The sequence below is a fragment of the Dendrobates tinctorius genome, unplaced genomic scaffold, assembly GCF_039654945.1.
Source record: "Dendrobates tinctorius isolate UK_male_01 unplaced genomic scaffold, ASM3965494v1 ptg000105l, whole genome shotgun sequence".
Classification (NCBI taxonomy): Eukaryota; Metazoa; Chordata; class Amphibia; order Anura; family Dendrobatidae; genus Dendrobates; species Dendrobates tinctorius.
Window position 1 is genome coordinate 1 of NW_027361773.1, and position 54,746 is coordinate 54,746.

Below are 54,746 nucleotides of genomic sequence, written 5' to 3' on the forward strand. Positions count from 1 at the left end.
GGGGGGCTACATTATATTCTATGGGGGGGCTACATTATATTCTATAGGGGGGCTGTATTATATTCTATGGGGGCTGCATTATATTCTATGGAGGGGCTACATTATACTATATAAGGGGCTGCATTATATCCTATGAGGGGGTTGCCATATATTCTATGGGGGGGACTGCATTATATTCTATGGGGGGTTACATTATATTCTATACAGATATTATATCCAGCCCTGCATAGACTCAATATTAGATAACAAATAACTTTGCTGCCCTATGAAGGGGCCCAAAAAATTTCTTGCACAGGGGCCCACTACAGTCTGTCCGCCCCTGCACTAGTGTGAACGCAGCCCCACTCATGCAGCCCCTAACCAGGAGCCCCATACATGCTCCCAATACATTTTAGTATCATTACCACAGCATAGCACAGGGCACAAGCCCTTCTAGTGAGGCGGGAAAGATCACTGTATGACAGAGCAGCAGGCGGACATAGTCTATATTATGTCTGCAGACTGGTCCCATACAGCACATCCCTCGCTTCCGATCATGCTCAGTGCCACAGAACGGATTCCTGCACACAGAAGCACATGGATCCGTGTTGTCCTGGATCCGTGCTCCATAGAACTCCATGTTAATTCCAGACGTGTAGCCGTGGATCCGTGCGTCTCTCTGTGCCTGTGTGTTTTTCAGATGACACAAAACTGCAACAAGTTGTGTTTTTGTGCATCTGATAAAATATGCAGACACACGGATCTGTGGGAAAACGGTGACAACTGGATGCACAGTTCCATCCGTCACCACTGAAAGTCAATGGAGACGAAAACGGATCCGTGTGCAGCCAAAATATGCAAGTGTGAAACCAGCTTAACCCTATATAATGATTGGGGCTGGACCGAGATCTCTCCACAGGTTTTACCTAAAATCACTTTATATTCCTTCCCCCACCCTTAGGGTCATACTCACTAGGAGGAGACTTGGACGATTCTTGTGCGAGTCTCACGCATGGAAACCCGGCCCTGCCGCCGGCACTGGGACCGGAGTGTGCGGCTGCATAGAAGTACATGTAACCACACGCTCCGGTCCGAGTGCTGGTGGCAGTGCCGGGTTTCCATGCGTGAGACTCGCACAAGAATCACGTGCGTCCCTCACAAGTGAGTGTAAGTCGTTAGCAGCAACACCTGCCGCCGTCTGTCCTCCTCCCTGTAGTGTTGTCCTGAATCCTCCTGGCCCTGCGATCAGCGGGATCGTTACATAGCGGCACTAACACTGTAACGGATGAGGTAACGCCCCCATTGGCCGCAATGCTACTAACGCATCCAAAATCGGCCTGATGCGTTACTTCATGACGCCACCACAAATGCTGCAGACCGCGCTCCAGGGGGCGTCATGAAGTAACGCATCAGGCCGATTTTGGATGCGTTAGTAGCATTGCGGCCAATGGGGGCGTTACCTCATCCGTTACAGCGTTAGTGCCGCTATATAACGATCCCGTTGAACACAGGGCCATAAACGCAATGTGAACCCGGCCTAACACCATGAGATGATATACCAAACAATGTGCGGAGCCTCTCCTCCTACACACACCATATACTGTATGTCTACGCCAGGGAGGAGGGGGCAGGAAAGTGGAGCTTTATTTGGGACTAAAGGTAACGCACAGGTCATTGCAGATGATGATGATGACAATGTGCTGCGTCCCTCCTCTTACACAGTCACACCCTATATATGCCATGGAGGAACTGGCAGGATATATTTGGGACTGAAAGGTTAACTCACGTGCATTTATCCACAGCTCCTCCTCTCCTGACTGCTCCTCCCCCCAGATGAGTCAGTCAGGATTCACTGCTTCCAGGCGCCAGAACAAAAAAAAAAACCGGCTCATTCACCCTGCAGAGCCGGCTCATTTCGTTCACAGCAGGGAGCCGGCTCTTTGTATCGGATCCTTCACGTCGTACTCTGGAGGTCCTCTCTTCCGTGAGTGGAGCGGCCGCTCTCCATAACGCGGGAGCGATGTATTATTGCATTATAATTCGCACCCTGCTGTAACCGGCTTCTTTTACCTCTTTTAGAAAATGGAGACCCAGAACTTGGAAGGTCCTGCCAACAAGGACACCATAATAAAGGAAGAGGTATGTGTGATTGTAGTTTTCCTAGCAATGTACTTGAATTGAAAGGGGTCATCCACAGCTGGCCAGCCCCCTATTACTGGGCCCAGTGAGATGGTGGGGGGGTACTCGCTGCGATGTCATTCTTCCATATTTGCGCTCCCTGCTGGGATCAACATCTGGTGTGTGCATCAGGTGACCGCTGCTGCCAGTCAGTGACTGCAGATCATCGGCGGCGTTCCATCTGTTCCTTGTGCTCAGACTGACGTAGTGCACCAACCTGATGCTGATCCCAGTAGAACGGCACCGAGGAGGGACGAGCTGCATGTTTCTGGCTTTATTATAGCTGCCACACCTGGACCCCTACGTTGTACTGATCAGTTTTAGTAGAATCTCGGGGGTCCGTCTGTTGTGGCCGCATTACACCTTACACTTGGGCCGGTTACTTTACTGCTGGAATATCTGGACCTTCCATGGTTTTACTGTCTCCAGGTGAAACATAATCAATGTCTAAAATGTGGTCATATTATAATAACCAGAAAAATGCAAACGAAGAAGATGCCACTAATAGAGTCCAAACACACAGTAATCTCCAGCGATCTCAGGCAGGAAATTAGTTGTAAAAAATATTCCTTTATTTCTTTTTGTTGAAAGAGCATGTTACAGGTAGTGGATACCCCAGTGGAGGGTAAAAAATCAGACGCGTTTCAACTCGAGTCTTAATCATGGATGATAGAGAGAACCTCACACTTACTTTGTGATTAACCGTTTAAGCCAAAAAGTGCTGTAATGTGCAACTGTGCAAAAAAGACAAAGATAAAAACACTTAAAGCCAATAGATGGCAATCAGTACAGTAGAACAATAAGGTAACAACCTACCCCCTCTGCCAAAATGTATTGCAGAGCACCCTAACAATGAAATAAAGGACCTGTAAGTGCCCGTTCCAAACACTGTATAAACTCACAAGCAATAGACAATAATCGGGTTCTGTAAGAAAGCCCCAATATAACCAATATCCTGTATTTATTATACTGAGTATATCAGCTATAATAACATGGAACGCAGTCCTGAGAATAAACCCTGTAATGGGGAAATGAGCAGTAAAGACCTGTAATGGGACACCAGCACAGCTGACCATGAGAGTATTGGTGGAGGGAGAGAGCCCCTCGTGTATCGCCACTGTACTTGTGGGTTCATTAGGGGTAAAAAGCCGTATGATCGCTCCTCATTCATAAGCTGGTACATAGGCACAATGCCAGTGGTGAGTGAGATTCTGACCTGTGACATCTAGGAATCCCTATCCTACAATCCTGAGCCATATGGAGACAGCCTAAATTTGATGGCACAAATATATCAGCCGGTCTTATGAGCATTTTTTGACTTCTGTTAATGATTTGTAGCAGATCCTGTTCGTTTCTCAGAGACTCAGACTGACCATAGGCTTTGAGTTTCCATCAGCTCGGTCATGGTCGGTGTCAAGTTAAACTAACCTCAACAGAGTGGAGAGTTCAAGAGGATTTAAGTTTTTATGTTTTGTTTTTTTATATGACATAATTTCACTCAACACCCCAAAAAATGGTCTGGACAAAATTGTTGGCACCCTCAACTCAATATTTGGATACACACCCTTTGGAATAAATTACCACTCAATCGCTCCCTATAACCATCAACAAGCTTCTTTCACCTCTCAACTGGAATTTTGGACCACTCTTCTTTTACAAACTGCCCCAGATCTCTCATATTTGAAGGGTGCCTTCTCCCAACAGCTATTTTAAGATCTTTCCACAGGTGTTCAATGTGATTTAGATCCGGACTCATTGCTGACCACTTCAGAACTCTACAGCACTTTTGCTTCCATCTATTTCTAGGTGCTTCTTTAAGAATGTTTGGGGTCATTGCCCTCCTGAAAGACCCTTGACTTAGGGTGCAAACCCAGCTTTCTTACACTGGGCACTGCTTTGCAACCAAAAATCTTTTTGGTTGTCTTTGGATTTAATACCTTGCACACAGTCAAAGCACATAGTGTCAGAGGCAGCAAAACAACCCCAAAACATCTCTTAACCTCCACCATACTGTCCTGTAGGTACTGTGTTCTTTTCTTTATAGGCCTCATTCTGTTTTCGGTAAGAATAATGTGCTTTACCAAAAAGCTCTTTCTTGGTCTCATCTGTCCACAAAATACTTTCCCAGAAGGATTTTGACAAATTGCAGTCTAGCTTTTTTATGTTTCTGTGTCAGCAGTGAGTTCCTCATGGGTCTCCTGCTATAGCATAGCACTTCATTTCATTCAAATGTCGGTGGATTGTGACCCTAATGCACGCTGAGCCAGCAGAACAGCTTGAATTTCTTTGGAACTTGATTGGGGCTGCTTATCCACCATCTGGACTATCCTGTGTTGCAACCTTGAATCAATTTTTCTCTGCTGTCCATGTCCAGTCAGATTAGCAACAGTGCCATGTCTTTTAAACTTATGTTGCACACTGTGGACAAAGGGACATCAAGATCCCTGGAGAAGGAGCGAAGACTACAGGTACTGTCACACTTGGTGATGTACCAGCGATCCCGACCAGCGATATGATGCAGTCAGGATCGCTGGTGCATCGCTAAGTGGTCGCTAGTGAGCTGCCAAACAGACAGATCTCACCAGCGACATCGCTGGGGACGGGGGTCGCTACTTACCTGTCAAACTAGGCGATCCTGACGTCCTCCCGCCCGGCTCCACGCTCGTCGCGCCGCAGGAAGCTGACGACGAGAAACAGTCCAGGACGTTCTTGGGCGATCAGCGATAACCAGCGGGGGAGCGGGTCGTAGGTAAAGGGCCTGTCACACTAAGCGATATCGCTATAACGACACTGGTTTTTGTGGCGTTATAGCGATATTGCTAGCGATATCGCTATGTCTGATACCTCCAACCGCTCCCCCCCTGGTTATCGCTGATCGCGTGAGAACATCCTGGACCGCTTCTCATCATCAGCTTCCTGCTGGGCTTCATGTGGCGCCGACGAGCGACTCGTGGACGTGGGCAGGAGGACGTCGGGATCGCCTCGTCTGACAGGTAAGTAGCGACCGCCGACCCCTGCGATGTCGCTGGTGAGATCTGCCTGTGTGGCAGCTCACTAGCGACCACTTAGCGATGTACCAGCGATCCTGACCGCGTCATATCGCTAGTCGGGATCGCTGGTGCATCGCTAAGTGTGACAGTACCTTAAGTATCAGACACAGCGATATCGCTATAACGTCACAAGTTATAGTTATATTGCTAGCGATATTACTTAGTGTGACAGGCCCTTAAGTCACCTTCTCCCCTTTTTATCTGGTTTCAGGTGTGACTTTCATATTGCCCACACCAGTTACTTGCTACAGGTGAGTTTCAGTGAGCATCACATGCTTGAACCAAAGTTGTCTACCCACAATTTTGGAAAGCAGCCAACAATTTTATCCGGCCCATTTTTGGGGTTTTCTGTGAAGTATTGTCTAATTTGCCTTTTTTTTTTTTTTTTTTTTGTGGTGTTCCAATACAAACAAAGGAAATTAAACAACTTTGTAAGAAAAATAAAAAGTAACTTGTGTGGACTGTCCATTATCTGAGCGCACAACATGGAGCATTTTAGCTAGATGTACAGTTTACAGGTGACACTATTGGCTGTGAGAACCTATGTATTTTTTTTTTATTTTTTTTTTTTGGGGCAGACACTGGTGAAAGGTAAATGGGTGCAGCTTCAAGAAACCACTTACATTGACCAAGAAGGAAAGACCAGGTTTGTAGCATGATTTAGTTGTTTATTATCCTGTAAAGTAAAGCCTTTTCAAAGAGCTGTGATGTATTTATATGAAACCTTATAGTCAGTGAGAAGCAGCTGAGCCACAAAAAAGGTCCTTACAATAAAATCATGTGTCTGCTATTGTTCCGATGTTCTGTCATTGAATATATAGTTAATCAAAACCAGTTCCTCCTCAGTTCAGCTGCTCGGTAGCCCTGATCTGACTGTACGTAATGAGCTGCGGTGACGCTGTGCCCGATTTCTACAGCCGGAATTAAAGAATAAGTGTGAATTCTGCTAGGCATCTACTAAGAATCATGGCAGCACTGCTCATTTTCTGGACATCCACTAGGCCTGACCATTTATGTGAAATAAAACAATTGAAGCCATGGACTTAATTAGGGTGACTTGCAAAATTCGCATTTAAAGGAACCTGTATGCCGCTATGTCCAAAGCCACCATAAGGTAGTGACAGACGAGCGATTTTTCACGTACGGTGTATGTTTAATAAAGTTTTGTAGGATTGTAAATGGCATGAGACCAGCAATGAATCTGCGGTGAAGAAAGTGTGATGTGTGCGTGGTATGTGGGAGAAAACGGTCAGTCAGCGGCAGGGGTTGGGGGGAGTACACGCTGCGTATCAAGGTGACAACATCACATCAGCTTCCCTTCCTTCTCCCTATGGCTGTCTTCATGCCTTTCTTGCAGATCATACATTTTAATGCTGTGCCAATCGTGCAGATGCCTAATCCGAGCACAATGGCACCCCATATATCATAGCGCACCACAGGGAAGCTGTCAGTCGATTAATGCTGTCCGTACCACGTGCAGCATCAGTCAGGTCTCAGCTGTTTGGATGCAGCCAGGTACCGTGTCCTTCACTGAAATCAAACGTTGTGTGTGGTTTTTGTTTTTCCGAGTCACTGCAGGAAGATCTGGCCAGGCACTACAGAGCCATTAAGTCTAGTGCCACCTCTAGCTGTCTTCTCACCGCTCTTCTCCAGACGATTGACAGGTCTATCGCTATGTCTGCACATTTGGCGAAATCTGTCAATCAAATGGAGTAGTGCAGGTAGAAGCTGGTCAAGGGCGACAGCAAGTTTATCAAATCTCTCCCTGTAATATCTGGATGGATCTTCCAACTGTTTTCTTTGGAATACAGCAGCATTGCCAAGAAAGATCTACTTGGCACTCCGGCAGCCAAGATCTGATTCATGCTTCCTATGGTTTGGACAGCATTAATCTACTGACCATTTCCTTGTATTATGACTCTGCTCACATCTGCAGTAGTTTTCATGAGCAGTTCCAACATCTCATAGTAAGAATAGGTCGGGTATCTGTGGGACCGTAACGGACCCCATTATGAGTCAGTGATGTTTGTAGGGCACTACCGATATTCTGGTTGAGAACTCCAGCATTTGGTCTTTGCTTTGCTTATAAACAGAAAGGTACAGTAGTAAAGAGCTCTTTTATAGATAGATATTTTTATTCAACCTTTCATATTGTTTTGTCATGCAACAGAACATGGGAAACTGTAAAGCGAACCACAAGAAGAGAAGGCAGTGCAGTGGATGGTGAGTCGGTGCCATTGTGTTGGGGGTCTTTGGTGGGATGTAAATAATGCCATAATTCAGGGTGTGTAATTTTTGTCACTGAACAGGTGTATCAATAATCCCAGTACTACAAAGAACTCTCCATTATGAATGCATGGTGGTCATCAAACAGTTCAGACCTCCTCTGGGATGCTACTGCCTGGAATTCCCTGCAGGTAATGTTCCCATTATATCTGTTCCAGTTCTAGGTGTACCATGAAGAGAATCCTGAAACAATGGAATCTAATGTGCTGGAGAGTGGCACAATCGTGGAAAAAGTATAAAAAAGTATTTATTTTTACAGTCTTGTAGCAGTTTCTTTGGATGAAATACTTATTGAAAAAATGGGACTTTCTTGAGGTTTTTCAATAAATTTATATATTGTCCCACAACCTTTGCAACAGACATCTGTCTCGGTCCTGTCGGTATAGAATGTCAGGGCTGTCAACAGATAGCCACAACGTAATGATGGCAAAGATGGTGCCCACATTTGATGGTGCACGTCCAGTTCTTCTTTCTGTGCACTGATCATAGCTAGTCCAGGTAAAGGCAGATGAATGCTGTTTGTAGCTTATTATCTATGCTTAATGTAAAGGATGGACACACAGTTTTGCCATAGACTTCTCAGAAGGAATACTCATTATTGAGGTCCCTTGTGAGAAGAACGATCTGGCTATGTTGCCACGATAAACGTTCTGCATTTGTATAATTACATCAATAATAAGGCAAAAAAAAATGTTCTGTGACATGAACTTGCCGTAAGGTTCTAGCTGCAGAGACTTTGTTCATAATTAAGAAGCCCCTTAACTTTTCTGGTGGTTGATTGGTGCCGGATCACACATTGATGGCCATCCTCAAGACCGTTGAGCCTGGTGTAAGATTCTTCTCAAAGATGGTGACCTGCATCAAGTTCTATATTTTGTTTTGATGGCGAGTTGAAAAATAATAACTTCTGGAAATCTTTTTGTCGCCAACCCCCCCCCCCCCCCGTCTTTGACGTTAACCCTGTCTCATGTGTAACATTACATCACATTGGGCACATTCTCTATTGGCAGATTGTGGTTGAATTTTCATTCATGGAGAATGGCCACATAGACAAAGCATCACGGGCAATAGAAGCAATAGGAACCAGGAGCAAAAGGATTGAAGGTCATTCTGTTAACTGTTTTAATGACCTAACATCCCCTCTAGTCTTTTTTTGCTTCATATTGCACCATGGATTCTGTAAGTAGAACTATACATTACAGCCTCTAATGTTCAGCTGTTTCTTGGTAGTATAGTAATGCAATTTGGCCAAGCTCATCCTCCAAGCACCTTGTATGTACAACTACTTCTACTAGTAAATAAAATGATTATAGCGAAAGATAAGTTATTTTAATTTTACTGCAATCTTATAGGTCTCATAGATGAAAATGAGACTGCGGAGCAAGCAGCACTTCGAGAGCTGGAAGAGGAAACTGGGTACAAAGGAGAAGTCATGGAGCTCTCCCCAGGTCCGGTAATACGAACTGGAGAAAAATGGAGTCACAAAGTTATCATATATAAATAACAGCTTTGTTCATATAACTGTATCAAAGTCACAAAAAGAGGCTAGGAGATACGCTGCTATCAACATGATGGAAACACAAAGACATGACTCCATAGCATTTGGTATAAATTGCCAGTTTATAAAGAGCAAGCTCTAAAGGGCAAGTGCAGTTCAATGGAAAATCCCCTGATTAGCATACTCCTGATCAAGTACTATCCATAAGAATATAGTGCAGAGATGCTGGAGCCTAACCACAGTACAAGTGAAGTTCTATTAATGCAAGTGTAAATCTTACCCATGGTGTGCACAACCGAGGTGCCACATGTGACCTCCACTACCACAAAGCGCGTTTCACATGCCTGCCTTCTCAAGGCTTTCAGGTCTGGGTAATGGTTGGATGGCTCGATTTTTAGTATAATGGCTCGCCATGTAAAGTATTAAAGGGAGCAGAGGCGTAGCTAGGGTTTCGGTTCAGGGGGGGGGAAACTTCTGAGTGGGCCCCTAACTACGTAACTGTGATTACAGCTCGGTGATGCACCCTAATAGTGGATGTAGGAGATGACTGCGATGTTACTGAAAATAATCCCTATATAAAGACCAACATGGATATTACTGCAATGTGATCAGTGGTAAATACCAGTCCTACAAAACATGTGTGATTACTGCACAGGTATAGTTGGTGTCTTACCGCTGACGTTCTTTCTGATGGAATCGGTCACTTTTCACGTCTTTTCCATCCGGCCCAGACCGACATGACAACGCCTCCAGCCACGGCTCTGCTACAGAGAATTCAACGACGCGTTTCACTTCTCATATTCCAGCCCCATCACCATGTATCCCCAACCTGCACAAACCACTCATCCTGCTGATACCCCAATGCTGAGCCGCTGCTGCTGTATGTGTCCCTATTACTGCACCTTATACCCCAATACTGAGCCGCTGCTGCCGTATGTGTCCCTATTACCACACCTGATACCCCAATGCTGAACCGCTGCTGCCGTATGTGTCCCTATTACCGCACCCGATACCCCAATACTGAGCCGCTGCTGCCTTGTGTCCCTATTACCGCACCCGATACCCCAATACTGAGCCGCTGCTGCCTTGTGTCCCTATTACCGCACCCGATACCCCAATACTGAGCCGCTGCTGCCTTGTGTCCCTATTACCGCACCCGATACCCCAATACTGAGCCGCTGCTGCCGTATGTGTCCCTATTACACCCGATACCCCAATACTGAGCCTCTGCTGCCGTATGTGTCCCTATTACTGCACCTGATACCCCTATACACACGGCTCTGCTCCACACCCCCTATACACAGCTCTGCTACGTACACGCTGTACACGCGTGCCTCTGCTACGTACACGCGCGCCTCTGCTACGTACACGCATCTCTGCTATGTACATGCTGCACGCGCGCCTCTGCTGCGTACGCGCTCCTGTACACCTCATACACGCATATCTCTGCTGCATCCACCCTTTAAACCCCTCCTGAGCCCACGCAGAAACTTCACCTCATCCAGCACCATGACAACAGCACAGCAGAGCCCTGCAGCCGCTGAAGCCCCTGATCATGTGACCCCTTGACTCCGCCCCTCTCGTGACCTCATCACAGGTCCTGTGCGCACAGAATAGCCCAGGATGACATTGCTGGCTGTGAGTGGGGGGCGCACTGCTGGCATCGGGGCCCCCCACCGCCTTCTTAGGGGCCCATAGCAGCTGGACGGCAGAGTAGGAAGATCGATTCTCCCTGCTCTGCCGTAGAATGTAACTGTATGGGCGCGCTTTGCACGCCGATACAGTTACAGTAGCGTAGCTCTGCCACCCTGGTAGCTACGCTACTGAAAGGGAGTATGTCAGCAAGATTTCGCACAGTCCATACTATATGCACATGTCACTCTTTCAAAGACAAATCCAGCAATAGACCTTTACAATGCCTGTCCAGTCCTTCATTACTGAGAAATCAGTGATCGAATTGATATGCAAATGAGACTAGATCTGAAGCCTCCGTCACTCCAGCTCTGTTCTCCACCCGGCGCTGACTTCTGCTTGACTGATAGCTCCTTTTGCCTGTAGTCACAAACATAAAGGCTGTCTGGCAAGCAGGAGAAGGCGGCGCGGAGTAGGAAATAGAGCTGTAGTGACTGAGATCTACAAATAGTTCTTCAGCTTCATTGGCATATCAATTCAAACGCTGATTTCTAAGAAACTGGAATGGACTGGCCATGTAAAGATTTTGCTGGAATTTTCTTTGAAAGAGCTATATACATGTATAAATCACATTGGGAGGGTGAAATCCTGCTGACAGATTTCCATTAATAATTAGTTGGTTTACTTTTACTGTTACACACATACCCCGAATCATGAGAATTCAGCCATTCACTATTTGCTGAGAACCATTTTTTTCTTTTTTTATAGTATTTGTCCCATATACCATTTATAATATTTAATTCTCAGGAAAGAAAGGGAATGTAATGGCTAAACTAACTGCTGAACTATGACATAGTACATTAGTACCCTTACACCAAGTGGTTTCATGGGGAGGTTCCAACTTTTTTTTTTTTTATGAAACACCTTTTAAGTGTGAGTTCTTCACAAGAGAGGGGTCAAGTGATCTTGCTGCAATGTTCCCCAGAAAACTGCTTGCATCAGAGCTTAAATACTAACGTCTAGCTGGCTGAGATCTCATTTTCTGGTGCATAGCTAGGGCAAAGATTAAAAGGTTATACTAGCGCCGTTCACTTCCACATCGGGAGGCTGGCATCTGTGTACAGACTCCTGCCTTTCATGTACCCATCTTAGTAGGTATGTACACAAGTGATGTGAGTGGAATATTGCTATAAAAATTTGGTGTACCTTACTCTAGTGAGCTCATGATTTTAACCAGTTTAATTCCTTGCAGTGGCTCCTTATGGACAGAATAGTGTAGTTAATGAGTAGCCACATGCGAGGCACTCGTCTTACCTCTTTACTGAAAGGTAACTTGGTAAGGGTTATATACAAGAAGTTTTGAGCACAAAGTCTTATGGACGTTTCCTTCACGGTGTAAAGCATTTTCATGTACACAGTTACCTTCCTCTGTAATCTACTCCAGGGCCGGTGAAGCACTTCGTTTCACCCTACTACATCACAGTCTAGCTTGCCACCACAGTCCTGATCAGCAAGTCTCTCTGCCTGCTCAGTGGCTCCACGTCCTATTTCTTCCACTACTGGCGCCCTGGATCCACCTCTTGGGATCCCCACTAGTCCCACACACTCAGTCCTGTAAGTTACCTTCGGCATTTAGCAAGCTCAGGGTTTTCCATGACACGTTGTCCAATCCAATTACCCCTTTAGGGCGGAAGGCCACTATGACTCTTCGGTCATTTTGACGTTGCGCTATTCCTTGGTCCCGTAGTCTCCTTTGCTGTAGTTCACCCCCAATGGCAGCACTGCTCACACTTCCTGCTTGAACTCGCTTGTCCTTTTCTGACTACAGGAACGTTAACATTAAGCCCCTCCCGCTATGGGGTAGTCCTGAACATTACCACTATCCTTACTCTAATGTCAATACCTAGCTACAGTCACTATCTTATCCTACCTATCTCGTGTCCTAAGCTATGTCGCGTCACGCACAGCGATCTCGCTAGCGAGATCGCTGATTTTGTGACGCCACAGCGATCTCGTCAGCAAGATCGCTGTGTGTGATGGGGATCAGCGACCGGCCCCCCTGCCGGGTATCGCTGATCGTCCTCTATCAGCCTGGGCCGTTTTTCGATCGCTGGTCTCCCGCTGGCCAGCACGCATCGCTGCGTGTGGCAGCGAGAGACCAGTGATCTGCGATGCTGGTTTCTAACGTAAACATCGGGTATCCAGGAGCCGCGGCTCCTGGATACCCGCTGTTTACCTTTGGAATCCCGCGGGTATCCAGGAGTCCGCGGCTCTTAGATACCCGATGTTTACCTTGGAAACCAGCGTGTGCGTTGGTTTCCAAGGTAAACAGCGGGTATCCAGGAGCCGCGGCTCCTGGATACCCGATGTTTACATTAGAAACCGGCGTCCAGCGTCGCTGGTCCTGATCTCTGGAGGGGCTGTCTTGTGACAGCTCACCAGCGATCAGCCTAACGATGTCCCAGCGATCCCATCATGTCGGATCGTTGGTGGGATCGCTGGGACATCGTTATGTGTAACAGAGGCTTTACCCTATGCTATCCTATACTGTACAGTAATTGCTACACATAGGCTACATCACATGACACAGTATATACAAAGACACAGGACACTATTCTCATGACGCGATTAGTGTTTTTGGGGGTAGGAGCACAATAGCAATTGTCCACCACCCTCATAAATGGACACTGTGTATGAGCAAATAGTAAGTAGCAAATAATGCATTAATGCACTGTATAATTTCCATACCTTTTAAGTTTTAGTCCAAACATTTTGGGTTTTTTTTGTTTTGTTTTTTTATTCTTTAGTGTGCTGTTTAGATCCAGGACTATCAAACTGCACGACATATGTTGTGACTGTCCACATTAATGGGGATGATTCTGTGAATGTCAAACCTAAACCCAAACTTGGTAAGTAAATAATCTTTAAAGAGTTTATCTCGGACTATAACTTATTTTACTGTGGGGCTAAAAACCTAAAGGCCCCGTCACACTAAGCGACATACCAGCGATCCCAACACCGATATCAAGGTGTCAGGATCGCTGGTGAGCTGTCACACAGACGGCTTCACCAGCGATCAGCACAGCGATGCCGAGCGCCCGGCATCGCTGGCCATCGCTGAAAAAAATAGAATAAAAATAAAAAATATAGTTATTCTCACCTTCCGATGTCCCGTTCAGCCATCCTGCCTCTCTCTACGCTCCGGTCCCAGTGATCCTTTGCACGCATGACCGCGAGATGTCACGGTCTCGAGGAATAAGAAAGTCTCGCGGTCATTTGTGCAACGGATCACTGGGACCGGAGCGTGGAGAGAGGCAGGATGGCTGAACGGGACGTCGGAAGGTGAGAATAACTATATTTTTTTATTTTTATTTTTTACACCTGATCGCTGGTCTCCCGCCTGTCACACACAGCGATGCGTGCTGGTCAGCGGGAGACCAGCGACCAAAGACATGTCCAGAGATTTCTTGCAGCGATCAGCGATACCGGCAGGGGGGCTGATCGCTGTCACACATAGCGATCTCGCTGGTGAGATCGCTGTTACGTCACAAAAGTTGTGACTCAGCAGCGATCTCGCTACCGAGATCGCTTAGTGAGACGGGGCCTTAACAAGCAGGTAGTTGCTAACTACCTGCCTGTTCTACCCGGCTGAAAATATTGGACAAAAAATGTCGCAATTGTCAAACTTTTCATTTGTATGCCTATTAAACCAGATAGATGTCATGTAAAGTAGTTCATTAATAACATTTTCTACTTTACATCAGCACAGTTTTTGAAATATATATTTTGCTGGGATGTTACAAGGGTTAAAAAGTGATCAGCAATTTCTCATCTTTCCAACAAAATGCACAAAACCACATCACATTTGAAGTCGCTTTGAGGGTCCTATGTGACAGAAAATACCCAAAAGTGACACCATTCTAAAAACTGCACCCCCCCCCCCCCCCCCAAGATGCTCAAAAGCACATTTAAGAAGTTTATTAACCCTTCAGGTGCATCACAGGAACTGAAGCAATATGAAAGGGAAAAATTGAACATTTTGATTTTTTTTTTTTTTTTCAAAAATTTTACTTTAGACCCAATTTTTTTTATTTCACAAGGGTAACAAGAGAAATTGCACAACAAATGTTGGGGTTTATTTTCTCCTGGGTATGCCGAAACCCCATATGTGTCGGTAAAGATTGGACACTGGTTTTGGCAGGAAAGCCGCACCATTTAATAAGTCAAATGCAAAATTGGAACCTCAGGTGCTTCACAGAAATTTATAACTGTTCATGGGAAAAAAAAAAATCAAATTTTTGCCGCAAAAATGTTTTTAGCACCAATTTTTTTATTTTATTTTGACAAGGGTAACAGGAGAAAATAAATCTCCAAATTTTCTACTCCAGTTTCTCCTGAGTATGTAGTGAAAAACTGCTGTTTGGGCTTAGAATTAAAGGAGTGACTGTTTGGAGCACAGAGTTTGACGAATGGTCTAGATGCTATGTCATGTTTGGAGAGCCACTGATGTGCCTAAACAGTGGAATTCCCCACAAGTGACACCATTTTGGAAACTACATCGCTAAAGGAATTTATCTAGAGGCATAGTTATAGTAATGATAACGCTTTTGATTTTACTGGTGTATGAATTTATAATGTGGTGTTCTGTGAAGTAAATCAGATTCTAGAAGTGTCTTGTCATCAGGGTAAACACAAATTTTATTAATTTGTGGATGTGTTGTACTCTCTGAAGCCATCCTTATCGCCAAGGACAGGTTCTTCATGGAAGGTTTCACAATGGTAAATTGTCATTTCGTATTCCCCTCTTGGAGCATACGCTGCACCATTTTTGTAGTCTTTGCTGTTTGGGGAACCTTTCCTGGAAAATGTTGGCCTGGTACGTTATGGGCACCGTCAGTTTCAGAAGTACTGGGACCCTCGCCTTCCTGAGTGCCAAACGTTAGGGCCTTGATGACTACCTCCTAAAACTGATGAAATGTCCCTGTACTGCCTTCAGATTGCAATAGCACAAAAGCATTGTACAGTGCCATCTGACAAATTTTTTTTTTACCATACTTGAGCTTTTCGCATGGCACTGTATAGTTTGAGGACCTGATCTGATAGGCCTACACCTCCCATGTATTTATTATAATACAGGATATAATCTGGCTTTAGGACTTGTGTTGTGGTATCTCAGACAGTGACATGGGAGCTGTTATGACGGTGTATGATGTTCAAGATAAGGGCATCCCTTGTCACGTGTATTCCGTGACAGAGAGGAGCCAGCAGACCGCATCGTCTGATTTCTCTTACTCCTGCACTGATTAGAAGCACTCCACCTTTATATTAAACTGTGTAAACCTCTTTTAGCAGTGCAGGGGTTAATCTGCTCAATTGAGCACTCCTGGAAGCTTTCCTGTGTTAAGGCTCTCAGCTGTACATTGATAGCCTCTCATCTAAACTTTGCTCTGGCTAGCACTCATTGTCAGAGTAGCTTTTGCTGCATGGATGGAAGTTGTTGGTGGTGGTTATTGGAGAAGACGGTTGGTGGATTTCTGTGAGTGTTTCTAGGTTTTGAGTGTGTGATAATTCTTTTGTCTCCTTCTTTTGGTTTAACCCCATCCTCTACTTCATGGTGCATTCATCTGTTGTATATGAGAGTATGTCTGATATTTTTCGTTATCCCTGTTCATATTACCTTGCTAGTCTGGTTTATAACGGTACACTATTACTCCTCTCTTCCCTGGATGGGGGAAGGGTACAGACTGAGGGTGGATTCAGGAATTAAGGCAAGGTACGTGGCCCCGCCATCTTCATCAGAATTAATCCTGGAAACGGGGCGAGTTAGGGTGCCCCTAGCTTTAGGGAAAAGGAAGGAGCCTTTAGTCTCTGAACACCCGACAACAAAGTCATGACATCTCTCATGTCTTTATACTTGACCTCCAGCATGTTGTCGCTGCTTTGGTTCTGTTTTTGTCCTTTCTCAGCATTTTTCCAATTAGTGGCTTAGGGAGGTTTCTGAATTTTTTTGCATGGTGCCTCATGAAACTGTACCTCCTAAGAGAGGGTCTTGAAGAGTGGGATGCTGATGTAAAAATAAAATCTATGTAGAGATGATAAACTTTATCTAGCAGTGGGTGCAGCAGTTCCCGCACAATTTTTTTTCACTCACCCCCCCCCCCCCCAGGACAGGGGGGCTTTCTGAGGGGTTAATCTGGGTGTCTTTCCCTTCGTAGATGCTAAATCTGTGTGTGAACCCTGAGGTACTCTCACACAGAGCTTGTACTATTTTATTCCGTATCTGGTCCTCTAACTGGGCAGGCATTATCAGAATTTTAGCCTCCCTTTGAAAATTAACAAGAGATTCATCTATAGTGATGTCCCTTTTGTGGGTGTACGCTTCAGAAAATTTTATATAGACGATCATAGTTAGGATCTTCTCGGATTATCACTATAATGCGAACATTTTGGGATCACTTCAAATTGTGTCCTTGTCATGGCCATGCGGTATACCGGTTTGCTGTAGAGAATATCAGTACTTCAGAATTGAATCTCTGGTTTTCTGACTATGCCCATATGCAGCACAATTCCCCAAAATGTCATAAGCTCTGCTGCCTTTACAGGGGTCCATCTGGTGTATGAAGACGTTGGATTTTGGGTGAAAAATTGATGGGCATACAATTTTGTCTGGGCCACGTTGAGTTGTTATATCCTTAATAACAAGACGATAATTTTCAGGGGGGTGGGTGCAATACATATGGGATCAATTGCTGAAGGGGATATCCTAGGGTGCCTTGCTGGGGGTCCTTGCTCACTAGATGATTGAGGAGGAGAAATTGAGGAATTTGGGATCTTCCTCACTGCCTGAATCCATGTTTGAGAAAGCGTATGCCTCCTCTGGTGAATAGCGTCATCTTCATGAATGGGCCATTTTTATTTTGTTCCTCAAAACACTGGGGGGGGGTGTGAAAGTGGTGCTTTTACAGTGCCTACAAGTAGTATTCAACCCCCTGCAGATTTAGCAGGTTTGATAAGATGCAAATAAGTTAGAGCCTTCAAACTTCACACAAGAGCAGGATTTATTAACAGATGCATAAATCTTACAAACCAAAAAGTTATGTTGCTCAGTTAAATTTTAATAAATTTTAAACAAAAGTGTGGGTCAATTATTATTCAACCCCTAGGTTTAATATTTTGTGGAATAACCCTTGTTTGCAATTACAGCTAATAATCGTCTTTTATAAAACCTGATCAGGCCGGCACAGGTCTCTGGAGTTATCTTGGCCCACTCCTCCATGCAGATCTTCTCCAAGTTATCTAGGTTCTTTGGGTGTCTCATGTGGACTATAATCTTGAGCTCCTTCCACAAGTTTTCAATTGGGTTAAGGTCAGGAGACTGACTAGGCCACTCCAACACCTTTTTTTTTCCTCTTGAACCAGGCCTTGGTTTTCTTGGCTGTGTGCTTTGGGTTGTTGTCTTGTTGGAAGATGAAATGACGACCCATCTTAAGATCCTCGATGGAGGAGCGGAGGTTCTTGGCCAAAATCTCTAGTTAGGCCGTGCTATCCATCTTCCCATGGATGCGGACCAGATGGCCAGGCCCCTTGGCTGAGAAACAGCCCCACAGCATGATGCTGCCACCACCATGCTTGACTGTAGGGATGGTATTCTTGGGGTCGTATGCAGCGCCATCCACTCTCCAAACGTCACGTGTGTGGTTGGCACCAAAGATCTCGATCTTGGTCTCATCAGACCAGAGAACCTTGAACCAGTCTGTCTCAGAGTCCTCCAAGTGATCATGAGCAAACTGTAGACGAGCCTTGACATGACGCTTTGAAAGTAAAGGTACCTTACGGGCTCGTCTGGAACGGAGACCATTGCGGTGGAGTACGTTACTTATGGTATTGACTGAAACCAATGTCCCCAATGCCATGAGATCTTCCCGGAGCTCCTAAATAGTCAGAAAAGGCTGGAAAAAGAGATATTTAATCCAAACATGTGAAGCTCATTGTTCTTTGTGCCTGAAATACTTCTTAATACTTTAGGGGAACCAAACAGAATTCTGGTGGTTTGAGGGGTTGAATAATAAATGACCCTCTGAATAAACTTTTCACAATTTAAAAAAAAAAATTAAACAAAGAAATAACATTCTTTTTTGCTGCAGTGCATTTCACATTTCCAGGCTGATCTACAGTCCAAATGTCACAATGCCAAGTTAATTCCGAATGTGTAAACCTGCTAAATCTGCAGGGGGTTGAATACTACTTGTAGGCACTGTATATATGTTTTGTGGGGCTTTTATTTTTTTATTTTTTCTCTTGCAAAAGAAAAATGGACTTCACTAAAATTGCAACATATACTCCCCTAATGCACTAGCTAAAAACCTTCTCAGCGCTAACAATTTTGTTTTTTGTTTTTTTTGTTTCCTTGCATTAAAAAAAAAAGCGCTAAGCAAATTTTTAGTGCATTAGGGGAGCGTACTTTACAATTTTAATAAACTCTGTTCTTTTGCAAAAAAAAAAAAATAGTAGTTAGTACAGAGTAACTTTATAGGTAGGGAGGTTTGTTTTCTTTGATTTTCTTTTAGAAGAAAAAAAATCAGACATCACTAATGTGCGATCGTGCTCGGAATAAGGTATTATAGTATTCTCTGGTACTACTACTAATAGAGTGATTTTGGCGTACTTTGAAAAATGTGTAAGTCCCCGCGGCTGCATGTCTCCTAGCTGTTCGACAGCCGCAACACATGCTGGCGCATTGACTCGAACATATTTTTCGAGCATGTCAATGTCGGGAAAGGGGTTCATGTGAATCCTGCTTTGCTAGTGTTTATTGACCACTTTCTTCTTCTTTTTTTTTTTTTTTTTTTTCTCTCCTCTCCCCACCATATCAGCGGAAGGAGGTATGTCACATTAATAACTTCCATGTAGAGTTTAAAATGCTATTTGTATGGATTTCTTTGTTGAATCTATATAACTTTCATTTTTTTTTATAGAATTTACAGAGACAATACTGATGCCTAAAATAGAATTTCGGAAGCGTATTGATGGTATGTATGTGAATTGTTTTTTGTATTGGGTCTTGCAGATGATTAAATGGATTGTTCCACAAACAAAAGTTAAAAAATTTTTTTTTTAAACTTTTTGTTGAAAGATTCCACAAATACAACAAGCATATGACCTTACAGTACAGAATACAGATCAGCATATCATTATCATCCAAAGTAGATATAGAAGCATACTTTCAACAATAGAGTAAACAAACACTACAAATAAAGTATAACATTTCTACAAGCATTGCATCATCAAACCAACAGGTTCTCAGAGTTTGAGTCTGTATTCAGATTGTAATAGATATTCTTAAGATCACTCATAACACCGCTTTCATACATTGAAGAAGGTATGTTTCAGGGGTTATACCACAAAATTGATGAAGTTATAACATTAGGGGCCTGATGTGTCAAGGGTGAGTTATACACCATCTTTCCCAAATCATGTGAAATGTTTGGGGGCATCCTCTATGCCTATATAATATATTTTCGTATGGAATCACATCATTCACTGCCGAAGTGAAGGTGATTCCCCCCCCCCCCCCCCCACCCAATCCATCTCAATGCTATCGCCTTCCTGGCCATAAAGAATATTTCTCTGGGAAGTTCTATATCATAATGAGTCCATCTTTCCTCATCCACTAAACCCAGAATACATAACTCTGGGCAACATTCAATCGGTATTCCAATTATCCGTTCCAAGGTAGCTATTACATAATTCCAATATCTTTTTATAATTCTGCAGTTCAAAATAAGATGCCAGAAATCCACACCACCATCCCCACACATGTGACATTCATCAGTTGTCCTGCCAAATTTATATAGCCTACTTGGGGTTAAATAGGATTGATGAAGAATATACAATTGAATTAACTTATTGTTTGCAGCCGGACACACCACCATATGTGCCTCCATTGCTCATCTTTAATGGAGTGGATTAAATGCTTCCATTTACCCTCCACAGCTAGTTGAGTGGATGCAATCCTGGAATTTAACAGGAAAGTATATAAGGAGAATATCACACCTGTGGGTCCCTGAGTTGATAAGACTCCTATGACTCAACAGATACGTAGAAATTCGCCTTCTAGGAAACGGGAATTGATACTGTATGGCGTGTCTCAGCTGCAGGTATAGCTCCATTTTGGCCGAGGAGGCCTTGGTTCTCCCTTCTGAGACTCATGTCAGTGACAGATCCGTGGATCTTACCGGAGGTTCCAGAACTGCTTTCCCAGGGACCAGTGGTCCACTCTCAGGTGAAGGGCTTCCATCTGGCAGCCTGGAATTTGAGAGTGCGCTACTGAGTCGCCAGGGATTCTCACCAGGGTTAGTCTCCACCCTGTTGAAGAGTAGGAAACCCATAACATCCCAAATCTACGGTAGAACGTGGAAAAAGTTCCTAGACTTCCTGGAGGAACCTTTAGGGGATGTAGCTCCAGGGGGACCTCTCCTAGAATTCCTACAGTCAGGGCTACAACTCGGGCTAGCCACTAACACCCTCAAAGTCCAAGTCTCAGGTCTGGGGGCACTATATAGCTGCAACCTAGCATCCAATAGGTGGGTATCCCGGTTCATAAAGTCCTGTAGTAGGTCGAGGCCGGTCATTATCCCAAAGATACCACTCTGGGATCTGAATCTAGTCTTGGAGGCTTAAACCAAAGATCCCTTCGAACCATTACAAGAGTTATCACCAAAACTACTCGCACTTAAAACTGTATTACTGGTAGCCTTAACATCGGCCCGTAGAGTGAGCAACCTACAAGCTCTATCTATATGCCCTCCATATACGCAGGTTTTGGATGACGAGTGGTTCTAAGACCAGACCTGGCCTACCTCCCCAAGGTGGTCCTCAAGTTTCATAGAACTCAGGAGATCTCCGTGCCATCATTTTGTAATAATCCTAGAAACCCAGGGGAGCTAAAGTTCCATACATTGGATGTAAGGAGGGGGGGGAAATATACCCCCTTATCACTCCTTTGGTGTGCACTATAGTTTGGGTGATTTTTTTAGTTAAAATATATAATGTGGTGATTTACCATGTGTACTAACCCAGGGGGCCTCTCATGCTCTGAAAACCAACTGAAGCGAGGGCGAGGTACCGCCCTTTTATCTTCAGTAGGGTTCCTGTCCTGACTGGGCGGATCCCCTCTCTCATGTGTGCCATCATGGGCTCTGGAAAAAACGGCTACCGGTAAGTAACCTTGGTGTTTCTCACTTCCTTCCACAGTGGCGGGAGATATCCACCAACCCATGGGTCCTACTGTCCATCCAGGAAGGAGTGAAAATAGAATTTACCTCCACAGAGAGTAAGAGTCACAGAACTCTCTCAACAGACACTCCAAGGTGCCCTAAAGTCAGACCTCAAACCTATTGCCCCCGAGGGCAATATAACGAGTCTCTGAGGGGGAGAAGAACAGGGGTCACTATTCCAGGCTCTTAATAGAAAAAAAAACAATATCCCACAGGATTATAATAAACTTGAAGCCCCTGAACCAGCACATTTGTTACAAGAGATTCAAGATGGAGTCTGTCAAATTGGCAGTCCCTCTGATAGGAAAGAACTTCGCCATGGCAACAATCGATCTGCAGGACACATTATTATGTCCTGATCCATCGGAAGTTCCTGAGATTCGCAGTTACCCAAGTAGAGCAGATAAAGCACTACCAATTCAACGTACTTCCGTTCTGAATATTGTCGGCACCCCGAATATTCACGAAAATCATAGAATCGTAGAGTTGGAAGGGACCTCCTGGGCCATCTGGTCCAACCCCCTGCTCAAAGCAGGATTCGCTAAATCATCCCAGTCAGATGTCTGTCCAGCCTCTGTTTGAAGACTTCCATTGAAGGAGAACTCACCACTTCTCGTGGCAGCCTGTTCCACTCATTGATCACTCTAACTGTCAAAAAGTTTTTTCTAATATCTAATCTGTGTCTCCTCCCATTCAGTTTCATCCCATTGCTTCTAGTCTTTCCTTGTGCAAATGAGAATAAAGTTGATCCTTCTACAATGTGACAGCCCTTTAGATATTTGTAGACAGCTATTAAGTCTCCTCTCAGTCTTCTCTTTTGCAAACTAAACATTCCCAAATCCTGCAACCTTTCACCATTCTGGTCGCTCTTTTCTGTACTTGCTCCAGTTTGTTGATGTCTTTTTTTAAAATGTGGTGCCCAAAACTGGACACAATATTCCAGATGAGGTCTGACCAAAGAGGAGTAGAGGGAAATAATGACTTCACGTGATCTAGACTATATGCTTCTGTTAATACATCCTAGAATTGCATTTGCCTTTTTTGCTGCTGCATCACACTGTTGACTCATATTCAGTCTGTGATCTATTAGTATACCCAAGTCTTTTTCACATGTGCTGTCACTTAGCCTTATTCCTCCCATTCTGTATATGCTTTTTTCATTTTTATTGCCCAGATGTAGTACTTTGCATTTCTCCCTGGTAAAAACCATTCTGTTAGTTGCTGCCCACTTCTCCAGTTTATTTAAATCTTTTTGAATCCTCTCTCTCTCTTCTCTAGTATTAGCTATCCCTCCTAGCTTTGTGTCATCAGCAAATTTAATCAGTTTACCCTCAATTCCTTCATCTAAATCGTTAATAAAGATGTTGAACAATACAGGGCCCAGGACAGAGCCCTGTGGTACCCCACTTGAGACATTCTTCCAACTGGATGTGCAGCCATTTACGACCACTCTTTGGGTCCGATCACTAAGCCAGTTATGAATCCACCTAACAGTTGCCTTGTCCATTCCATACTTAGTCATTTTTTCAATAAGGATTGTATGAGAGACTTTGTCAAATGCTTTGCTGAAGTCAAGATATACTATATCTACAGCATTTCCTTGATCCACCCAATCAGTGATACCGTCATAGAAGGAAATTAAGTTAGTCTGACATGACTTATTAGTTACAAACCCATGCTGACTCTGTTTAATCACTTCATTCTTATCCAAGTATTGACATACATGTTTAATAATTTGTTCAAAGATCTTTCCTGGTATAGAAGTCAGACTCACCGGCCTATAGTTGCCTGGGTCCACCTTCTTCCCCTTTTTTGAAGATAGGAACAACATTTGCTCTTCTCCAGTCTTCTGGCACTTCTCCTGTTCTCCAAGAATTTTCAAAGATTATGGAGAGGGGTTCAAAAATTTCCTTCAGTACTCTGGGGTGTAATTCATCTGGACCTGGAGATTTGAATTCATTTAGGTTAGCTAAGTGTTTCCTCACTATCTTTCTGTTTATAGATATCCTGGATTCTTCTATTCCCTTAATAGGACAGTGAATAACAGTTGATGTTACATTTCCTTTCTGAGAGAAAACAGATGCAAAATAGGAATTTAAAAGTTCAGCCTTCTCAACATCCTGTCTTAACATTTCATCATTTTCATCCTGTAAAAATCCTATAGCATCTTTGACTTTTCTTTTACTTTTGACATATCCCCAAAATCCTTTATTATTGCTTTTGACATCTCTTGCAAGCCTCAATTCCTTTTCAGCTTTAGCTAATCTGATTTGTGCCCTGCAGGTTCTGCAGACAGCATTATATTCTTCTTTAGATATGCCTCCCTCTTTCCATTTTATAAACATTTTTTTCTTCCTTTTTAGCATGTGCTTAAGTTCTGTGTTCATCCATCCTGGTTTCCTTAAATGCTTCCTATTCTTCCCTCTTTTCGGAATTGTTAACAACTGTGCTTTGAGAATTTCATTTTTCAAGATATCCCATCCCTCCTGGACATTTTTGTCTTTTAGGATATCCAGCCATTGGATCCCTCCAATTCTCTTTCTGAATCCCTTAAAATCTGCCTTTCTGAAATCTAACCTTGACGTCTGAGTCTTCACAGGTCTTCCGCCTCTAGTTATCCAAAATTCTAAAATAGCATGGTCGCTACCTCCTAGGGTCCCAGCGACTTTTACCTCCTCAACCATTTCCTCCCTGTTTATAAGGATTAGATCCAAGGTAGCAGTTCCCCTTGTTTTCTCCCTTACCTTTTGGAAGATAAAGTTGTCAGCAAGCGAGGATAAGAATTTCCTTGACCTGTTAGTTTTGCCTGAGAGAGATTCCCAACAAATGTCTGGAAAGTTGAAATCTCCCATGACAACTATGTCATATTTTTTGGAGAACTTGGCCATTTGATGCATAAAGAGTTCATCCATATCTTCAGCTTGCACAGGCGGCCTGTAGTAAATGCCTGCAATGGTGTCCTTTCCATTGTTCTGTCCTTGTATTCTTACCCAAACAGTTTCCACAGAACTCCCAGTCTCTGAAGCTTCAATCTCTGTGCAGATATACGTGTTTCCAACATACAATGCGACACCCCCTCCTCGTTTATCAAGTCTGTTTCTTGCAAATAAGTTGTATCCTTCTAGTCTTGTATTCCAATCATGTGTATTGTCCCACCAAGTTTCAGTGATTCCAATGACATCATATTTCTTTTCCTGTGTTAGTAGTTCCAATTCTCCTTGTTTGTTGCCCATGCTTTGTGCATTAGTATAGAAACATTTTAGTTTGTGATTGGTTTCTCTTTCTCCAATATTTTTATTAATTAGATTCTTTCGTCTTTGTTCTTCCTTTCCCCTTCTATTAGCAGAGTTCTCAATAGCATTTGTCAGGTGTATGGCTTTTTCTGGTCTTTTGCTTCCCTTCCCATGTTATAGTTTAAAGCTCTCCTTACAAGTGTAGCAAGGCGACTTCCAAATACATGCTTTCCAGTCTTCGTAAGGTGCACCCCATCTCTAGCAAGTAGTCCATCGTAAAAGTAGTTCACTCCGTGATCCAGAAATCCAAATTGTTGCTGACGGCACCATCGACGTAGCCAGTTGTTCACCTGCAGAATCTTATTCCACCTCCTTGTTCCATGGCCATCCACTGGGAGGATGGAAGAGAAGACCACCTGCGCTCCCAGTTCTTTCACTTTCTTGCCTAAGTCTTCAAAGTCTCTGCAGATGGTTTCCAGGTCGTTTCTTGCGGTGTCATTTGTCCCCACATGTAGTAGCAGGAATGGGTAGTCATCTGTAGGTCTGAAGAGTCCTGCTATCCTGTCAGACACATCTTTAATTTTTGCACCTGGAAGACAGCACATTTCTCTTGAAGTTATATCCGGTCTGCAGATAGCGGCCTCTGTTCCTCTCAACAGGGAATCCCCCATGACCACCACTCTCCGTTTCTTCTTCACAACATTTTTCTTTCTCCATCCAGGAGGACTCTGAAGGCGTACAAGGTTGCTGTTTGTGGGCAAAGTCTTATCCTGATGTATTTCTTCATCGTTTTCCTGCGTGAGAGCCTGGTACTGGTTTCTAAGCAGTATGGGTGCTGACTGCCTCCTGATCCTCCTGCTTCTCTGGGTCACATGTCTCCATTCCTCTGTTTCTTCAGGTGCACTTCGAATTTCTTCTCTTTCTGTAACATGAAGAGATAATTCTGCTCTGTCCAAGAACTCTTCACCTTCCTTAATGATCTTCAACGTAGCTAACCTCTCTTCGAGATTTTGCAACTTTTCCTCCAATAGGGACACAAGCTTGCATTTGTGGCATGTGAAGTTTGGCTTTTCCACTGGTAAATCTGTGAACATGTAGGAAGAAATGCAGCTCACCAAATGGCTCCTGGCCTCTTCCATCTTGAGATTTCTTAAAAACGATGAAAGATGAGACAAAATTCTGTCGGCGCGCGGCAGAGGTCAACAGATTTGTATCATCCCATATCTCAACGACTTTCTTTTGGTTACACCATCAGTACAGGTGTTACAGGAGCACACAGACAACTTCCCAGATTCTAACAACACTGGGATGGCTAATAAATCATCAGAAGTCATATTTCTTCTACCAAAAAGACTTTCTTAGGAGTTCTCCTGGATTCTCAGGAGCAAACATCCTTCTTGCCCAAAGGAAAACAGATTCAACTGAGGGCAAAGATAAACCTCCTGCGGAGCAGAAGATCGGTATCCATGAGGCTTGCCATGTCTGTCCTCAGCTCTGACATCTTGTATCCAGTCAGTGGCCCAGGTGCACACTAGAGACCTGCAGAGCTATGTGCTAGCAGAGTGGGACGGTTCCACCAGATCACTGGATAAGAAAGTGTTGAAACCAGCCTGAATACGGACATCGTTGACCTGTTGTAACAACCCAAGGAAATTGAACAATGGAGTACCTTGGATCCAGACCCTGCTAGTCACCATAGAAGTAGATGCCAGCAAAAGGGGATGTGGTGCTGTAGTCTCCCGGACATCCATCCAGGGTCTCTGGTCAACCCGTCAGCAGCCAGTCTTCAAACTGCATGGCGTTGAAGGCAGTAGAGAAGACCCTTAGGGCAGCAACATCAATAGTCCTAGGTACCTACGTGAGGGTCTATTCAGATAATATAACCACAATTGCATACCTCCAGCACCAGGGAAGTTCAAAGCACGAAGAAAGTGCATCTCGGTGAGAATATTTTCGTGGGCCGCAAAAAATCTTCTCTGTCAGCCCTTCACAAAAAGCAAACAAACAACAAGTAGGCCGACTTCCTGAGCAGAAGAGATATCCACCTGGGAGAGTGGAGTCTGAATCCAGATGTATTCCAGATGTTGACGCCTTTCCTCCAATCCTGGTCTTACCAAGGACTCAACAGAAAATAAGCTGTGAACAGACCAAAGTCGTTGCACGCCTCTGGCCGACGAGAAGCTGGTACGGTACCATAACCAGCCTATGTATAGACGGACCTCTAATACTTACACCATTCGAGGATCTCCTACACCAGAGGCCGGTCTATCACCCTGACAGAGAACTTGCATCTTGGCTTCTGATTTCTCGATTCTGAGGTCCAAAGGTCTCTCTGAGAGTCATGAAGACACAACAGAGAAGTAGGAAGCCGGTGACATGCGCCATATACCAAAAGACCTGGAAGACACTTGTCATGTGTGCACTGGACCGGCCAGATCCCCCTGCCAGGCCAATATCTCCCAGATCCTAGATTTTCTGCAGGAGGGTTAGAGAAAGGACCCAGTACTCTTAAAGTACAGGTGGCAGCATTGAGCTCATACTTCGACCAGGCCCTTGCAGAACACTGGTGGATGAGACGATTCATGACAGCAGCTTCACGACTTTGTCCTAGACTGCCTGGGACCTCAATATCGTCCTTTAAAGGATTAACGCTTTCACCATTTGAGCCCCTATCATTGTTAATGTTTGGATAAGCTGGCCTGGAAAATGGGGTCTCTGGTGGCACTCGCAACAGCCAAGCGAGTGGGGGAGTTGCAGACACTTTTTCAATAGAGGATCCCTAGCTGAGAATATTAGATCAGCTGGTGTTCCGACTTGATCCTTCTTTTTTGCCAAACGTGGTTAAAGACTTTTTCATAGATATCAGGATATAGTAATACCTTCCTTCTGCCAGAATTCAAAGAACAAAACCGGATTCCTTCTTCCCAGGTTATACACATGGGATGAAGGAATCCGTATCACCATTACTCACTGAACGGGAAACCACTGGGTAAATCTGACATGAAGGACTTGGGGATCCTAGTTAATGATAAACTTATCTAGAGCAGCCAGTGCCAGGCAGCAGCTGCCAAGGCAAAAAGGATCATGGGGTGCATTAAAATAGGTCTGGATACACATGATGAGAGCATTAGTCAGGTACAGGAAGCTCAAAATGGAGAATATAAAATCAATAATCCCATTAACAGGGAGGGATTCAGTAATGTGCACATTAGATCTAAAAGATGCATATTGTCATGTGACCATCCATCGAGGTTTGCACTGATGTATCAGGGTCTATTCCACCACTTCCCATTCCATGCCTACCATTCGGCCTGTCCTTGGCACCTCGTGTTTTAACAGAATTTGGTTTATTTCCTCCACTTTTATCTTTCCAGAGGAAGAAAAGCATGTCAGTCAAATACACAATGAGAATCTTGGGAACTGATTAAATCTTGCATCCCAAGTGTACAGTGGAGCCAGGCCCACTCATAGGGTTGCAGCCACAGGAGGCAATTCTGATAGCCTGGAGCAGACAACCATCCGGTCTAGACAGAAAGATGAACATATCCACAAGTCTAAAATCTTGTGTCATGGTGGATATCCCTAACAAAGCTTCCGAAATGGATACCACGGATGCTATCCTCATTCATCCGGGTTGCTACCGAAGCAAGCGAGCTGGGCTGGGGAGCTGACGTAGGTCAATACCTTCATGGAACATGGTCTCCAGAGGTGTGCAGAAGATCATCCAACAACAGAGCAATATGGGAAACACTCCAGTCGTGCCAGAACAGTCTTGGGATCGTCACACATGGACCTCTAGCGGACGACCACACAGCGGTCTCCTTTGTTCGGCATCAGGGAGGCCAGAAAGGTCAGCTTCTGTGGGCCCTAGCCTGGCAGATATTTCAGTGGGTGGAGAACGTCTTTTCTATTTCTGCGGTCCACCTGAAGGGCTTCCAAAACAAAGTTGCAGACAGTATGTTTTTTGCAATGTGAGTTAAACACTGATGTATTTCATCAACTGTCCTGTGTATAGACCTGTTTGCAACTCGGAAAAATACTGACAGATTTCTTTTCCCTAAACCCAGGAGACATCCCGAAGGGTGTAAATGCCCTGTCACAAAGTTGGAATGGAGATCTACTATATGCTTTTCCATTAATCCCAAGGGTCTTGAGGAAAATCTAGGAACATCGAGCTATAGTGATACTGATCTCCCCCCTTCTGACCAAAAAGTTGGGTTCTTATATTAAACCACATGGTTCTAGAGGATCCACTTCCAGAGAGGTATGACCTTCTGGCTCAGGGTCCCCTCATACATCAGGCATACACCTGACACCTTGGATCCTGAGAGGCAGATCTTGATCTCTAAGGGTTTGTCGGTTCGAGTAGTTACAACAATGCAGGCAAGTAGGAAACCAGTTACCTCGGCTGTTTAATCCACCTTAGAATCCATTTATTTGGTATTTCTCCTGTCAGCTGTCATGAGGGACATCCTGGCAAAGTACAAATTATTCTTACCGGTAATTATATTTCCTAGAGTCCATCATGACAGCAGCCTTACATTACCTCCTCTGAACTCCTTGTACTTCTATGAAGTTAAAATTTGTGTGAGAATTCAGTAAAATGAAGTTGCTTCTATCCTGGTGTTGTGAGTGGTTAAAACACTGAGGGTGAGATAGAGGGATAGGTTTTAACCTCTCATGTTGTTCCTGTCCCTAGAGGATGAGAAGGACTCGCTCTTGCAGTGCTGTCATGATGAACTCCTGGAAATAAAATTACTAGTAGGACTAATTCCTACTTTTCTGTAGCACTTTACAATGCAGACAGGACTTGTTTAGACATAACAGAGTAACTCATAATTCAGTACATACTAAGAGGAGTGAGGACTCTGCTTGTAAGCTTACAATTTATTGTGCACAGGAGATTTCCAACAGGAGGCAGGTCACTGAAAAAGTAGTGATCTGTTACTCAGACCAAAAGCAGGCAGATGGGGCTGGGGAATCGCAGACCCTGTGAAGACCTAAGATTACAGTCCAGCCCCTGTGCACCGAAATCTAATTAGTAGAAAACATCAAATGGTGAATATAGAAAAAACACAAAGTGGATTTCTTCATCAGCGGTATTGCTGTAATCATTATTACAGCTCCATTACACTACAAATGTGCTGATGGGTTTTCTTTAAAAACATAAGCTAATTAGCAATAGTAGAATTGCAATTTTGTGTTTTTTCTTTTGTTCTCACCATTTCACTCTGGAATCTGTTTTTGTCCTGATTTGTTTACTATATAATCTGGTGTCAGATCTGTTTTTATATGGAAAATATTGTACCTTTTTTCCTTCATGTAATAACTGTTTAATTTTATTCACAGAGCTTGTTAAAAAGGAAAAGCTAGTGGTGGATGCCAGAGTCTACTCCTACGCCTTGGCCCTGGAGCATGCAGTGGCTAAGCCATATGAACTGCCATTTCTGAAGGGATAAAAAGTTTCCTCTCACTTCGGCTGTGGACCCGGTTTTGGCACTTAAATCATTCTGTTTAAAAGGGCAGCAGCAGCAGCCCACTGTATGTGAACCTCAGTTACTGCCCCAACACGTACCATGGTCTGATACGTGGCAAAACCACCTGCATTTTACTACTGTTTTGCTATGTGTTTTTCTTGTGTGAAAGAGATCTCGCATCTTTCCAAACTGCTGCATTTCTTGGCGTTCTCTAAAATCTGTTTCAACTCTTCCCTGCACATCACACTTTTTTCTGTAAATGTTAAGTCATGCTGAAAGTTGTCAAAAACCCCTTAAGTGTTGATACAAAATTGCACCTAAAACATGTGCCTATTAGGGTATGTTCATATGGAGTTTGTGTTTAGGAAAAATTCACTACTAAGGTTAAGTTTCAACAATGCATTTTCTGGGAGTTTTCTCTGCTAAAAATGACGTGTCTTAGGCCTCTTTCACACTTCAGTTTTTTGCATCAGTTATAATCCGCCAAAAAGGCGGACAAGCGGATCCGTTCTAAACTGATGTGAACGGATGGCACAGGATCCGTTTTCAGACGGATCCTGAAAATGAAGAAATTTAAAGGAATCGCTGGCCAGAGAGAGAGAGAGATTGCAGGATCCGCCAGAGAAAAAAACGTTACAAGCTCCGTTTTGAAATTTTTGAGGATGGTGACGGACAGCAACTTTTGGCGGATCCTCACAAAAAACGGATGCAACGGACAGCAATCCGTCACAATCCGCCATTAATGCAAGTCAATGGGAAAAAAACGGATCCTCAAAAAAAAATTGAGGATCCGTTTTTTTTCAAAACCTGGCGGATTGTGACTGATTGTAAAAAACGGAAGTGTGAAAGAGGCCTTAGGGATTGATCACTTTTTTTCATTTTTTTTTTTTTTCTTCACTAATGAAAAATGCAGCATTTTACAGTACCAGCAAACTGCATTTTTTCTAATCTGCAGCATGTGAAGTCTTTCAGCTGCGAATACTGAACATGTACACATACCCTTACAGTTCCAGCAAGGTATAGACCTCACGCTCACTGTTCTTTCTTTTTTTTTTCTATTTTTTCCTGCTTCATAAAATGACCAGCGGTGTGCGTTTTTTAAATGTTACGGCAATTTTTTTTTTTTTTTTTTCCTTGAGTACGCTGAGTTTTATGTGTGGATTTTCTTCAAAAGTATCAAAAACAAAGCAACTTTAGGCAAAACCTGATACAACAAAAATAGACAAACACTGCTGCGTACAAAAATGATAAAAACGCACTCAAAAGTGCAATGAAAAAACATAACATAATAGGTGCAGAATATCTGCAGCATAAAATACTTATTGTGGGAACGTTCTCATTCTGGCGTATGAAGGTGACATGAGGTCACTCTCACGACCCTTTTTCTGCCGTGTGTATTTTTCTACCAACCATGGGAGCAGCTCCTGCACATAAGCAGGCCACCTCCCTGGTTTTAGTTTTGGAAGAATTTATTGACTTCACACAGGAATACTGACCATGTGAACATTTCTAAAGCACTTATTTAGAAAGTGTTGAAAATTTACTTAAGTCAATTAGTTCCTCTCTGCCGTGTATAATTCACATGATCGGAGATAAAGGATAACTTGCTTGTTGTAGACATGTGATGTCTGTATGACCTTACTGTATATAATGTGGTTATACCGAGTATATACTCCTATTCCAATTCCTTCACTACAGCTGTTGTACAAATTGTTAAAACTTGTAAAAAAAAAAAAACTTTCTTTCTGCTAGTCACAACTGATGGCAGTCAATGTGGTCATGCTGAAGGACAGCAAGATTAGATATTTAACTGTTGGATAACTTGCAATTCATTTAAGAAGCTCTCCTCCCATCAAAGTTTTTATTGCAATTATCATATTATATAGCACTGTGTACTTACAATTACTCATTTTGCCCTTCTACCCAGCTAATTCTTCTCTTTTCCATCAGGTCTATAACATGTGATTAAAACCTGACAAGCTGAATCCTTCTAAGCTCTATATAGAAACAGGAAGTGTCTTTCATGCATGAGTTATCATTAGAACTATTCTACATCATTATAAAGTCTGTGGTAGCTTAGCTCCACCCCCTTTTCAAATTTTGACCCAGCTGCTTAACTCCTTCCCCCTGCCAGGAACTTTTCAGTGATGTAGAATTGTAGTTCTAATGATGACTTGGGCAGCTTAGAAGGGTGCAGCTTAGAAGGATTCAGCTAGCCCATTTTTAATCATGTGATGTCAAACACCTAATGGAAAGGAGAGAAGAATTGGCTGGGTAAAAAGGTAAAATGAGCAATTGTAAGTACCCAGTGCTATATAATATAATTGAAATATATATTCAGAGGATAACAACTTTGAATGCTTCTATGATTACAATGTTGCAATGCAAAATTGCAATTGCATGTTGCTCAGATGCAAGTTGCCATGTATTGCTATCCTTTTCTCTTTTTTCTTTTTTATTGCAAAATTGAAAATGAGCATTCTTTGGAGAGCAAAGCTAGTTTTACTAGCATAGGTCAGTAATACTGCTTTTACAAGCTTAAAGGGTAAGGATGTCTATATTGATGACCTTCCCACTGAAGTGAATAAGAACTGAACTGCAGTACCTGACAGCGGCCACTACACTGTGTGGAGCTGTGGTGTTACGGATGTGTGCAGTTGGTGGCTTAGGTGTCTTCCCCCAGTGATCTGATATTAATGACCTATTGTACAAATAGTTCATCAATATATAAATCCAGGACAGCCCAATTCAGCACAGCTGAGATCCTAGGATCTATCATTTTCAATTTTGAAGGTTTAATGGGAATAAATCCTTTCTGTGGCTGCTGTTTTTTTTTTTCTTGGTTTTTTTTTTTTTTTGTAACATCTACCATGGATTATCTTTCAGTATTTTGATACACAGATAACCCCTACCTCTGAGCACTATAAAGTGTATAGTAATAAATGTTATTGGGATAAGACTGTATGGGAGTACTTTGACATTTATACAATTGTAACGCCTAATGACATTTTTTTTTATGTTGGTTAAAATACTCATTCTGCATAGGAATTTTGTATACGGTATATTAAAGAATTTTCAAAAAAAAGTCTTTACTCAAAAGTGAAAATAAATGCTATACAACTAGAATGGTTGGGGTCGTGTCTCTGGGATGTAATATTTTGATTTGGTCTCAACCTTTTGAGAATTATAAAATCTGCTCCTGAGAGTTGTATGTACACAGCTGTAATCTCAGCTGTGTTCTGTGTCTGGTATGGAGGCTCCAGGATGTTAGAAATATCAGTGGAGGAAGTATTGTTCAGTGATGCATTCAGAAACTACTGAATTTTGTGGATTATAAAACACCCCAAATTTTGGGGCGGAAAATAATGGTTGCCAGAGGCGGCGCAAGCGTATTTTCCTGGACTCCACTGCACTGAAAAGCATGGAAAATGCGAGGCCGACAGGCCTTCACAAAATGCTGGCGGATCTCGTGCACTGCCGAAGACTCCCTATTACCAGCCTGGGACCTGCAACATTGCCCCACTCCTGCTGCCACCACCACCAGAAGCTTCCTGATGCAGTGAGCATGGGACCCCAAATTGCTAAGGGAATACATGATGCACCCCCATTTTCCCTAAAATTTTGTTTGTTAGAAAGTACGTCTTATCTGAAAAATACACTAAATCGACAATAGTCTACAAATTATTTACAAAGGTGTTTTTCTGTTCTACTGCAGTGGTAGCATTTGTACTTTCTAACCACTGCATGATCACACACACACACACCCCCTAACCTCAAACTAGAAAGCGACAAATTGCTTTTTATTCATGATATATCTAATCCACTAGTGACAAATTCAAAAGAAATTTCACAAACCTACCAATTCATGGAGGGGGAGGTTGCCTAGTATTAAAAATGGATACAAATGTGTACCGCGTCGGTCACACAGGTAAGTTTGATGAACAGTATGGCGTGATGCACCTGTGCTGCTCCTGCCTTTATCATGGAGGTTCCTGCGTCTTGCAAGTGTATTTGTAATCTAACCTGGTGTTGGTAAGGCTTTCTTTTTTTTCTGTGAGATTTTTTTTTAATTTGTCCTATTTAGTGATGGGACTTGCAATTATGAGGACCCTTGATGTGGGTTGCAAGCTTGTGTATTTTGTCTAAAATATCAACCTGTACCACATGTATTTTATTCATTTTTTTTTTTTCCATCTTATGGCACAGCAAATTAATTCATTTTGGCACTAGCATGAATTTTATATATAACACTAGATACCATGGAGGCTCATGAACTCCTTTATGCCCCTTTCCATGATAGTGCTTCATGGTAAGCAGTTTGTTACCTCACAATTCTGTGTCAGTGTGTGCACAAACAATGGTGCCTGGCTGTATGTCCTAGAATCAGAGTTAACTAATCTGGGCTATTAAAACACGTGTATATCTCTTAAATAAATTGTTTAGAACCCAGTTCTCTCAAGATAGTTGTTCAGGTGCTCTGCACTTCAGCAGCCCACCTTCCTGCTTACCACTTAAGGAACCTCGGAAGCAAATATACAAGCATTGTACCACTTGCCTTGGAGATCTGTCAGCTCAATTACACTACAGAGATGACAGGTAAAAGAGTTAAAAATCCCCATATTCTTGAGAACAGAGTGGATTTTTACAAGCACTTTCAATTTTAACCCCTTAATGTTGAAATGAGACAGCTTCTTCAAATGTCCATGCTTCATTGTGTGTTGATGGACAGGAGGAGAAGAAATGATCAGCTTCCAGCCCACAGACATTAAAATGTAGGTGTCTTTATTTTCCAAAGGTAAAGGAAACACATGTACACCAACAATGTGGAGGTGGACATAAGGATATATAATAACCAGATGTGTTCTTTTAAATCAAGTACATTTTTATGTTAAAACATTTACAGAAAGGAAAAATGGGATATCCAAATCAGAACTTTTGAACCACACCTTCTCTACTACCCCCTATCACACCCACCTTTTCAAACACCAGTTGTACTTGACCATAGCCAAATTGCAGTAGTCCTAGAAATATATAAATCCATAACACCTACAATGTCTTTTTACACTTTTGTCAGGACCAGCTAACCAGCATGCAGTCCAGACATATAGAGTATCTTTTAAGGCACTTAAGCACAACATTAATCAAGAATAAGTAATAGTTGCAACTCAAGGAGACCAAAGTTTGTCAAAATATGCACTTTTCCTTTTGGAATTAACTCCTTTTTCAACCAAGATAAGAGATTTCATATGTTTGATGCATCCCCTGCGAGAGGGTGGTCTCTCTGAGATCCAATTTTTAGCAATTGGTTTCCTGAGAGAAACAGCAGGCATGCAATAGCAATTTTCCCCAGGTCTTCCACATGCAGCTAATCAACGTAACTCCCAATACAAATCAGGTGGTCTGTAGGCACTGTGCATTCATATGCTGTTTCTGTAAGATTAAGAACCACAATCCAAAATGTATAGCATTGCGGACAAGACCATAATGTGTGAAGTATTCCCGTTTCCTCCCCAGAACAGCTTGGGCAGTTAGAGTTGGGTCTCATGCCCATTTTGAACAAAATGTAATCGATATACTCTATTAGTGAGACTGGAGACATTTTCTAAGATGGTGGACATGTGATCCCCTAACTCCACTTCCTACGTTTGTTTAACCAGCAAAGGGAATTTTTCAGAAAGATAAATAGCAAGTCATCATATATACAGAAAATTACTCTATTAGTAACCCCTGTTGAGCATACAGAATCATAGAATTGGAAGGGACCTCCTGGGCCATCTGGTCCAACCCCCTGCTCAAAGCAGGATTCGCTAAATCATCCCAGTCGTCTGTCCAGCCTCTGTTTGAAGACTTCCATTGAAGGAGAACTCACCACTTCTCGTGGCAGCCTGTTCCACTCATTGATCACTGTCAAAAAGTTTTTTCTAATATCTAATCTGTGTCCTCCCATTCAGTTTCATCCCATTGCTTCTAGTCTTTCCTTGTGCAAATGAGAATAAAGTTGATCCTTCTACAATGTGACAGCCCTTTAGATATTTGTAGACAGCTATTAAGTCTCCTCTCAGTCTTCTCTTTTGCAAACTAAACATTCCCAAATCCTGCAACCTTTCTTCATAAGACAAGGTTTGCAGACCGGTCACCATTCTGGTCGCTCTTTTCTGAACTTGCTCCAGTTTGTTGAGGTCTTTTTTTAAGACACAATATTCCAGATGAGGTCTGACCAAAGAGGAGTAGAGGGAAATAATGACTTCACGTGATCTAGACTGTATGCTTCTGTTAATACATCCTAGAATTGCATTTGCCTTTTTTGCTGCTGCATCACACTGTTGACTCATATTCAGTCTGTGATCTATTAGTATACCCAAGTCTTTTTCACATGTGCTGTCACTTAGCCCTATTCCTCCCATTCTGTATATGCTTTTTTAATTTTTATTGCCCAGATGTAGTACTTTGCATTTCTCCCTGTTAAAAAACATTGTTAGTTGCTGCCCAATTCGCCAGTTTATTTATATCTTTTAATAATCTAAAGTAATATCTTTCTGAACTACAAAATTGTTTAACTTACATTGGGCTTTATATGCATGTTTAAATTGGAAGTAATGAAATAAACTATCAGGCAGGTGAAATTCCTCCTGCAAACATTAAAAATATTAAAAGGTTTTGCGTTCATTAATACTGATTAACTTATAAAATTCCCATGGAACTCCCAATTTCCAAATTCAGATAATTTTGCAAATTCTGAGAGATTTTCATTTTTCCATGTGGGTGAATATATTGTGGAGAACGCTATTTCTCTAATTTGTTTAACCTTGGACCAAACATTACTAATGAGGTCCAACATAGGGAATTTCTCCGCCTCCATACTGCTCACCAGAGATCCCTCACTATCCCATGTTGCTGATCGAGTCTTTTGCTAATGTCTCTTTCCACCCCCTTAGATGCTGGCACTGGGCCACTAAAAAACATTGTATCAGACTAGAAGATGCACCTAGGTTTTAGAGGAGGAAAAAAAAAATTGTAGCAAAAAGTGTCAGGATGCACTGTTGTGGGGGGGAGATCTGCTGCTGACACTGTTAAAGGGGTAATGTCCCCCAATTCTGTACAAATATCCCCCAATTCTAGTATCCATGGCCTCCATCCCCATACTGTTATCCATGGCCACCATCCGTATCTTGGTAAACATGGTCCCCATCATGGTGCATACATACAAAAAGAAAAAGATTCTACTCACCTTTTTTCCTTTCCCTCACAGCACTGTATCCTGTGCTGATGGCAGCATCTGATTTCAGCATGTAGCATCACTCCCTTGCGCCAAGATCACCTGCCGGAATATTGACTGCTCCCCACACCTGGGACTATGGGTGTGGGGAGCAGTGAATATTTTTAATAGGCACACTGTTAGACGCAGCCGTCAGTTTCCTGCAGCTGCTAGGCAATCACGTCTGCCCGCTATTAAAGAGTGAATTTTCTCACCCCCATCCACAGCCAGATAAGATAAGGTACATCCGGACCATAAGATGTAACCACCACTTTCCTCCAAAATTTGAGAGGAAAAAAGTACGTTTTATACTACTAAAAATACAGTAACCACGGCTTAGGTAACGCCAGGCCTCCTTCATCCTTGGGTCTCTGTATAGTTTAACCTGATTCTGGAGTGTCCCTTGCTCCAAATTGTCTTGTAAAAGTAAGTTCATCTTGTTAAATCGATTCAGGTGCATTGTGAAGTATGTACAAAATTTGAGAAATCCGTACCATTTTAATTAGATTCAATCTTTCTACCACAGAGTCGCAATTTGCACCATGCCACTTTTGATTCTTTTCACTAGGGGGAGTAAAAGTAAGTGTTTTCATAATCTATAAGGGAGAGTGATAGGGTTCCTAAATATTGGAATTGAGAAACAACCTTCACCTGTGTGTTGTGTTCTGGAATGAGCAATCAGGCCATCCAGTGGATGTAGCACCAATTTTACCCAATTGATGGGAAGACCGGATAGATGCCCAAAGTTTTTACGGAAGTCCATAACATTAAACAGTGAGCTGTCACAGTCCCCAAGGAAAAGCAAGATATCATCTGCATATGAGATTTTTTTTCCATCTTCTATCCGCCCGTGTCTAAACACCACCGCTTTTGGAGAATTCCTTATCACTGCTAGCAAAGATTCAATGGCTATGCGTAAAGCTCGGCGATAATGTTCCGTACCATTTGCTTTAATTTTAGCCTTAGGAGAATAATATAACAATTTTACATTTGTTCTAACACTTGGTTTGAATAGGTTACTGAGAAGAAAGGAACCTTAAATATGCACATGGTTAATTAATTTAGCTATAAATCTGTTCAGATAGGAATAAGCAATCGAAAAACAAACAAAACCAAATGTGAATGACATAATACACTGGATAATGAATCTGAGACAAACCGAGGTATAAGAATGTTTAAAAAAAAGAAATTGTCACAAAACCAAAGTATTAGTTACATTGCCTCTCTCCTAAGATTTAACCCTGGTGTTCAGAGGAAAAAATCCAATATGCCTCTCTATTATGGAGTGCTTTCTTCCAATAACCGCCATGTATTTGTCTCGGAACAAATTCAATTGCATAAACGGATAAACTAGTGGTTTGTCCATTGTGATTATTAATAAAATGTTTTGATGCATTAGGAATATTTCAGTTGGATGGATGAAGAATATCATATAGGTGTTCTCTTATTCTAGATTCACGATTTCTAGTAGTGGAACAAATGCGTTTTAAATTAGTTTACTACATTCAATGGTATAAAGTATGAGAATTACAATTCAGGAAACCATTATTTATAAGTATTACATGATCTAATAGCATGTGGGCATGGAAACCACTAACAGACAACCATTTACCCGGACGGCTGGTTGTAGCATGAGGGTTGGACAGACTGGGTGATAGGTGCTTGCCTATAATAGGTGCCTTGTGGGAAAGAATTCTAATCCCCTTCTCTTAAATGGAATCCATGAGGTCTTCTTTCCTTAAACTATCTAAATTCCGTTTCACAATGTTAGAATTGCCTGAAAATGTGTATCATAAGTGAGCACCAAAGTAGGTGTATTATGGGTAGTATTATTCGTATCACACATTTATTATTTCTGTTAATCTAGAATTAATCACTAGATTCTTGGTGGAATTAGATTGTATTACTGCAGTTTCTCTTAGCTCTGGTAAGTTAGCCAACTGGAATGGCCCTGATGGTAAGTGGTGGATTGAAACTCTGTGCAGATAGAATAGTGTTATCAGAAGTTGGTGTCCTATATGTTTAACCCCTTTAACTCTAAAGCCTGTCTGCACCTTTGTGACCAGGCCAAATTCTACAATTCTGACCAATGTCTCTTTATGTGGTAATAGCCCTGGAACGCTTCAATGAATCTCACTGATTCTGAGACTGGGTTTTTTTTTGTGATATATTGTACTTCATGATAATGGTAAAGTTTATTCGCTATGATTTGCGCTTATTTGGCCAAAAATTTAGCAATTTTCAAACTTTTAAATTTTATTCCCTTATTATTTATTTATATAGCACCATTAATTCCATAGTGCTGTACATGAGAAGGGGGTTACTGTACATACAAAGTTATAAATATCGTTAACAGTAAACAAACTTACAAAGACAGACTGGTGCAGAGGGGAGAGGACCCTGTCCTTGCGGACTTACATTCTATGGGATAGTGGGGAAGAGTCAGAAGGTCGGGGGTGCAGTAGCTCTGGTGGGTTTGAGGCGGGGGCATGGTTATTGCAGGCTGTAAGCTTTCCTGAAAAGATGGGTTTTCAGTTTCCGTTTGAAGGATCTGAGGGTGGTGGATAATCGGATGTGTTGAGGCATGGAATTCCAGAGGATAGGGGATATTCGGGAGAAATCTTGTAGGCGGTTGTGTGAGGAACGAATAAGTGTGGAGGAGAGTAGGAGGTCTTGGGAGGATCGAAGATTACGTGAGGGAAGATATTGGGAGATTAGTTCAGAGATATAGGGAGGGGACAGGTTGTGGATGGCCTTGTAGGTTAGTGTTAGTAGTTTGAACTGGAGTTATTGTTGAATTGGGAGCCAGTGGAGGGATTTGCAGAGGGGCGAGACAGGGGAGTAGCGAGAACAGAGGTGGATTAGACGGGCAGCAGAGTTGAGGACAGACTGGAGTGGTGCAAGAGAGTTAGCAGGGAGGCCACAGAGGAGAATGTTGCAGTAGTCAAGGCAGGAGATAATGAGGGCATGTACAAAAGTTTTAGTAGATTGAGGGCTGAGGAAGGGATGGATTCTGGAAATATTTTTTAGTTGGAGGTGACAGGAGGTGGAAAGAGTTTGGATGTGTGGTTGGAAGGACAGGGCAGAGTCGAGTTACTCCGAGGCAGCGGATTTCAGGTGCGGGAGAGAGCGTGGTGACGTTTACCATAATAAAAAGATTGGGTAGGGAAGATACATGAGATGGAGGAAAGATAATGAGTTCAGTTTTGTCTACATTGAGTTTTAGGAAGTGAGAGGTGAAAAAGGAGGATATGGCTGATAGACACTCTGGGATTCTGGACAGCAGAGAGGTGACATTTGGGCCAGAGGTAGATCTGAGTGTCATCCGCATACAGGTGGTACTGGAAGCCATGGGACTTAATGAGTTGTCCTAGGCCAAAGGTATAGATGGAAAAAGTAGGGGCCCCAGGACAGAGCCTTGGGGAACTCCAACAGAGAGATGGCGGGATGAAGAGGTAGTGTGGGAGTGGGAAACACTGAATGTGCGGTCAGAAAGGTATGAGGCAATCCAGGACAGGGCAAGGTCTTTGATGCCAAGGGAAGAAAGAATCTGTAGCAGTAGACAGTGGTCGACAGTGTCGAAGACAGAGGACAGGTCGAGGAGGAGGATGGAAAACTGTCTGTTAGCTTTGGCTGTAAGTCATTAGTAATTTTGGTCAGGGCAGTTTCAGTGGAGTGGTGGGGGCGGAAGCCAGATTGGAGGATGTCAAGGAGGGAGTTAGATGAGAGGTGGGAGGAAAGTTGAGCAAGGACATGCTGTTTAAGGAGATTGGAAGCAAACAGGAGCAGTGATATGGGGCGATAGCTGGGCATAGCAGTTGGGTCAAGGTTTGATTTTTTTTTTTTTGAGGATGGCTGTTATGGTGGCATGTTTGAAGGCAGAGGGGAAGGTACCAGATAATAGGGATAGGTTGAAGAGATGGGTTAGGGTTGGAATGATCATGTTAGTGAGGTTGAGGAGCAGGTGGGAAGGGATGGGGTCAAGTGTATAGGAGGTGAGGTGTGATTTGGAAAGGAGATGAGTAAGTTCTCCTTCAGTGTTGTTGGAGAGGGAGGTTATTAGGGAAGGGCAGAGGTCTGGAATGTGGAGTGGTTGGGGTGGTGGAACAGTTAAGGTTTGCCTTGTTTGGTCGATCTTGTTTTTGAAGCAGGTGGCAAAGTCCTCAGCAGAGATGAGAGGAGTTGGAGGTGGGAGGGGTGGGCGGAGGAGAGAGTTAAATGTGCTGAACAGTTGTTGTGGGATAACAAGGTTTGTGAAATAGGTCTGTTTAGCAGAGGTGAGGGCTGATTTGAAGGCAAGTGTAGCTTGTTTGAAAGCAGTGACGTCTGGAAGGCGTGTTTTCTTCCAACGCCGCTCTGTGACCCTGGATGCTTGTCGAAGTTTTTTGGTGAGGTTGTGCCAGAGTTGCCTAGTGATTTGTCGCGCTTTGCCATGCATGAGAGGGGCGACTGAGTCTATAGCTGATGAGGGGGTTGCGCTGTAGAAAGCTGTGGCACTGTCCGTGTTGTGGAGAGAAGATATGGAGGACAGAGGTAGAAGAGAGTCTGAGATTCTGTGAATGTCTAGATGTGTGAGGTTGTGCTAGTGGCTGGACATGGGGGCAGGTAAGAAGGATGAGGATGAGAAGGTGAGTAGAGGGTGGTCAGATAGGGGGAAGGGAGAGGTTGTGAGATTGGGTAGGGAACAGAGGCAAGTGAAGATGAGGTCTAATATATGTCAGTCTGTGTGGATGTCTGTGGAGGACCACTGAGTAAGTCCATAGGATGAGGTAAGTGACAGGAATTTGGAGGCTGCTGGTTGGTGGGTGTCAGTGGGGATGTTGAAGTCCCCCATGATGGTAGGGATGTCAACAGAGAAAAAGTGGAGGAACCAGGTGGAGAATTGGTCGATGAAGGCAGTGGCTGAGCAAAGTGGTCGGTATGTGACAGCCATTTGGAGATTAGAGGGAGAGTAGATACGGACAGAGTGAACCTCAAAAGAAGGGAGGATAAAGGAGGGTGGGGGTTGGATAGGGTTGAAGGAGCAGTTTTTAGAAAGGGGGAAACCCACTCCTCCACCATGTCTGTTGCCAGGGCGAGGAGTGTGGGTAAAGTGGAGGCCGCCATAACTCAGTGCGGCCAGGGAGGCTGTGTCAAGGGGTGTCAGCCAAGTCTCAGTGAGGGCCAGGAAGGAAAGGTTGCGGGAGGTAATGAGGTCGTGGATCACGTGGAGCTTGTTGCAGACGGAGCGAGCATTCCAAAGTGCTTCAGAGAGAGGGTGCGGGAGGGTGGGGGTCAGTGGCAGAGGTTTTAAGTGTGAGGGATTGCGGCAGTTTCTCTTAGTGGGAGAAAGATAGGGGTGAGGATTAGTGGGATGTATGAGGCAGGGGGGCCAGGATTGGGGGATATGTCACCAGCAATGAGAATAAGCAGAGAAAGGGAAAGCGGGTGGGTGAGGGAGAGTGATCGTTTTGTATTGTATTTTAGTAGGAGAGGTCTGAGGTTAAGGAGTATGTCTGCAGATGAAGCTAGGAGGGGGGTAAGAGAGAAGGTGAGGGAGTTATTTGGTTCAAGGGTGCAGGGGTTTGGGGATAGTGAAGGAGAGTGAAGATTAGTGGAGCAAAAATGGTTATGGCAAATGTGAGTATGGTTAAAGAGCAGGGTAAGAAAAGAAAGGCAATTAAAATTAGAAAGCAGTGGTTCTTCTTACCTTCTGACCGATTTCTGGACTATTTCTGGTATATTTCTGATGTAACACTTTAAAAGATGTCACACTTCAAATGATGTCATATCTGACCTGCTCTGTTCAACTTATACCATTCAAATGTCCATGAAATGAAGCCAGGTGAGTGAGAGGGAGGAGGAGAAGGGGGGTGGAGGACAGTTCACAGCATAGAGCAATTAACAGATTGCAGTTAATAGGACATTTGACTAGCATCAAAGCTGAAGAAAGAGGCAGAATAAGATGAAAGGATAATACTAGGTGTGAGGAGCATGGGCATATCAATATGCATACAGTAAGTTTGAAGTATGATACATGGAATTAAAGTCAGGGGAAAAAACAGTACAGATGTACAAGTTAAGAAACAGAGGGTGAGGAATGCAAGGGGGTTCAGAGGTGCAGTGGGTATTCTGGATTAAGCAGGTTCAGACGTAGCTGTGGATGAAAGCAAATGGATCAGGACATGGCAGCATGAAGGAGAATATACCATGGTTATATACCTTAAACCAGTTATGTCACATAAAATAGTTAATAACATTTCCTACATATCTACTTTACACCAGCACAATTTTTGAAACAATTTTTTTTGTTAGGAAGTTTATAAGGGTTTAAAAATTCACCAGCAAATTCTAATTTTTCCAACAAAATTTACAAAATCATTTTTTTTAAGGACCACTTCACATTTGAAGTAACTTTGAGGGTCTATATGACAGAAAATACCCAAAAGTGACAACAGTCTAAAAACTGCACCTCTCAAGGTGCTCAAAACCACATTCAAGAAGTTTTTTTTAACCCTTCAGGTGCTTTACAGGAATTTTTGGAATGTGGAAAGAAAAAATGAACATTTACTTTAGACCCTTTTGTATTTTTTGTAATGATAACAGAAATAATGGACCCCAAAATTTGTTCTGCAACTACTCCTGAACATGTTTGACACCCCTTATGTGGGGGAAAATTACTGTTTGGGTGCATGGCCTGGCTCTGAAGGCAAGGAGTGCCATTTGACTTTGAAGAAACAATTAGTGGATACCATGTCGCGTTTGGAGAGCCCCTAATGTGCCTAAATGAAATTGCCTCAAAATCTTGGAAACTAGACCCCTCAAGTAACTTATCTAAATGTGTTGTGACCACTAGACGCTTCACAGAAGTCTGTATTGTTGAGCTCTAAAAATAAAAAAAATCAAGTTTTTCCTGCAAGAATGTTCTCTTTCCCCCATGACGGCACCACGGAGAGAGGGGATCCACCCCACGGGGACAGGAAACCTACAGATAAAAAGGCAGTACCTCTCTCCCGCATCAGTTGGTTTCCTGTCCCCATAGGGAACCCACAGACTTACCATCGTCGTGGGATGCCAGGGCCGACCAGTCTGGAGGATGACAGTGGGAGCCCCGTCCCAGCTGGGGTAGTTACCCGAGGCGCCACCGCTGGGGTCAGCGGGCCTCCAGGGTGTGCGGGGGGAGAGGCGGCAGAAGCCGTTCCAGAAGACAGTCTCTCCCGAAGATAGCGTCCCCCCTCAGAGACGTGGGCTGGGACCAGAATGGCATCTGAGGTGGCCCGGGGCCGGGGCAGGTACCAGGGGCTAGCGCGTGTCAGGATCCCCAAGCGCGCCAGCAGCAGAAAGCAAGACGTGCCAGCCTCGGAGCAAAGCATCGCTGGGAGACGGGGACGGCGGCAGTGTGCACGCGCGGGGCGGACCACCGCGTGATGACGTGGGGCGGCACAAGGCATCTCTGGGTGGCCCGGGAGCACGCTGGGGGGGCGTGGGCACCACAGGATGACGTAGAGCAGGGAAAAGCATCTCTGGGAGGCTCGGCTTAGGGATGCAAAGGCGTTGAGTGCCCAGTGGAAAAAAAAAACACGCCAGCCGCTCGGTTAAAGGCACGTAGGAAGCACAACGCTGCCTGTTCCTGGGAACATGAGTTCTGAGCCGCAGGAAGAGCAACAGCTGCTGGACATGTCCTCTGATGCAAGACTCCAGCAGCAACCGCGGCAATCGCAAAAGCACCGCAAGAAGGATCCCCCAGATCCGGGGCCCCCTTCAAACTCAGTATCCTTCTTCGGTCTGGTGGGTGAGTGAGCTACGTGAATGTATATACAGTTAGGTCCATATATATTTGGACAGAGACAACATTTTTCTAATTTTGGTTCTAGACATTACCACAATGAATTTTAAACAAAACAATTCAGATGCAGTTGAAGTTCAGACTTTCAGCTTTCATTTGAGGGTATCCACATTAAAATTGGATGAAGGGTTTAGGAGTTTCAGCTCCTTAACATGTGCCACCCTGTTTTTAAAGGGACCAAAAGTAATTGGACAGATTAAATAATTGTAAATAAAATGTTCATTTCTAGTACTTGGTTGAAAACCCTTTGTTGGCAATGACTGCCTGAAGTCTTGAACTCATGGACAACACCAGACGCTGTGTTTCCTCCTTTTTGATGCTCTGCCAGGCCTTCACTGCGGTGGTTTTCAGTCGTTGTTTGTGGGCCTTTCTGTCTGAAGTTTAGTCTTTAATAAGTGAAATGCATGCTCAATTGGGTTGAGATCAGGTGACTGACTTGGCCATTCAAGAATATTCCACTTCTTTGCTTTAATAAACTCCTGGGTTGCTTTGGCTTTATGTTTTGGGTCATTGTCCATCTGTAATAGGAAACGACGACCAATCAGTTTGGCTGCATTTGGCTGGATCTTAGCATACAGTATGGCTCTGAATACCTCAGAATTCATTCAGCTGCTTCTGTCCTGTGTCACATCATCAATAAACACTAGTGACCCAGTGTCACTGGCAGCCATGCATGCCCAAGCCATCACATTGCCTCCGCTGTGTTTTACAGATGATGTGGCATGCTTTGGATCATGAGCTGTACCACGCCTTCACCATACTTTTCTCTTTCCATAATTCTGGTAGAGGTTGATCTTGGTTTCATCTGTTCAAAGAATGTTCTTCCAGAACGCTGCTGGCTTTTTAGATGTTTTTTTTTAGCAAAGTCCTGTCTAGCCTTTTTATTCTTGATGCTTATGAGTGGCTTGCACCGTGCAGTGAACCCTCTGTATTTACTTTCATGCAGTCTTCTCTTTATGGTAGATTTGGATATTGATATGCCTACCTCCTGGAGAGTGTTGTTCACTTGGTTGGCTGTTGTGAAGGGGTTTCTCTTCACCATGGAGATTATTCTGCGATCATACACCACTGCTGTCTTCCGTGGGCGCCCAGGTCTTTTTGCATTGATGAGTTCACCAGTGCTTTCTTTCTTTTTCAGGATGTACCAAACTGTAGATTTTGCACTCCTAATGTAGCAATTTCTCGGATGGTTTTTTTCTGTTTTTGCAGCTTAAGGATGGCTTGTTTCACCTGCATGGAGAGCTCCTTTGACCGCATGTTTCCTTCACAGCAAGACCTTCCAAATGCAAGCACCATACCTCAAATCAACTCCAGGCCTTTTATCTGCTTAATTGAGAATGACATAGCGAAGGGATTGCCCACACCTGTCCATGAAATAGCCTTGGAGTCAATTGTCCAATTACTTTTGGTCCCTTTAAAAACAGGGTGGCACATGTTAAGGAGCTGAAACTCCTAAACCCTTCATCCAATTTTAATGTGGATACCCTCAAATGAAAGCTGAAAGTCTGAACTTCAACTGCATCTGAATTGTTTAAAATTCATTGTGGTAATGGCTAGAAACAAAATTACAAAAAATGTTGTCTCTGTCTAAATATATATGGACCTAACTGTACTGTAACTAGGGCCTGTCCTCCTTCTCTTATAGGGGAAGAAGTGCACGCAAAAGGCCAACCTCAAGATCTGCCCACTTTGTAAAGAGGAGCTTCCCAAGGCTTGGGGAAAAAGGCTCTGCCAAAACTGCGTTGAGCACACTATATGCAAGTTTTGCCTCTGACCTTAGAGCCCTAATTAAACATCAAGTAGAGAACACCTTCAAATCCCTCCAGGGAGAAAGTAAAAAGCATAGAAAGCCTAAAAGCAGGAATCCCGAGTCAGATCACAGTCATAGGGAGAGCGAATCTTCTTCATCAGACACAGACAGCCCGTCATCCGACTCCTCGTCCTCTGCCGAGGGAGGTCGCAGCTGTTTCCCTACAGAGGAAACGGATAACTTAACAAAGGCAATCAGAACCACTATAGGACAAGTAGACACAAGGCCCAAAACGACCATTCAGGATGTCATGTTCAGTGGGTTAGAGCAGAAGAAGAGGAGATCATTCCCTATGAACGATAAAATTCAGGCGCTAATACAGAGGGAGTGGAAAAATCGGAGATAAAAGAAAATATCCCTTCGAAGATGCAAGCTGTTCATTTTGGGACAAAGCGCCAAAGGTGGACGTAGCCATAGCAAAAGCCTCAAAAAAATTCTCTCTGCCGTTTAAGGCCATGGGGACACTGAAAGATCCCATAGACAAAAAAGCGGATACGTTCCTGAAGGGTTCCTGGGAGGCAGTCGGAGGAGGGCTCAAACCCGCTATAGCCGCCACTTGCACAACTAGAGCCCTAATGGTGTGGTTGGATCAGTTGGAGGACAAGCTCAAAAACAAAACTCAGAGGCGCGATTCTAGCCTCCGTCCCATTGATGAGAGCAGCGGCTGCCTTTTTAGTGGATGCATCCGCAGATTCAATCAGGCTAATAGCCAGGGCAGCCTCATTCTCGAACACAGCTAGAAGGGCTCTATGGCTCAAATTCTGGACAGCAGACTTGCAAACAAAAACAAAACTTTGTTCTATTCCCTGTGAAGGTGAATTCCTTTTCGGGCCTACACTAGATTATATATTTGACAAAACGGGGGTTAAAAAGAAGTCTTTCCCTAACCCATCCAATTTCCCCTTCAAGTGTTTTCGGAGCAGGAAATTTATCCAGAGGAAGCCACCTAAAAACTCCCAGGATAAGTGGGAAGATAGAAGAGGCAAAGGAAAGGGGTTCATGTTTGGGAAACCAGCAGCAAAAAGCAACCCCAATGAAGGTGTCTCACAGGTAGGAGGAAGATTGGCCCTCTTCTTCCCAACCTGGGAAAAGATATCAAACAGTCAATGGATCTTAACATCGTAAAAACAGGCTTCAAATTAAATTTCCACACCTCACCCAAACCCTCTTTCGTAGTGACCCCACAGAGGCAGACAGCGGAAGAACAAGCCACGATTCAACAGGAGATTCAGACCCTGGTGGAGAAATCAGTGTTGCAAGATGTCCCTCTCCAAGAATGAGGAGAAGGCTTCTATTTCCCTATCTTCCTGAGGAGGAAGCCAGATGGGACATTCAGGACAATAATAAACCTGAAAAAGTTAAACAAGTGCCTGATAATCCATCCGTTCAAAATGGAAACAATAAAATCTGCAGTTAAAATGCTGTTTTCATCCTGTTACATGACTGTACTCGACTTAAAAGACGCGTACTACCACATCCCCATACACACGGACTATTGCCAATTTCTCAGGATAGTAACTATGGGGGAGAGATAAAGCACTACCAATTCAAAGCTGGGCTGGCCATCGCCCGAGAGTGTTCACAAAAATCATAGCAGAGGTCATGGCATATTTAAGGGAGCAGGATGTCCTAACAGTCTCATACTTGGATGATTTCCTAGTAATAGGCAACTCCCCATCCCACTGCAGAGACCAGTTGAGCAGGACTATGAATTCTCTGACCAGCCTAGGTTGGCTGCTAAATCTGCCAAAATCTCGGATGGTTCCGAGCCAAGTACCGGAGTATTTGGGCATAACCATAGATTCCCTCAGGCAAGACGGATACACCCCCGAGTACTGCAGGAATTAAGCACAGTCATAGATAGACCACTATTTTTAATCTTTAAAGATTCCATAATAACAGGGTCTGTACCACAGGACTGGCGTATAGCAAATGTGGTGCCAATATTCAAAAAGGGGACAAAAACTGAACTTGGAAATTATAGGCCAGTAAGTTTAACCTCAACTGTGGGTAAAATCCTGGAGGGTTTTCTAAGAGATACAATACTGGAGTATCTGGAGAAGAATAACCTTATGACCCAATATCAACATGGGTTTACAAGAGACCGTTCCTGTCAGACTAATCTGATAAGCTTTTATGAAGAGGTAAGTTCCGGACTGGACCAAGGGAATGCAGTGGACGTGGTGTACATGGACTTTTCAAAAGCTTTTGATAAGGTGCCACACAAAAGGTTGATACATAAAATGAGAACAATGGGGATAGGGGAAAATATGTGTAGGTGGGTTAAGAGCTGGCTCAGGGATAGGAAACAAAGGGTGGTTATTAATGGAGCACACTCGGACTGGGTTAGCAGTGGGGTACCACAGGGGTCAGTTTTGGGCCCGCTTCTTTTTAACATATTTATTAATGACCTTGTAGGGGGCATAGAGAGTAGAATTTCAATATTTGCAGATGACACTAAACTCTGCAGGGTAATTAATACAGAGGAGGACAATTTTATATTACAGGAGGATTTATGTAAACTAGAAGCTTGGGCTGATAAATGGCAAATGAGCTTTAATGGGGATAAATGTAAGGTCATGCACTTGGGTAGAACGAACAAGTTGTATAATTATGTGCTTAATTGTAAAACACTGGGCAAAACAGTCACTGAAAAAGACCTGGGTGTATGGGTGGACGACAAACTCACATTTAGTGGCCAGAGTCAAGCAGCTGCTGCAAAGGCAAATAAAATAATGGGATGCATTAAAAGAGGCATAGATGCTCATGAGGAGAACATAATTTTACCTCTATATAAGTCACTAGTGCGACCACACTTAGAATACTGTGTACAGTTCTGGTCTCCGGTGTATAAGAAAGACATAGCTGAACTGGAGCGGGTGCAGAGAAGAGCGACCAAGGTTATTAGGGAACTAGGGGGTCTGCAATACCAAGACAGGTTATTACACTTGGGGTTATTTAGTTTGGAGAATCGAAGGCTTAGGGTGATCTTATTACAATGTATAAATATATGCGGGGACAATACAAAGACCTTTCTAATGATCTTTTTACTCTTAGACCTGTGACGGGGACAAGGGGGCATCCTCTACGTCTGGAGGAAAGAAGGTTTAAGCATACTCACAGACGCGGATTCTTTACTTTAAGAGCAGTGAGACTATGGAACTCTCTGCCATATGATGTTGTAATGAGTGATTCACTACTAAAATTTAAGAAGGGACTGGATGCCTTTCTTGAAAAGTATAATATTACAGGGTATATACACTAGTCTCCTTAATATTGCGTTGATCCAGGGAGCTAGTCTGATTGCCGTATGTGGAGTCGGGAAGGAATTTTTTTCCCCAATGTGAAGCCTACTGTTGCCACATGGTTTTTTTTTGCCTTCCTCTGGATCAACATGTTAGGGCAAGTTAGGATAGGATATGGGTTGAACTAGATGGACTTAAAGTCTCCTTTCAACCTTAATAACTATGTTACTATGTAAGAGTGTTGTCTCCCGGAAGGGAAATGCTACACGTTAAACAAATAGCAACAGGAGAAATAACTCATACAGCAACAACACTGAGGAAGGCCATGTCCCTGCTCGGATCAACGACAGCCTGTATGCTAGCCGTGCAGTGGGTTCAAGCTCATACAAGGGATCTCCAGTGGGAAACACTAGCGGCAAAAATCTCCCTTCGCAGAGATTTAGAAGGGCGGTTAGACATCTCACCCAAAACAGCTCACTCACTACAGTCGTGAACGGAATCATCCAACCTATCCAGGGGGGTCCCTTGGGTAATACCGGTATCTCGAGTCCTTACTACTGACGCAAGCACCAAGGGGTGGGGGGCTCACTTGGACAATCAGGTAGCTCAGGGGGTCTGGACAGAGGAAGAAAAGGCAGCCTCCTCGAACATGAAGGAGCTGCTAGCGGTAAAGCTTGCCCTCCTGTACTTTTTGAAGTCCCTCAGGACCCACCACGTAAGGGTGTTTTCAGACAGCTGCACGGTAGTCGCTTACTTAAACCATCAGGGGGGTACAAGATCCCACGCCCTAATGGGTAGTGACAAGGTCAATTCTCCAGTTTACAGAAGGAAACCTAGGCTCACTGACAGCACTCCACATAAAAGGGGCAGACAATGTCACGGCGGACTTCCTAAGTCGCACACAGCTGAGACAGGGCGAGTGGGAGTTGAACAAGGAAATTTAAAACCAGATCACGAAATTATGGGGGAAACCCGATATAGACCTATTTGCCAACAGGACAAATCGGAAGGTGAAAACCTTCTGCTCCATAGACCCCTCTGGGAACCCAGTAGCCCTGGACGCCTTCATTATGCCCTGGCACTTTCCCCTTGCATATGCGTTTCCACCAATAGCCTTAATTCCATCAGTTCTGAGGAAAATTCGGGACGACAAAGCAAGGGAAATCCTAATAGCCCTCTTCTGGCCAAGAAGGACTTGGTTCTCTTGGTTGACGAGAATGTCCATCTCCAACCCTTGGGTCCTCCAGGACATCCTGAACTTACTCTCACAGGGCCCAGTGCTGCACCCTCATGTGAATCTACAAATGACGGCCTGGAATTTGAAAGGGCTCTGTTAACCAACAGAGGTTTCTCATCAAATTTGGTGTCTACCCTGCTACAGAGTAGGAAACCGGTAACCACTAAATTATATGGGAGGATCTGGAGGAAATTCCATTTGGTATCAAGGGCAAGTCCTAGTGGGAGTATACCGGTATCAAAGATCTTAGAGTTCCTACAAAAGGGCTTAGACCAAGGTCTAGCTACCAGCACATTAAAGGTTCAGGTGGCGGCCCTTGGGGCCCTATACAACTATGACTCGGCAGGGAACCATTGGGTGGCCAGGTTCATAAAGGCAGCCAGTAGATCCAGACCTATGTCTTCCCTAAATACTCCTCCCTGGGATCTAAACTTGGTGCTCTCAGCCCTGACCAAGCCTCCCTTTGAACCTTCACAAGAGGCGCTACTAAAACTCATATCACTTAAGACCTCCCTCTTGATAGCCCTGATATCGGCCCGTAGAATCAGTGATATCAAGGCCCTGTCAGCCTTCCCTCCATTTACACAGACCTTGGATGATAGGGTGGTACTTAGAACACACCCAGCCTATCTGCCAATGGTAGCGTCCCGAATCCACAGAACTCAAGAATTCTCCCTCCCCTCCTTTTGCCCCAATCCCAAAAACAAGGGAGAAGAGACTCTACACACATTAGATGTTAGGAGATGCCTAACTGAATAGCTAGCGGCCACCAGGGAGTGTAGAAAGGATAGGTCTCTTTTTGTCTGCTTCCAGGGGCCAAGAAAAGGGCGAAAGGCATCAAAGTGCACGCTGGCACGGTGGATAAGAGGCGCCATCACCTTGTCATACTCGACACAGGGTGCGGACATTCCAGACAGAATAACAGCCCATTCCACAAGAACGGTGTCAACTTCCTGGGCATAGAGAGCAGGCGTCTCTATTGAGCAGATATGTAGAGCCGCCACTTGGTCCTCTCCTTCAACCATTATCGGCTGGACCTAGCCACCTCCTCAGATCTAACTTTTGGTAGAAGGGGGCTGGAGGCAGTGTTCCCCCCTAATAGATATTCTGCAATTCTCTCCGTGGTGCCTTCATGGGGAAAGAGAAAAGCGTTGTTACTTACCATGAACGGTATTTCTCTGAGCCCATAACGGCACCCATATATTACCTCCCTACACGCGTGGTGTGCACACTTATTGTAAATACAGTTTAGTCAAAATGTCACGTGGTGTCTCCTCTACGCAGTTTAATGACTATAGAAATTTTTTCTTAAAGTTGTTGTGTTAGTATTAGGCTGAAGTTCCGTTAATGCTCTGTAAACAACTGATGCGGGAAAGAGGTACGGCCTTTTTATCTGTAGGTTTCCTGTCCCCGTGGGGCGGATCCCCTCTCTCCGTGGTGCCATAGAATCATAGAATCGTAGAGTTGGAAGGGACCTCCTGGGCCATCTGGTCCAACCCCCTGCTCAAAGCAGGATTCGCTAAATCATCCCAGTCAGATGTCTGTCCAGCCTCTGTTTGAAGACTTCCATTGAAGGAGAACTCACCACTTCTCGTGGAAGCCTGTTCCACTCATTGATCACTCTAACTGTCAAAAAGTTTTTTCTAATTTCTAATCTGTGTCTCCTCCCATTCAGTTTCATCCCATTGCTTCTAGTCTTTCCTTGTGCAAATGAGAATAAAGTTGATCCTTCTACAATGTGACAGCCCTTTAGATATTTGTAGACAGCTATTAAGTCTCCTCTCAGTCTTCTCTTTTGCAAACTAAACATTCCCAAATCCTGTAACCTTTCCTCATAAGACAAGGTTTGCAGACCGGTCACCATTCTGGTCGCTCTTTTCTGAACTTGCTCCAGTTTGTTGATGTCTTTATTAAAATGTGGTGCCCAAAACTGGACACAATATTCCAGATGAGGTCTGACCAAAGAGGAGTAGAGGGAAATAATGACTTCATGTGATCTAGACTGTATGCTTCTGTTAATACATCCTAGAATTGCATTTGCCTTTTTTGCTGCTGCATCACACTGTTGACTCATATTCAGTCTGTGATCTATTAGTATACCCAAGTCTTTTTCACAAGTGCTGTCACTTAGCCCTATTCCTCCCATTCTATATATGCTTTTTTCATTTTTATTGCCCAGATGTAGTACTTTGCATTTCTCCCTGTTAAAAACCATTCTGTTAGTTGCTGCCCACTTCTCCAGTTTATTTAAATCTTTTTGAATACTCTCTCTTCTATAGTATTAGCTATCCCTCCTAGCTTTGTGTCATCAGCAAATTTAATCAGTTTACCCTCAATTCCTTCATCTAAATTGTTGATAAAGATGTTGAACAATACAGGGCCCAGGACAGAGCCCTGTGGTACCCCACTTGAGACATTCTTCCAACTGGATGTGCAGCCATTTACGACCACTCTTTGGGTCCGATCACTAAGCCAGTTATGAATCCACCTAACAGTTGCCTTGTCCATTCCATACTTAGTCATTTTTTCAATAAGGATTGTATGAGAGACTTTGTCAAATGCTTTGCTGAAGTCAAGATATACTATATCTACAGCATTTCCTTGATCCACCCAATCAGTGATACCGTCATAGAAGGAAATTAAGTTAGTCTGACATGACTTATTAGTTACAAACCCATGCTGACTCTGTTTAATCACTTCATTCTTATCCAGGTATTGACATACATGTTGTTTAATAATTTGTTCAAAGATCTTTCCTGGTATAG

The 54,746-nt window shown here is 43.6% G+C and overlaps 1 protein-coding gene across 1 annotated transcript; it reads left to right on the top strand.

The window, feature by feature from the left end:
• The first annotated feature begins 1,983 nt into the window (after positions 1-1,983).
• On the top strand, positions 1,984-33,735 carry NUDT5 (nudix hydrolase 5). The gene is made up of 9 exons (XM_073588974.1): positions 1,984-2,118; positions 5,786-5,853; positions 7,378-7,430; positions 7,517-7,624; positions 8,846-8,941; positions 13,431-13,532; positions 19,497-19,505; positions 19,599-19,652; positions 30,482-33,735. Exons 1-9 carry the CDS (start codon positions 2,062-2,064, stop codon positions 30,589-30,591), a joined length of 657 nt encoding a protein of 218 aa, XP_073445075.1. The 5' UTR covers positions 1,984-2,061; the 3' UTR covers positions 30,592-33,735.
• The last annotated feature ends 21,011 nt before the right edge of the window (positions 33,736-54,746 follow it).

Coding starts and splice junctions, on each gene's coding strand:
- NUDT5 (XM_073588974.1), top strand. CDS start 2,062: ATGGAGACCCAGAACTTGGAAGGTCCTGCCAACAAGGACACCATAATA. Junction 7,431..7,516: donor AGAAGGCAGTGCAGTGGATG/GTGAGTCGGTGC, acceptor GTCACTGAACAG/GTGTATCAATAATCCCAGTA. Junction 7,625..8,845: donor CTGCCTGGAATTCCCTGCAG/GTAATGTTCCCA, acceptor GCAATCTTATAG/GTCTCATAGATGAAAATGAG.